Source organism: Eublepharis macularius, chromosome 3 (assembly GCF_028583425.1).
Source record: "Eublepharis macularius isolate TG4126 chromosome 3, MPM_Emac_v1.0, whole genome shotgun sequence".
Classification (NCBI taxonomy): domain Eukaryota; kingdom Metazoa; phylum Chordata; class Lepidosauria; order Squamata; family Eublepharidae; genus Eublepharis; species Eublepharis macularius.
Window position 1 is genome coordinate 17,144,634 of NC_072792.1, and position 72,089 is coordinate 17,216,722.

Consider the following 72,089-nt stretch of genomic DNA (forward strand, 5'->3'; position numbering starts at 1 on the left):
ATTTCAGCCCATTCTAACCTCTCCTGGTCCAAGCCCAGTTTTGTTCCAGAAGGCAGTTACAGTCCATTTCCATTCCTCGCTGCCCTCTGGTTGAGATCCCACACAGTTTTAGACTGGAGAGGTGAAATTGACAAAGCCTCTGAGGAGTGATCTCCTCTGGCTCTATCTTTTAAAACTACTCATCCCGGCTAACATTGGCTCTCCCTACACTTGACAAACACATGCCAAGGTGTCCTGTGTAGAGAGACTCGAACAGAGGTGGTTTGCCATTCCCTTTCTCTGCAACCCTGGTCTTCACTGGAGGTCTCCCATCCAATTACTAAGCAAGGTCCACCATGCTTAGCTTCTGAGATCTGATGAGATCAGGCTCATCTGGGCTAAGCCACCTTTAGACCACCTTTATTGCTGACACACATGGTTGCTGTCAGTCTGATGGGAGTACCTGTATGATCTTCCTGGCTGGTTTCTCTTACCACAGTAGCATGCTGCCTGACTGGTGCTTGGCTCTTCGGGAAGTCCACTCCTTGTATGATATGTTGAATAAGCTGTTCAGGGAATCATTAAGGGATCGCAATCAGTATGGGAGCAACCGTGGCGATAGCAATTACCACAGAACTTGGAGTACAACGAAAGATTCGGTTTTTTGCATGTAAGTTCAGATGTAATTGATAGACCTTTGCTGTGAGAATTAAAACCCACATGCATTGAAGTTCCTTGTGAAATCCCTCTGTTTCTGATGGATCTTGATTGTACCCTTACTTGCTAACTTGTTACATGGAAACATTAAAGGCCTGCAATTTGCAAATTTATTACAGTATTTATACTGACACTTTCGCACTGCTCAAGGTGGCTTACAAATTCAAATTTAAAAAGTACAAAATGCAATAAAATGGCACACAACCCTCTCTCTCCCTCAAATGCCTGCAGTTCCATTCAAATACTAAGCAAAGGCCTTACAGTAACTCCTAAATGCTTCTTGAGAGTTACTCTTATTCACCTCTACCTACTTCAGGAAGCCCATTCCATAGGGTGGGGGCTATGATGGAAAAGGCACAGGTTCTGGTTAATACCAGGAAGGCTACACTAAGATGTGGAAAACTAGCAGGTAGTCTGAGGACCATGACTGGTGCATGGGAACATTTGAGAAGAGATGGTCCGTTCCATACATGGGTGCTAGGCCGTGAGATTATTTAAGGTCATACCCAGTGCTTTGTATCAGCTGCTTCTGGTTTGCCAACTCTTTCCTTTCTTAGACTCAATCAATTTGGTCATGCTGATTCATGCTTCTGTAACCTCCTGGTTTAGGATTGACATGTTCTAGATGAGGCTTGGAAATCTCTGAACTACAGCTGATCTCCAATTGACAGAGATCACTTCTCTGGAGAAAATGGCAGTAGTTTGGACTTGATGGCGTTATACTTTGCTGAGGTGCTTCCCCACATCCTGTCCTCCCCAGGCTTTGTCCCCGTATCGCCAGTCATTTCCTAACTCAGAAGTGGCAACTAGAGATGAGCACGAACTGGGAGAATTCTCAACAGTGCAGTTTGTGGTTCGTCGCGTTTCACGAACCACAAACAACTAACTTTCATGAATTTGCCCCGTTCTTTCAGTCCATGAAAACGTCACTTCCTGGTCAGCAGAAAGTCTGCAGAGAGCCCATCCCCGCGTAGCCTAGGAAACTGCTTGATCGGTGCCAGGCTGCCTGCAGTGACAAACCAAAATATGAACCAAACAAACCAGGCTAAAATTCGTCATGGTTCGTGAGAAATGAGCTCCCGCGAACCGCCGGTTTGGGATGAACTTCTGTTCATATTTCGGTTCATGACCACCTAGTGGCAACCCTATCATGGTTGGATTACACACTCTCTATTGGGCTGCCCATGAAGACTACTCAGAACCTGGCAGTCAGTTTGTTTCTGAGTTCAGTTCTAGATGGTGGTTATTATGACCATAAAAGTCTCTCAGCCTAGGACCTATATATCTGAAGGATCATTTCCTTCTGTATATTCCTGTGCACCAATGACTGTCTTTAGGCTGCCACCTGCTGGTTGTCTCTCCATTTAGAGATGGCCCACCTATCATTGACCAGAGCCCTGCTCTTTTCTATTCTATTCCCTGTAATTTAACTGCCTTACAAGCCATATGTTGGAGTATTTTGTAAGTGATTTATAACTGCACAGATAAATATAGCAAAATCAAATGTGCACTTTTTTATTTTACCTAACAGTAAGATCTCTAGTTTCTGTACTTAACCAGTTTTGTGTCGTGGCTGCTAAGAACGGCAGACTCTAATCTGGAGAGCCAAGTTTGATTCCTCACTTCTCTGCTTGAAGCCAGCTGAATGTCCTTGGGTCAGTCACAGCTCTCTTAGAGCTCTCTCAGCTCCACCCACCTCACAGGGTGATTGTTGTGGGGATAATAATAACATACTTTATAAACTGCTCTGAGTGGGTATTAAGTTGTCCTGAAGGGCGGTATATAAATTGAATGTTATTATTTAATGTTATTATTCTGTATCTTATCAGTCCAGGGAGTAATATATTGGTTACAAAGTAAAATATAACAGGGGCAGCTAAAAAGGATATGGGCAATCGAGTCAATTGGCCTTTTCCATTGTAGCTCCCGCACTGTGGAATGGCACCCTGAAGAGGTTAGGGGAGCCCCTTTATTGGAGATCTTCAGAAAGTTCTGCACGGCTTGCCTGTTTGTCAAGGGTTTTGATAGTCTAGGAAAAGCAAACATTTTTTTGAGTTGCAGGGAGAGGGAATATTGGGGCTTGTTTCATTGTGGTTTTAACCTGTCATGTTTTAATTGTTACTATAAACGACCTTGAGCCAAGAGGAATGGTGGGGTATAAATCTATATCTATATCTATATCTATATCTATATCTATATCTATATCTATATCTATATCTATATCTATATCTATAAAGACAGGTGTCCTGACTGACTCATCAATGCCCAGCCCAAACCTCTGGACCTAGAAACATGAAATTTGGGGAGAACATTCCCTTCGTGATGTAAAAACTCACTAAGAAAGGATTTTAAGAAATTGGCCCCTGAAGGGGGTAAAAGAGGTCAAATGTGTTTTCCCAAAGGGAAAACTTCTTTGGGTTGCTGGCAGACTGCTCCTCCCCCTCACTGCCAACTGCCAACTTGGCCACTCTTTCCTGAGGTCATTTGCATATGAGGCCTGATTGGTCATCACCTCAACATTCTAAACAGTATGCAGTTGCTGTTGGGAGTCATTGGAAGTGTACCAAGGTAAAAATACACCTCTCAGTCTTCCCCTCTAGGATTGCCAATCCCCCTGTGGGGCCTGGCTTTCCTATGTGGCTGACAGGCTCCTGCCTGCTCACACCCCTGTCTTCCTGATTGGTCAGCTGTGGAACTCTTGTGTTCTGAGGTAAAAAATCAGGTAAAGGAAACTGTAGACAGTTGAAGAAAGACAGTACAAGACTCCTGAATAGGGATTTTATATAAAAGTCAGTATGGAAACTGATTTTTTAAATGTTCATGGGGAGATGGTGCACAACCTTTCTATAGGTCATTTCAATGCAAACCTCTCACATGAACCTACCGATGTGCCCACCCCACCAACCCTCCCTCAGTCCAACTCCACCTCACACCTCTTGCAGCCCCCAAGAAGCCTCCTGGGAGATGTCATGCAAGATACACTAAAAAGAGGAAACAACTTAGAGACATAGCAAAGAAATATGAACATCCTACTCCTACAGTGCACTGAACAGCAGTGGCCAAGTACTAGCAAGATCACCCTAAGGTACACAGAGCGGCAGGGTCTGTCTATGAGCAAAGCAATCATGGAAGACGAGTAGAGAGGCACTCACCTCCATGGAAGGTCAAGGCTCACTCAGGCATGACGTATGATCCTTCGCTAACTTCACGCTGCCTTTTAACCTTATCCATGCAGAAACACCCCTGTCCAACATCTAAAAACAAAGCAACATGGCCTGAGTGCTGCGGAACTGTAAGCTCATCGTTTGGGATAAGAGCACTGTGGCGCACAGCTGAGCATAACCCTCAAGGATGTCAGGGGCAATGAGTGATGTGGGGGGGGGGGTCACCATGCTGCTGGCTGGAGACTTCTGCCAAACTCTACCAGTAGTCCCAAGGGGAACTCAAGCTGATAAGGTTACCGTGTGTGGCAAGGTGTTGTATCTGTGGCCCTTCATCAGGAAACTCTCACCAAGAAAGAACATGAAAGTCCACTTGAGAGGTGAGGTGTCCACTGGAAATTCTCTGAACTCTTACTAAAAATAGTGGATGGAGAGTATCCCGAGTCCAAGGGAAAGGTGACCATCCCTGCAGGCCTGGGATATACTCTGATATCACCACTATCACGGAGAAGTCCATGGACTGACTGTGCAAGCATGCCATTCTGACCCACCCAAATGACAAAGCTGTCATCATTAATGAAGCACAACTTAATTCCCTCAAAGGGGCAGGAATGGAGTACAGATCTGAGGACTCAGTCATGCAAACAGATGACATGTTACACTACCCCGTGGAGTTCCTCAACATGCTCAACCATCTTGGCTTCCCAGATCACAAGGTTCTCCTCCAGGACAGGAACTGACTTGCAGGAGGACTGCTTCTCACACGGGCAGTTCTACGTGGCCTGCTCCAGAGTGAGCTCACCCAGCAGCCTGGTGATCCTAGCACCTGAGGGGGAAACCGCCAATGTGGTCTACAAAGAGGTCTTTCAGTAGAAAAAACCCGGTTGTACATATTTTTCACTTTATTTATTGCACTACAATCTTTTTCTTTTAAAAACCTCTTCAATAAATGTTACATTTCGAAATTCACTTCATCAGTTTCGGCAACACACGTCGCTTTATTCAAACACCTTTGTGAAACTCGGGTACTATGCTATTATACTACAAAACCAGCTTTAAAAAAACCCCACAAACCAACAAATTTTACTTACTCATAAATATTATAACTCGATTTAAAGTAGTTAAACACCGTAGTGAAGCATGAGTATCAAGCTAGGATAAATATATAAATATATATATATGCTCAGCCCAAACTCCTGGACCCAGAGACATGAAATTCGGTGAGAACATTCTTTTCATGATGTAAACACCCACTAAGAAGGAATTTTAATAAATTCATCTCCTAAGGGAGTGAAAAAAGGGTAAAATGTGCTTTCCCAAAGGGATACAGCTTCCCTGTGTGGCTGGCAGGCTGCTGCCTGCCTGTGCCCCCGTCCACTGCCAGCTTGGCCCCTCGTCCCTAATCAGGCCAGCCTTTCATGGTCATTTGCATATGCAGGCTGATTGGGCCTCACAACATTCCACACCTCATCCTGCCCCCTCCCCCCGAGACACTTGGTACTATGCTATTATACTACAAAACCAACTAACCCCCCCACCGCAAAATGTTACATACCCATATAAGTATTATAATTGGATTTAAAGTAGTTAAATACCATAGCGAAGCACAGGTATCAAGATAGTATTTTAATAAATAAGTAAACCAGCGCCTTGAGCTGAACTTGGAAATAAACCAGCAAAAAAATGTGGCTGTTTAAAATACTTGAGATGTCTCTTCAGCTAACCCCTAAAGATAATTGGGCTGCCACATTCTATTTATTTATTTATTTATCTATTTATTTATTTGGGACTTCTATGCTGCTCTCCCCACAAGCGGGCTCAGGGTGGAAATGAACCAGTTTCATTTTCTGGGTTGTTGTTTTTTTTCCAACTGCAATTCTAGGAACACTTACTTGGCAGAAAGTTTCATTCGAGTGAATATTTCTTAAAATACATTTAAGACTGGCGAGACTGAAGACCGTAAATGATTTTGCTTACAAAAAGATGATGAAGATGTCTCGAGTAGTTACAGTCAACAGCTGCCTACGTCTTAATCATTTGTTCTCAAGTTCCTCGTCTTCTTTCATTATGTTTATTATCAAATGCCTGCAGTAAGGTGAGAATGCAGCTTCAAACTGGCACAATATAATCCCTTGAAAATTGGCTCTGAACGCCTGTGTATTAATAGGCAGATACATTTTATTTCCTGGAAAAGTTGGTACAAAGGTTATCTGATACCTCTTTTTTGGGTTTCTCCGCACTAGCACAAAAAATCCAGTCATGTGACAGTTGCTTAGGTAACTGGATATATTTTACTTAAAAGCAACCGTAATAGCCAGACAAATTATCCTTGCCTGAAAGGCCTTTTAAGTATCTGGGTCTTGGGCAATTCCATTAAAAAGAATTAAACAAGCAGAAATCCGTAAGGACTTGCGGGGGGCAAATGATGCAAAACTGAATTATTCAAAAAGGCTTTTGTATTATAGGGAGGGGCTCTCAGATACTTCCCTAATAGATTAAGGACTATAGACTTCACCACTATGTTGCCTTACGTACTACTTGTTGTTGTAAATATGTGCTCCTATGAGCTACTTGTGCTTCTAATGTCAGCTCTAGAATTGCTTATGTTCTGTTTCAGCATTTTTTCAACTCTGTAATGCATTCTTACTAAGGCTATGTCTTTGTAAAATTGTGTTTATTTGCCTGATGGCATTGTTTAAGGAAATGTCCTTGATACTGACTGTACTAATCTCATACTGTGTAATCCGCCTTGAGTCTCAGTGAGAAAGGCGGACTATAAATGACATAAATAATGATAATGATAATGATAATGATAATGATAATGATAATGATAATGATAATGATCTCATTTCCCTGGCTCCAATTATTTCCCTTTCCCGGAAATTCTCCATAGCCTCTCCCCTTTTCCTATCTTCTTCTCTCTTCCCCACCCACGTACCTTTATCCTCCCCCCCCCATTTCCAGTTTTCTTTCCTTCCCTACCCCTGGCAACCTCCACCTGGGAAATATGCTCATTTCAACAGAGTTCATTTCAACAGTGTGGAACCTGCAAGGACTTGGGAGGGGCTCCTTATTTCTCCCTGTATCACCTTGCCTACACTATTTCCTCTTCCTGGCAACCTCCACATTTTCACCCATCTCTGCTTCCTTCTCTCATTCCCATCCATCCCATCTCAGCCCATCTGCCTTTTATTTGCCCCACCCATCTTTATTTATTTCATTTATACCCCATCTTTCTCCACAGTAGGGACACAAAGCAGCTTACATCATTCTCCTCTCCTGTTTTATGCACAGGACAGGGGATGAAGGAGAGAAGGCATCGATGTATCTAATTCTGAACACAGCTAAATTGGTGGATACTTAAATCCGGAAATGGGGATATGAGCAGATCTTTCTTCAAACCTGAAAACGCCCCAGGTTTGCACAATGGGGAACTTGAAAGGACTTGCAAGGGGCAACCTATTTTCCCAGGGCATGGGAGGTGTGTGACATCACTGCCAGGGCCTACATGGTGGCTGGAGAGGTTTACATCAAACCCATGCTGCAGGCACATGGCTTCAGCCCACTCAATGGCAGTGTAGTACATTGAGGTGGTGGGTGTACTATGCTGTAAATGACAAAATGCTTTGAACTGGCCCTGCAAAGAAATCCTTATGTACTAATGAGGTTGTGCCCTTTCCAAATGTTGAATTTTGGTGCACTAGTCAAGTGTACTATACACAATCCTCCCAAGACAATTAATGCTTTGTTCTCGTGGCCCTTTCTTACTCAGTGCTTTGTTCTAGTGGCCCTTTCTTACATGCCCAAGGTAGGGCCAGTCACCACCTTGGGTCAGGTAGCAATTTCCCCCAGACCAGTTTGGCTAGGGATCCTGACAATATTTTGCCATCTTCTGGGCATGGAGTAAAGGTCACTAGGTGTGTGTGTGTGGGGGGGGGGTGGTATTTGTGAATTTCCTGCATTGTGCAGGGGGGTTGGACTAAATGACCCTAGAGATTCCTTCGAATTCTATGATTCTATGAAGATGTATGGACGTTATTTTGTGTAAATAAGTCAATATACACATTTTCCATTCATGTACAGTTTTGGTACATGTAAATGTCTTCCTTCAAAAATCTGGGTTTGTGTGTTTGAAAATGTGTGTGTTTGAAAGCTGTATACATATCACATAGTGTCATCAATTCTAGGTTGGTGAATTCTTGAAGATTTGGATGGTGGAGCCTGTACTGGTGGGATTTGGGAAGGGGAGGGACTTCAGCTGGGTATAACGCCATAGAGTCCATCCTCCAAGTTGTCACCTGGAGACCAGTTTTTATTCTGGAAGATCATCAGGCCCCACCTGGAGGTTGGCACACATAGTCATCACACCATTCACACAAAATTGCAAACACACAAGTCTGGAGACTGATGTATAGTGCACATTCCTCTTTACACATGGCTGGAGCACCAAAATTGAACAGCTAAAAAGGCCTTATGCTATTTGACGTCCCATTTTTAGTGCCACTCAAAAAACTATAATCCAACTATTGCTTCCATACTTTTAAAGAAAAAGATGGATATCAGAGCAAAGAACACAAACACCACCTAATCCACAGCTAAGTGTCTGCTTTTGAATAAAACCTTGAACGGCTTAATCCTTAACTGCAAGAAACCGTCTTAAGAAATGTGCACTTGTTTTTTTCTCTCATGTTAGGAAATGGCATAAGTAAATCCAACAGAAACAATTATCAGTCAATAACAGTGGCTAAAGTGGCCAAAGAGACAGACATTGCACAAAAAGCTTTGCTTCCTCTCTAAACAACTAGAAATATAACATTCTCTGTTTTTTTTTTAATGTTCTGTTGCTGAAATGTGAACATTTTGTGGGTCTGGCCCTCAGAGTCCTAGTTTCCAAGGCTACAAATTATAGCCATCTTCCCCCCCCCCCCACAACCATAGAAACAGGACTACAACCCAAATTGCCTATAATTTTCTTATTCCCATAATTCACCATTGACGCTCCTGAAGCTGTGGCCGATGAGTAAAGAAAAATGTGATTTATATACTGTTATAAGAAGACAACGATTCACCCCTTGAATGAAAACTGCTCATTACCATGCGAGGTGGGAAACCAAACCAAATCTTTGACTCAATCCATGGATTCAATCCAACCTTCAGTAGTGCCAGTGATTACCTAAACTCCGTAGTTAGCAAAGAGTTCATTTCAACAGCATGCACTAAACAGCCCCAGATTCCTTCCCCCTTTCCCAAATAGCTTGTCATTTGGAAGTCCTTGTGGTCAGTCAGTAAATATCCAGAGAGTGGCAATCAGTGTGTGACGGAGATGGAGAAATACAGACAGAAGAACCAATGGAAAAAACTGGAGTAAAAGAGTGGTGGACAGCACAAACTTGCAAATCTTTGGATGGAATATCAGCTCAGCCATTAATTCACTAGATAGCATTTGGCGGCCTGCTGTCCTCTCTCCTCAGACCTCCACACAAATGCCAAGAGTAGCCCCTCCCCCAGTTGTTCCACACAATACATTAACGTTCTTCAAGAGAACATGAATTTTTGGTCACCATCTCTCCACATAGAAGGTTGGATCCTATGAATTTGTTTCACTAACAGTAGGTCCTCCTTGCTGCCAGGAACTAGCAGAAGAGCTTCCTACCTGCAGGAAAGCATCTTGTACAAGACAAAGGTGTTATCATTAGCAGAACAAATCCACAGGATCCACCCAAAGTGACATTGGTTATGAAGACTTAAATAGGCCTCTTTAGTAGGGTTTTCCAGGCTGAGCCTGGCAACCAGTTGGATGGGGGTGGGGACATGGGGGGAAGTGTTGTAGACACAATGGCATCGTTCCTGGGGAAACCTGGAAGTGATGGTGAATAGCTCTAGGAATCAACAGAAAGTCAGAGCTACCTGCCATCATGTGACAGAATGCAATTTAAAGAGAGGTTTCCACAGTGCAGCACTAAGAGGGCTGGAGGGGGAGAAATTGAGAGTGGCCTGGAATAAGAATTTGATTGGCAGGCTCCCCTCTTCCCTCAGATTGGCTAGTCAGAATCAGCTTCAAAATAACAGTTGGTGCTGACAGGAATTTTTACACAGTTAGGAGCTGGGATCTGAAGAGAGTGTGGTTAAGTGTCTGATGGGGAAGGTTAGACAAGTACCCCTCTGAAGTGAAGGAAAGGATATCAATTGTTCTAACTGTAACAACATTGTTTTGAGGGAAAAGAAGTCCAAGTATAAAAGCCAGCACAAGCTGAAACCTATTTACACAGCGTCAATAGAACTGGCTGTGTGTGTTTTGGTACAAAAGGATTGGGTAGTAAGTGGAGACTCTCATTCCAGTCAAAGGAAAGAGTTAATTCTTCTAAGGAAAGGAAGAATCATTCCTACCCACTGTCTAAAAGGGGGTTTGGCTCTGTGGAAGACCCCAGGACTGGTGTAAAGAGAAAACTGTGTTGAACTAACATTTGGAAACCCAAGTTTAAAAGGGAAACTCTGTGAAGAAACATTGTTACTGTAACCAAAGGAGTAAACAAGACACTAATAGCAGCTAAGAACATTGAAACTAAGCTGCAAGAAAACTGTTTTGCCTTTTACTTTAAAGTATTCTGTTCTACCAACAAATTTTACCACAGAAATTTCATCCCCTGACTGCCCATATTCCATCCCTGCCTGTTCAATAAAGTTACTGTTTCTTTTGAGAGTTATTCAGCCTCTAGTGCCATTTTCATACAGGAGAGGGCTTCTGCTTCTCCTCTATCAAGTTCTGGGCAGGGCTAAAAAGCCAAAAATATAACTCCTAACCAAGGGTGGGGCAAAAGGAACTGTACAACCATAACTTTACAATTTTTCAATCTCTAACAGAGACACACTACTTGGGGCTTCTCAGCCACAGCAGGCAATCTTGGATTTTGGCGGGAAAATTTGCCTCCGTGTGGGGAGTGAAGGGGAGGATCCATCATATATCACTTCTAGATTTTCCCCAGAATTGATTTCATCACTCTTGTAACACCACATGTTTTTTAACACAACCCCCCCCCCCCACCACCAGGGTGGTCACTGGGAGCTCAAGGCATAGAATCCCCTGCCTCAACTTGGAGATTACAACCAATATCAACGAAGAAACCTCGAAGGCCAAAAGGAATAAATTGATATTAAGAATTTTTGAATTTTTAAATGTATTTTAGAATTTCAAAGTGCAAAGTGTTAACATGCAATTTCTAATAATTAATACACATAAATATCAATAGCTCATCCCATAAATATCCAATAGATATCCAAATATACAATGATGTATAAATACAATCAGGAGTGCAACCGGTAAAGTTCCATCCTATGACAAAAATGCAAGTCTTCCAGAGATGTACTCCGTGATGTACTTGTATTTGCTTATTCCTTTATAGGTGGTCAAATGGAGTTTTCTTCAAAGGACAATACAGTCCAATGGTTATAGTAGATGGCTAAGCATGAGCCCAAGAGCCTGACGGGTACTGCCAGCTTATTCCGTTTTAGCAAATTCTTTATCAAAGGTTCTTAATTATACATACTGTAATTCAATTGTGGTGAAATAAAGTTATTAACAAAATAAACAAAATATTAAATCACCAAAAACATGTTGTCATTTCCTGACATCAATAATAAAATTACAGTCACTCCAAACTATTAAAAGCTGGGAGATTAGCAGTTCTTCCATTTAGCCTTATGGTGGGATTACCATCATGTGTTCTATATGAGGATGCTGTTGAAGACAACTCAGTATATTTTTCCTTCTCTGCCACTCACTGGCATCACTTACCCCTCACCTGCTCCACATTCCCTTCTCCTTGCCATCTCACCCTGGGCTTCCCCTAGACAATATCTTCTGTCCCTAGGGTTACCAAGGGAAATTCCTGGAGATCTGGGGTGGGCCATGCAGAGAGACCTCAGTGGGGTGCAATACCATATAGTCCACCCTCCAGAGGAACTGATCCTCTGTCAACTGGCAATCAGTTGCCGTTCTGAGAGATCTTCAGGCCCCACCTGAAGCGTGGTGACTTTATGTTTCCCCTCCTTCCTGCCCAATCCTCCTGCCATGGCAAAGGTGGGGGATAGTTAGGCCTGCAGGGTAGAAAAGTCGGAGCTAGCTCTAGCTTCTAACCTGCTCAAGATGTCCACCATCACCACAGTTTTGCACTCCAAATTCTCTGCGTGAGGGCTGATGCCTACACATCTTTATTCTTACTCTTCTAGAGTGGTTTTAAACCCAATTTTTAAGCCATATTTTTAATATATACAAATGAGGAGGGGGCCCTAACTCGTGGGAATGTCTGTGTTGTGTCAATATTTTGATCTGCAAGGCAGCCAGCCCATAACTGTAAGGAAGTTATTTGTGGAAAGAATTATTGAGTAGAATTTACCTGCACAGAGGTGGGGACACAGCACTCAGAGGTCACGATGGGACCAAATGCAGAGTAACACATCTCCACCTCTTTTCTGCAGGGTTTCCTGATATCTGGCCTGGCTCGCATGGGTGTGTCAAAAGTTCACCTTCCATGCTCAGTTCTTCGTAAGAGGGTTTTTTTCTTCAAAAGCAACAACAGCCATGCTGTGAGACTTCTACAGAAGTGGTAGCATACTCGTTTCAGAGCATATTCTGGGGTTCCTAGTGTGTTCACACCGATTCCTGCCCACTCTGATTGTGTTCTTACAACAAAGCCGTATTTATTTTTGGCAATGGGATCAGTAATAATCTCCAAGAGTCTTCCTCTCTGCAGGACAGAGCCCACGCAGCCTCTGGAATCCTTAGCTTGCATCATTATTTCCCAAAGAGTGAACCTAAGCAAAAAGAGCTGCATTTTCAATTGTTCTCCTCCTGAGTTACTCTGGTTTTTACGCTCTGTTTTGTCTAAGTCAGCTTATATTTACCACTCCAGGAACAAAAAGCTTCTTGTAATCCCTTAAGAAAGGAAAAGCTGTTAATTACCTATTCTCATTTTCAATTAACTGTGGTTCATCTAGGCCAAGGTCAAAATAATGTTTGTTTGTAGTTCCCATTAACCGCAGCACTAACGCTGTGTATGTCTCTCTGTAGACTCAGTACCTTTTCGGACAAGGCAGGAGAAAAGAGGAAAATACAGTTTAAAAGTGAAAAAGTTTCTAGGGCAATTAAGTGTACCCAAGTGGACCCCTAAACCTTTACAGTGGCATCATTACCTTCAACATCATTTATAGAAATGCTTTAGAGTGTCCTAAATATGTTACTTTTGTACCCCCCATAATAAAAACGACAGATGCAAAATATAGGTCCATTTGGGATTTATTAAACACTTAGAAAATTCACTTCCCTTGAGTGTTGGATCCCTAGAAGGCTGCTTGATAGGGTTAAGCAGCATTTGGGCAAACCCACCATGGCTCAATATGGCCACCAGCCATGCCTTGCAAGCACTCTCTTAGGGCCATGCTACGAGTGACGAATGACACTTGAACGGCAAGTGGATTGAGTGGAGGACAAGTGAACAGGGAGAAATACACTTGCCGTTCAAGTGTCATTCGCCACTTGTAGCTTGGCCCTCAGCCACAGGGCATCAAGGGCACCTATCCCAGGCTGGGGGGGGGGGGACAACTACCCACTATTACTCGAATGGCTACCCAAGTTTGTCCTCTGGCCTTTAGAGGTATCCCTTTGAGCTCATCCAAAGTGCAAACTGCCACAACACCACTGGATGAACTTCTTACTGGGTTCTTTCCTCTGGGAGCAGTAGAGATGCTGTTCCCAGTTGTTAGGGGCAGAAACACCACTTGTGAAGGAGAGAAAAATCTCAGATCTCTCAGGCAGCAACTTTCTATTAGAGAATTAACATCATTTGACCAACTTCAAAAGACTTGCTTAGACAACTCATAACCATCTGGTATAAAAAAGTTTACTAGCTCAAGATAAACATATACAGGAACAGTAATGAAGGCAAAAACCAAAAGCCACACTACGATGAACACAGATCAGCAATGAGACTAATCTACAATACAATTTCCAAATCACTAGGCCGATGTAAATGCCCATCTCTGCCTTTAAGATTTAACCCAAGGCTAAGTCAAACAATGTACAACATGAAAAGAACAGTTACTAAGGCGAAGATCAATAAAAATATGACAATGGAAATGTAAGTGAAGACAAGTGGATAGGAATGCATGTAATCCATATGCTACAGTTGGTAGTTTTCTACCAAATGAGCCAAGATTATTATTAGACAATAGAGATGGACACGGACCAGAAAAAAACACACAAACCATGCAGTTTGTGGTTTGTCACATTTCACGAACCATGAACCATGAACTTTCACGAACCTGCCCTGGTTCATGAATCGGTTCATTTTAGTTCGTGAAAAAGTCACTTCCGGGCCAGCAAGTCGCCACTTCTGGGTCAGCATAAAGTCACTTCCAGGTCAGCAGAAGGTCTGCAGGAAATCCATCCCCTATTGCCTAGGAAACAGATTGATCGGTTCCAGGCTGTCTGCAGTGATGAACTGAAAAATGAACCAAACTAACCAGCCTAAAGTTCGTGGCGGTTCATCAGAAATGGGATCTGACGAACTGCTGGTTCACGAACCATTAACCAGCCAGGTTCGTCATGAATTTTGGTTCGTATTTTGATTCGTGCCCATCTCTATTAGGCAATGTTGGTTTTCCCTTAACATGTAAATGTGGCTGCAAAATAAGACCTTATGATTTGTCCAAAAGAGATGGACAATTAGGAGGTTTTCCCCTGGTATTCTTGCTGATGATATTTCAAAGGGAAGGTGAAACTGACAGAGCCTTTGAGGAGGCAAAGATGAAATTAACAAACCCTCTGAGGCGTGATCTCTGTCTTTTAAAACTGTGCTTCCTGGCTAACATTACATCTCTCTACACTGGAGCGTTCCCGTGTAAGATGTCTTGTATAGAGTGACTCTCACTCTCACACACACAAATTCAAACTCATCCCTAGCTCCCACCCACATAGTAAAAACAAATCAGGAAAAAAAACCCTAAGATACCTGTCTGTTCATGTAGTTTGATGTAGTGGTTAAGAGTGCAGGACTCTAATCTGGAGAACCGGGTTTGTTTCCCCACTCCTCCACTTGAAGCCAGCTGGGTGACCTTCGGTCAGTCACAGCTCTCCGGAGCTCTCTCAGCCCCACTCACCTCACAAGGTGATTGTCATGAGGATAATAATAATACACTTTGTAAATCGCTTTGAGTAGGCGTTAAGTTGTCCCGAAGGGCGGTATATAAAGTGAATGTTGTTGTTGTTATATAGGAAAACCAACAACAACACTCTATTACTAAAACTGAAGCAACAATACAAAAAGTGAAGTTAGTCAAAGCCATGAATGTTTCCCTGGTGATAAATCTGGAAGGGACTGTGGAGGACATAGAGAAGTACATGCTGTTTGTGAACGGCAAGAGGAGAAATCCAGCACTGTCTCTGCAGTCTCCATAACGGGAGTCATGGTTAATGAACCTGGAGACAGGGGAACAGACACCAGTATTGCGAGTGACCCAGCCACTGAAACCCAACTGCTCCCGTGCAGAGGTCAGCCATAATGTGACCTGTAGCATTAAATATTAAAGTGCAAACATTTGTAGAGCTCATTATTCACATTAAAGCAAGAGAGAAAGATATAAAGAATGCATTGCCCAAGCGTATGAGACAGTGGGAATAAAAACAATTAACCTTTCTGCTAATTATAAAGAACAAAACTAATTAAAACGAGGCTCAGGTGACATCCAATTAATAATTCTTAGCATTTATATAGCACTTTAGAGCAGTCAAGATAGCCTACATAATATTCCGTATAGTATCAGTAAGAGCCAATTCATAAATAACAGTTTACATAGATCAAGGCTCACAGAGTGAGGATATTCAATACAAGCTGTGTGTGCTCGGCAACTCCTGTGTGTGCTCTGTCTGATTTGGATTGGGACCATGACACGCACGGCAAAGGGCCTTCAGTCTCCCCCCCCCAATGCTATTTAGGATACATGCAGATTTTCCTTTGGTTCAAATGGGATGTTTCAGGTTGGAAACCCAGTGTGGTAGAGGGGAATGCTAAGTCCCTAATCCAAACCGGGTACTGCATGTACAGGAATTCAGAACCCCAACTCACACCTGACAGTTGCACAGGTGGGGACCCCAGTCCTTATCTGTGTGCTCCATAATGTATGAATTGTCTTAACAAAGAACCTGTAAGGTAGACCAGTAGTCTAAGGCTCAGGCGTAGTGTCTTCTGAAGGCTGTATAGCAGGGATGCTCAAAAACCCACCAGTTACGTTCATGTCCTGCTCGCCATTCATAAACAAGGGGCGGATTTTTTTATCATCAGTTTGATTCTTTATCAACCCACTTATGGCTCTTTGTAGGCTTCTTCATTGTATTCCTTCCAAACTGTGCAGTATAGTGCATTAGGCTTTTCCTGCAGCAATGGTCTCCATTTCCCCTGCTGTGCCACTGGAAGGCTTTGGGTTTTTTTTTTAATTAAAAAATGGATAATTGTTACTATTGCAGTCTAGCATTCTTACAATATCTTGTCATGATTGCTGAAGTTCCTGCTTTCATTTCAATAGAGTAAGTCTCAAGCCTGTTTCATTGTGGAGTTATAAGGGGAAAGGTACATCAATGGTTGTGAGTATACATTGTTATTTTGCTAGATCACAACAACAGGATAGCAATTACTATTTTTTTTCTTTTTCAGAAAATAGTGTTGTTATGCGGATGGGAATTATTTTTTTCCAAAATTCACTTTTTAATATATGGCCATTGATTCCTCTCATTCTCTTCTTTCTCTTCATAGATAAAACAATGCACCCCCTAAAGAAGTCTACTCAGATGTAAGTCACAGGATATTCAAATGTGTGGACTCTCCGGGAAGTTTATTTCAGATTGCGGCTTATGATTAACCCAAATAGGTCTTAATTAGTTGGGAGAATTGGCATTAAAGGAGACACGTGAGAGGGGGTAACAACGAATCTCCACTAATGTTTACTAGGATTATTTCTTTAAAGAATACTCAAATAAATCTTGCAGATGTTCAACCAAAAAGGTGTTAAAAGAGAAATAAAAAGGGCAATGACACAAATACACGCAGCACTCATACAAGGCTAACTGGAAATTAGTGAGGAAAGGGGGAGAAAGCAGTTCAGGGAAGGTGATAATTACCAGTCTTGAAGTGCAGAGGTTTGTGAGGGCATCAAAATGACCAGTGTTTGATGGAGAAGAGGTGACGAGAAGGCCCAAACAAATTTGGGGGTTCGTGGTCCCAGGGCATGCACATACACACAGCACATGGCTGGGAAGTCCAAATATAGGGCAAAACATCCTCTGGGCCAAGATGACACCTTGCTCCAAAAACAATGGCTTAACGGTTTGTCTGGAGGTAGAACAGTAAAGTGGGGAGAGGTTTGATGGTTCCTATATGGGATAGACTACAGGTGAGAATATCACTTGATGACCTGGTAAACACCGGATGGGAAGAGCTATCAGGTAAGCTGAATAGCTTTGATTAGGATAAATGGGTAATGGGAGGTATAGGAGAGCATTTATGAACTTGGGCAGGGGGTTTCCCAGGAAGCCTTCTTATCTCTGGGGCATGGAGGGGCAGTCAGTCAGTCAGTCAACCACCTCTGATTCACGTTCAGTTAATTTTCCAAGTTTCTGCCTAGTTGGCATTCACCTTGCCTTGGTCCAGTCAGTGCCTTGGATTTATGATATCCCGTCAATAAAGTGCCCTCTCAGCATGAAGAGGGGGCTCTGACTGCAAACAATGATTGAAGTCTTCCATGGCTCTTCTCAAGTTTCACTGATAGACCTCTTTCCCTCCTGCCCAGCAGCATTTTTCCTCACAGAGATTCTTCTGTCCAAATGCCCTGATGGGGGCGAGGGAGGGAGGCAGACCAACGACCACAGAGCACTGCAAAAAAGACAGCTTAGAGCCAAGCTACAAGTGACGCCTGACACAGGTTGGACACTGGTCAGCTTCCCTCGAGTTTTGATGGGAAATGTAGGCATCCTGGTCTTGCAGCTGTAATGGAGAACCAAGCTGTAAAACCAGGGCGCCTACATTTCCCATCAAAACTTGAGGGAAGCTGACAAGTGTCCAACCTGTGTAAGGCATCACTTGTAGCTTGGATCTTAGGGCCAAGCTACACATGACGAACGACACTTGAACAGCAAGTGTATTTCTCCCTGTTCACTTGCCCTCCACTCAATCCACTTGCCCTTCAAGTGTCATTCGTCATGTGTAGCTTGGCCCTCAGTCTGTTAGCCACTATGCCAGCTCTATCAATGGATGCAGATACGTTTTCCAGTGAAAAGAAAACTGTTAAGTATGAAAAAATGTGAAAAGCTATTTACCATTCCAGTTCATTTATGACTTCCAGTTTTCAACTGTGAAGCTAACAAGTTTAGAAGAACCAAGACTCTTCCCTCAACGTATTTTTAAGGAAAACAGAAAGGAGTCTTTCAGCATTGTTTAGACATTTCCCATCCCACAAAATTCCATTGCAATTAGTTTGGTAGATTTCATGAAGTCAATTCACACATGGCAATTGATCATCTCATGACTGCAGTATCAACTGCAGTTTTGCATGACTCCACACTAAGTAATAAACAACGTAGGCATCCATGGCAGGAATATTATACCCAAACAATTATTGTTACATAATGTGAAAAAGTAGCATTTAGTCCCAATATTAGATGCAAAACAACAAGAGCAAATAGCTTAGACTAATATATTTAAAAGAAATTGGAAGCAGAGAGAAGCACCTCAGCTAATAACCCAGCTTGGAACAACCTATGCTGCTTCACCTGTATTGGCTGCTTCAGTTTCAGGTACTCTTATTCAAAAGAGAGTTTGTGCTAACGGGTGAGCCTTTGGCGTGAGTGAAAGGGCAAAATCCCTATTTTGCAAGGTAGGCAGAAGATCTGCATATTTGGCATTACTGTTAGAGTTTATCCTGTTAGGTTGGAGTAGGTGATGCGTTCTTTTGGGAGAGAGTGACATTCTGGTGGATCTTGTCGAGCTTTATATTTGCAGTTGCCTGATCTAGCCCGATTGATCCGTGTCTCAGTAACTTCAGGGCTAGATTACTGCAATGCGTTCCACATAGGCCTGTCCTTGAAGACAATCTGGAAACAGCAGCCAGTTCAAACGGTGGCAGATAACAATTTGGGGCTAGCCAGTGGGATGGTAGTATTACTCTTCTGAGGTCCCTTCACTGGCTGCTGATAGTTTCCAGATATTGTTACTTACCTTTAAAGCCTATATTGACCTGGGGCTCAAATATGTGTCTTTGTATGGCAGCTTAAATCTTCCCAGTGTAATGTCAGTACTCCCCGTGTCTAAAGCACATTTGGCAACAGTCGGGGCTTGAGCCTTCAGTGGCTGTCCCATGTCTCGGCAACCTCTGGGAAGATGTTGGGTAGTCTCCTACACTCCTGGTTTTCTGAAAAGGCTGCATTGTGCAGTCCTGATTAGAGATGGGCATGGACCAAAATATGAATCAAAGTTCGTCGTGAACTGGGCCAGTTTTTGGTTTGCGAACCGGTGGTTCATGAGAGCTCATTTCTGATGAGCTGCAACGAACTGCTATGATTTTTAGAGTGGTTCATATGGTCCGTTTTTCGGTTCGTCACTGCAGACAGCCTGGGGCCAATCAATCTGTTACATAGGCAATGGGGGGGGGGGGGCTTTCTGCATACTTTCTGCAGCCTCGGAAGTGACAAACCGACAAACCAGTTTGCAAACCGGGCAAGTTCATGGTGGTTCATGGTTCATGGTTAGTGAAATACGATGAACCACGAACTGCAATGAACCACTATTTTCTTGGTTCATGCCTGCTTCTAGTACTGATCTAAACTGGCATTCACACACCTGGAAATTGTGTTCCAAGCAGGGACCTGCAGCTCATATCTGATTCAAATTTCTTAGGGCAAACCCATACACCGCCTAAAGACTGCAGCTCGTTCTTTGGCCCTTACAGTGTTGGACACAGGATTTAAACTCACACTGTGCTCTGAAGTTCACTGGGTGACCTGGGGCCATGTATCCTCAGCCTAGTTTATTCCACAGCATTCTTGTGAAGATCAAAGGGGAGAACCAAGTGCACCACCCTGAATCCTTTGGAGGAAAGGAGGGTGAAAATGTATTAGAAAGGCTGCAAGGAGGATAATCAATGTGGAGTTCACTACAGCTACAAATGCAGTCATGTGCATTAGCAATGGCTCTTCATGATTGTTTTCTGTGCACTTTCTTTTGTCAACTCCCCCCCCCCATGTCTGCCTTTTTCCTTGCATTTTTCTTCCAATGTGCCAATGTTGGGCTTTATTTTGAAGGATTTGTTTTTAAAGTCGGTGATTTCTATTATGCTATAGCATTATAGTGCTATAGAACTTTCCACTGTTTTTAGAGCCCTCAAAAAGCTCTTTGGGAGTATGGTGGGGAAAATGGCATCCAAGAGAGTCTGACAGCAGGAAAATGGCACCAATATAGGTGGGACCACACTATTTTGAGGAGTGGTTCCATTCTCCCTAGTAGTTACCTTGTGAGGGGGGAGGTTCATTGGAGATTACTAAACAGCCAGGATTCCTAGAGAGGACTGACTTCTCTTCCAGATCCCAGAAGTGACATCTGTTCTCTCTAGGAGTTACCAGAAACTCAATGATTTTACAATAGAGTTTCTGGTGATTTCTAGAAAGGACTGACAACACTGCTAGGAAAAACTCAGGATTAAAAAAAAAAAGAAACCTTAGAAATGTAACATCAACTTTTTCTCTTCCTGCCTCCCAGTAGGGATTCTTCACCAATTCCTTAATTTACATGCTACAGAGGGATTGTTAGACAATATCATAAGACCAATTCAAGTGTTATGTCATCTACACACAGTAACGTGAAAAGTTAATACACTTGATCTTAACCAAAAGGCTGAGAAACAATGTGAAAAGTTAATTTTACTTCCAAAAGGTGGTTGGAAATGATGAGTACCATAATGTATGATCACCATATCCTTTCAAGAGTAAGAATAGCTAATGGTTAGTATCAGGGCTCATTTTGAGGGGGAACACACCGGCAGTTCTCTGAAGTCAGGTGGCCCCGCTCACCTGACTTTAGGGCCGTTTAGGCCTCAAATTGGGCCAAAACGGCCTGAATCCAGGCCAAATCAGCCTGGATCAGGGCAGTGCAGGGCAGGGAAACCTTCTCATGAATTGCCCCGACCAGATCCCAGTTGTTTCGTCCCTGATCTGGGCTGAAATATGCCCCAAAAGGCAATTTTGGGCCATTTTGGGCCAGTTTTGGCCAGGATAAGAGCCGAAATGCCCCAAATTGGGTTGGTGGCAGGTGGGGGAAGACTCCCCCACCTGGCATCAACCCGGGTTGCAGCTGTTTCGGCTCCAATCTGGGCTGAAACGGGCCATTTTGGGCCCATTTTGGCCTGGATAAGGGCCGACTGCCAAAAATGGCCATTTTCAGCCATTTTGGGCTCGTTTCGGCCTGGATTGGGACTGAAATGGCCTGGATCATGTTGGCGCTGGACAGGGGAGGGTTCTCTCACCTGGCACCAAACCCATCCTGGCCATTGTGGCCCCAATCCGGGCTGAAATGGGCCAAAATTGCCTTTTTTGGCCACTTTGGGCCCATTTCAAGGCCAAAGGGGCCTGGACTGGAGCTGAAGGGGTCCGGACCAGGTTGCTACAATGTGTTGGAAGCCTCCCATAACTGGCACCAACTTATTCCTGGCTGTTTCAGCCCTAATCAGGGCTGAAATGGGCCCAAAATATCAATTTTGTGCAATTTTGTGCTCATTTTGGCCCCATTCAGGGCCAAATGGGCCTGGATCAGGTCGGTGTTGGGTGGGGGACCCAGTCCCAGTTGATTTGGCCCCAATCTGAGCCCCAAAGGTCCCCAAAGGGCCATTTTTGGCTCTTTGGGGCCCTTTTGTGCTTGGATCAGGGCCAAAACAGCACGGACTGGGTCAGTGCCAGGCAGGGGAGGGTTGCCCCACCTGTCTCTGACCCAATCCGGGCCATTTCGGCCTGGATCTGGGCCTGAAAGCCCCCAAAATTGCCACTTTCGGCAATTTTGGGCCATTTTCTGCTGGAATTGGGGCTGAAATGGCTGTGATTAGGTTAGTGCCTCTCCCTCCCAACACTGACCCAGTCCCGGCTATTTCATCCCTGATCTGGGCCAAAACCGTCCCAAAATGGGCATTTCTGACCATTTTGGCCCAGTTCCTGCTGGAATTGGGGCCGGAACGGCTGGGATCGGGTCGGTGCCAGGTGGAGGAACCCGCCCTTGCCTGGCACCGACCTGGTCCTGGCTGTTTTGGCCCTGATCCAGGACCAAATAGGGCCCAAATGACAGTTTTTGGCCATTTGGGGCCCATTTTGGCTTTGATCAGGACCAAAACTGCCAGGATTGGGTCAGTGTCTGGTGGGGGACTCCTCCCCTGCCCAGAACTGACCTGATCTGGGCCATTTGGAGCTCAATCCAAGCCAAAACATGCCCAAAATGGCCCCTTTGAGCCATTTTGTGCTTGTTTTGGCCTGGATTGAGGCCAAAAGGGCCCTGATTGGGCCACTGTCAGGTGGGGGGACACTCCCCCATCTTGCAGCAGCCAAATCCCGGCCATTTGGGGCCAATCAAGGGGTGTGGCATATGCTAATGACTCTTGCTAATGAGTTCCTGCTGCTCTTTTTCTGCTAAATGAACCCTGGTTAGTAGAGCCTTATGGTATATATAATTGTTCTATATTTGAATTGATATTTTTCTTCACTTTGGAAGTTTCCTTATGGCAATTTAAAAGGAATGAATTGAACCCAAAGTTGCTATTCTTTCTGATGGAGTAATGGGTTAGTAGGGGAATGGAGGATAATTTTCATCAACTGTCTCCTACAGCAGCCCCATCTTGCCCTCCCTCTATGCTTTTCCTGATATCTCTTGACTACCAGGAGCAGAAATTTGGGGACTCAATTGACTGCTGCAGCAGGAGGGGGTTAGGAAGTTCCTTTGCAATAGCTTTACTCAGCTGGCAGTCCTTTGGATATAACCCACTGCAAGTCATTGGTTGTTTGTGCAGATAAGTTACCTGGGCACTTTGAATTCAATGTATTGGGGGAAGGGGAGAATTACAAATTGTTCCATCAATGAGGTGTTTATAAATCAAGGCCAGTCTCTGTGGGGTTCTTTAACTCAACAAAATATGTACAAAACAAAAGACAAAAGAAAATCTTGACAGCAGAAATTATTATGGGCAGAAATTCAAAAGTGGTGATAAAAGTTGAACCCTAACATCTCTGCCATTGAAAGGCTAAATAATTAACACTTAAACCTTCTCCCTATTCCACTGCGTTATGCAAACAGAAATATCCATCTGTACAGTTTCTTGTATTCCATTTATTTACTTGGCTATCATTGTAACTCAAAGTTTCAATCCGTATGAGGAAACTGGTTCCCTTCCTAAAAGTATGCTGAATGAATGTGGAATACGGAGAAAAGAATCTCCTTGGAGTTTGTTAGCAAATCTCCATTGAAACAAAGTAAATAAAGTTGGAAACAGTAATTGCACATTTTAAAAGAAGTGTCCAGAGCAGCAAAAGTCCATCTCTTCTTTGCACGGTTGTTGTTCACAGCTTCTTGTCATATGGCAAATGGCTCTAGGGACATTGTCAAATGACGTGGTTCTCATGGCTGGAGGTCAAGCCAAGATAGCATTAGGACCCAGCAACTGTACTTAATAACAGCAAGAACTTGAATGTGGTAAGGAAATCATCTAAAAAAGAGTGCAAAATAATAACTGGGTACTAAGGGTGAGTCTTTAATTAGGACTTCTGCACTTGATGGCTAAGAAGGAACGTCCCGGTTTGAAAGCTCTTAACAGCAGTACTGACACAGAAAGCCTCTTCTAGCTTTGGCTTGAGTCTGACAGCAACACTCCAAGAAGTTTTTTTCCCCTCCAGCTTCTACAATCTCTGATGGTGCCCACATAAGTTTCATAGGTGTGTTATGGCTGGCTGCAGTTATGTCTCACTTTTCCCTCCCTTTCCCCCCTGCTTTCTACCGCCTCTCCTCAGGAAAAAAAAAAGGCAACTGTTTCTGAGATCAGAGTCAGGGCTCTTAGGCGATGCAGTCCCCCAGAAATTCCATAATTTTAATGCCTTCCTTATTAGACTCTATTACAGAATTTGCTTTTTCTGTTGCCACCTCTGACTTGTACATATACCTAGGTAGGGATGCCAGACCCCTGGCGGGGGCGGGATCCCCTGCCCCCACTCCTCACACTCGGCCCCCACTTACCTAACCATCGGGGGGCACACTTTCCCAGCATGCTTTCCTGCAGCCGCCACAGGATTGGGCCCGTTTTGGCCCAGTTCGGGGCTGCTGTGAGTGCGGGAGCGCTCCTGTGCTCCACCGCACCTCAAAATGGGCCCGATCCACAGCAAAATGGGTCTGTTTTGGGCACTGCATGGCACAGGAGCGCTCCTGTGCTCTGCAGCATCTCAAAATGGGCCCATTTTGGCACAGGTCGGGCCTGTTTTGAGGTGCTGTGGAGTGCAGGAGGGCTCCTGCACTATGCAGCACCTCAAAATGGCCTTATCTGTGGCAAAATGGGCCCATTTTAGTGCAGATTGGGTCCGTTTTGAGCCTTTGCGGAGCCTGGGTGTGCTCCCAGGGGCCGTGCGATGATGTCACTCCTGAAGTGACATCATCATGCTTGGGGCATGTGCACGCTTTGCACACATGCACCCCCCTCTCCCCTAAGGTAAGTGCCAGGCCCCTATCCCCCACTGGGAGGTTGAGGGGGCCTGGCAACTCCATACATAGGCCTTGTACATATACACAGGGTTGCTGACCTCCAGGTAGGGGCCTGGAGATCTCCCAGAATTAAGTTCCATCGACACATCAGTTCCCTTAAATAAAATGGCTGCTTTGGAGGGTGGACTCTATGGCAGATGAGGTCTCACTCTTCCCTTAACCCCACCCTCTCCAGGCTCCACCCCCAAACACCAGGAATTTTTCAACCCAAAGTTAGCAGCTCTCTCTCTCTCTATATATAAGGGGATGAAGTGGTAAAGATGAGACAGATACTATAGGGGGAAAAACCTGCATCGCTTCAGACTTCTGTCCTATTTTGGAATGTTCCTCTGTGTTAAAAACTCCCTGCAAGCAGACAACCCATGCAACAAGCAAAGAGAAGAAGTGGAACCTCCCCCTGTACCATGCTAGCTTTCTATCAGCACAAGAGTTTAATGCAAGAGGAACATGCAAAGCTGGGGTCTACCACCCATCATCTGAAGTGGTGCAGTCCATTTCATTGAACTATCTATCCCAAGTCCAAGAATTATTTCCTGGTTGGTCACCATCAGTTCAGATACCATCAGTGCACATACAAAACTACAATTCATTTTCACAACCTACATAATTTACAAACGACCTCAAGCCGTGAGGAAAGGCAGGATATAATAAATAAATAAATGGATACATATCCTGGAGGGCTGAAAAAAAAATCAGCAGGTGCAGTAGTGACTTTCCTAATTTGTTTTATTTATTTAAAATATTTATATGCCCACTTTTCTCCCTACCAACTCAGGACCCAAGAGAGTTAACAACAGTAATATAAGATTTAAAAAACCCTGTGTATAATCATACAATTAAAAATATTAAGCCTCAAAACAATAAATATAAAGTATGTTTAAAACACCCATATAAAAACACTTTATACACAACTGGAAAAACACTCCAAGACTGAGGGCCAAGCTACACATGACGAATGACACTTGAACAGCAAGTGTATTTCTCCCTGTTCACTTGCCCTCCACTCAATCCACTTGCCGTTCAAGTGTCATTCGTCATGTGTAGCTTGGCCCTCAGATTACCCCCAAACCTTTCTGAAATAATTTTATTTTGCAGCCGTACTAGAAATCCAGAAGAGACCATTCCCTGGACGGCTGTAGAATGTGCCCTAGATTAAGGAGTCAACTATCTAGTGATCTGCATTCATCTTCGTTTGTTGCAAGATATATAGGTATGCTTTAAAGAAAGGACCTCGAGAAATCTTTTTTTATCATAAGAAAGAAAGATCAGAATTTATTTGTCCCCGGGGAAAACATATTGGACTTTTTATACTTCCTCGGTAATAAATAATCTTACTTGATAAAAATGTAAGACTTTGTTCAATGAGTAGAGACCCTTTAATCTTAAAAGATCATCAGGCTAGAATAAAATAGATTTCAGAGCAGCTGAAGGGGAAAAGATTAGCCAGGGTTATGGGATGATGCTTCTAGAAATGTGGGGAAGGCTTGACTTCATTGGCCCTAGCTCCAACCTGGTAGAACTCTCTGTCTGTGGATACTTGGGCCTGCCAAGATCTTCTATCCTTTGTAAGACAGAGATGTTCCTCCAGGCCTATGGTTGAGGCCATTCTGTGTTATCTGGTGAGTCTCCTGTTGAGGGGGGAAGCTGTATTCTCATCTTGCGCCCCCCATTTGAATAAATTCTGACTAGAATGTTGCTCCCTCCTCCCCTCCCTTTCCCTCTGTGCACTATCAGCAGGGATGGATGTTGGATATGGACCGCCATCTTGGGAACGGTAACTGTAAACTTCAAGCTCTATTTGTGATGGTGATGAAGATTTTATTGTGGTTTTAATTGTATTTATGCTTGATGTAACCCGCCCCGAGCCTGTTCATGGGGAGGGACGGCTAGAAATTGAATAATAAATAAAACTTTACAAAAAATCATCAACACAGTACAAAGTGCTGAAGTTTGTTGGAGAGCAACTGAAGACTGTGTTTTAACCATGCAAGGGGAGTTTTGTGCCTCACCAATTCGCTTCTGGTGGCGGCCAAAGCAGGCAGGGAGAAGGAGTGTTAGCTTCTCCCACTCACTGTTCCCATATCTGCAACCCATTCTGTTGAAACATAATTAGCTCTATTGCGAAACTTAGGCCGTTTCGACACAGCCAGTTGTTCCCTCCCGTTTTCTGCTTATTGTATGCATTTTGCTGAGTTGCTCAGAAAACTCTGCACGCGCTCCTCCACAGTTCTTAGAAAAAGCAGTTTGGGAGAGGAGGTCAGGCATTTTTATCATCGTCACCCACCTCCCTTGCAAATATTTTTTTTTTACTCTGCACATGCGTGATCAACACGAAACGGGATTGGACTAATTATGCTGGCAAAACCCGTAGGCGTGGCATTTTCAGCCTTGTTGCTTCTCTGATTCCATCTAGCAAGTCTACATTCCTGGCTCGAGCTTTTGACCATCTGGCTTGTGTGCCTGTGTGCACCAACGTAAATGAAATGGTTTAAAGGAACTGATAAATTATTGTTGTAGATCCTTCCCACCATTTGGATATTCATGTAAAGACATTGCAAAGAGTGGTATATGTGTATTGTCGAAGGCTTTCACGGCCGGAGAATGATGGTTGTTGTGGGTTTTCCGGGCTGTATTGCCGTGGTCTTGGCATTGTAGTTCCTGACGTTTTGCCAGCAGCTGTGGCTGGCATCTTCAGAGGTGTAGCACCAAAAGGCAGAGATCTCTCAGTGTCACAGTGTGGAAAAGGTGTTGGCAGGTCATTTATATCTACTCAGGAGGGGTGGGGTTGAGCTGAGTCATCCTGTAAGAGTTTCCCAGGGTGTGGAATGCTAATGGCGGGAGGCTTCACTGTCAGGAACTACAATGCCAAGACCACGGCAATACAGCCTGGAAAACCCACAACAACCATAGTGGTATATGTGTTGTTACCTTCTGTTATTTATTGTATTTATTAATAATCATTGATAAGCTAGGTACTGTTGCGTTTGTAGCACTTTAAAAAGGTTTATAAAACTTTACAATAATTAGATTTGATTGCTGGGATTTTTTTTCTTGGTTTAGATCTTTTGTCCCTGGAGTAGCTCTTTCTTTGGGTCATGTGTGATCACATGCTGAGAGCTTTGGGGAAGGAGCTGGGCAGTGTTTGGAGTGCTTTAAACATTCACATGCCCAAGAACGCAGAAGAATTGCTCTATTAACCAGTGGCAAAAGAAAATACCAGGGAAAGTGCGGGTCCCAGAAAAAAAAGCCTAAAAACAATAGGAAAACAGCCTGCAACCATTTTGCAAACTGAGACATGTGGAATCCTGGGGAAAAGCTGCCAGAGTGACTATAAGGACATGTTGAAATGTTCTTCCATGTAGCTCCATCAACAATGTGATTTTACAACAGAGCCAGTAGCAGCTGCACAGGATGGTTTGCAGGCACAAAAACAATGGGTGGGCAGGAGGAAAGGCTGAAGGCTAGAGCAGCTTCTCACTGCCTGCTTTGGTCGCAAACAAAACAGAGCTGTTGTGCATCTGGGAGGCATAAAACTCCCATCACATATGTGATGCAAATTTCTTGTGTTGCTCTCCAGTGAATGTGAGGATTTTCAAAGTGTAGACAGCCTCAGAAGAAGAGCACATGTATCACATCTCAGTTAAGTACCCTGGACAGCACATGTCATTCTGAGAAGGTGGTACTGAACCGGATGGAGCAGTGGTTCATCTTGTTCTAAGACAGCATCATGTGTTTTGGCCATCTCTGATTATACTGGCTTATTGATATTCCTTATCTATGCTGTGAGCTGACTTGGATAAAATTTTATGGGAAGGAAGGATATGCATGTTTTAAATAAATATGATGTATCTATGAATCTCTGTGCAAGAGATGCCTCGGCACGTGTTCATCAAGTGTAGGGGGACTCAATGTTGGCTGAGAAACATAGTTTAAAAAGACATAGCCTGCAGAGATCGCTTCTCAGAAGATTTATTAATTTCATCTTTGCCTCCTCAAAGGTTCTGTCTATTTCACCTCTCCAGCCTAAAACTGCATGGGATTGCAACCAGAGGGCAGCAAGGAATGGAAATGGGCTGGAGCTGCCTTCCAGAGCCGGGCTTGGACCTGGAGAGGTTATAATGGTCTGAAGTTTCCCTTGTGGCATTTCAGAGCCCCTTCATACAGCTCCAGTGTATAGCAAAACCTTTGCCTTGCTGCCGGCTCTGTCTTTTTAAACTATGCTTCCCGGCTAACATTGCACCTCCTGAAACATGTTCCTCACATGTCAGATGTCTGGTGTAGAGAGATTATATCTATCTATCTAGATGGGGAGCGCTCAAGAGCACCACTTACCAAGCTGGCTGCCTGATCCTTTGGACTGGTGCTGGAGTCTGATCCAGGAGTGAGAACTCAACACTTTCATCGCTGACGGGGTGACAGGGAGGTATTAAGGAGTAGAAAAAGATTATGTCAAATCAACACCATCAAAACTCCTTTGGAACAATCCTATATAAATTGTTAATGGCTTCAGTGGGGGGTGGGGGGGGGAGATGAACCTTTCAGCTGAAAAGGCACCAACAGTGTCTTAAGTTATTCAACTCACAGACACCTACACAAAGATAAGTATGAATAACTGTGTCTGCATTCCGAGTTCTTAGCTCCTCGGGGCCTGTAATAATAAATGTAGAAGTCAATAAGTCAGCTATTCTTAGATAACTCTATATTTAAATGCTAGCAATAGAATCATTTTTCTTCCCTTTCCTGTCTCTTGTCCTGTGTAATATTCATTGCAAAATGCTTTCCAGGCCAACCTGTAAAGTAGAATTTGCCTGCAGCCGCCTTGTGCTAGAGAGAGCCCACCCTTTGATGGAGACTTATTTTGTAAATGTTTAATAAGCCAGGAGCGTCACTTCAGGCCATATTTGCCTCTTCCCTGGTGAATTTCATGCAGCTTATCAAGGAAAAGTTGTAAGCACCTTCGAGGGATAAAACAGTGGTTAGCAATATGCACAGGTGTCATTGACAACTTCAAGATGCATAATCAGTCGTCCCACCTTTTCTTTTGCAAAATAAGCATTACTAACAACAGATATTGGGGAGGGGGTTTGGAGACTGAGGACAGGAGTTTGACAGTGGTTGACAAATAAAAGACATTTTGCACATGCTCAGAATCATACATTCTTTTACGCGTGCAAGTCACAGAAAAGTAGCTTGCAATTAATATTACAATAATCTCAGGCTGAGTGAAATGGGGCATTCATTTTCTGCCTCCTGCCCCCACCCCGCAGCCCCACCTACTCTGGAGGCAAATTTCCCCCTGTCAACAAGAGGAGGCACCCCTCAAACAGTATAATTCTTCTTTCAGTTCTCTGCTCTTACTTCACTGAAGACATTAAAGAAGAGAGAAACGAACAAACGGAAAAGCATAGAGTCCAGTGTTGTGGGTCAGAAGGAGTTAGCTAATTGAGTCAGATGAGAATGAATTTGATCAGAAGGGTTAGACCTGGAAATTACAGCGGGTCCAGAACACTGCTGCCCGTGTGTTGATGGGTGTGCCTTTCAGGACACATGTAACTCCAGTTCTGCAGCAGCTTCACTGGCTTCCCATGGAGTTCCAGATCAGGTTCAAGGTTTTGGCATTAACCTATAAAGACCTAAACAGACTGGGACCAGCATACCTGAGGGACCGTCTCTTCCCATATACTCCCCGGAGGGTGCTGAGATCAGCCGGTAAGCACCTACTGGTGGTCCCTGGCCCCAGTGAGGCTTGATGGGCCTCAACCAGGGCCAGGGCCTTTTCAGTCCTGGCCCCGACCTGGTGGAACTCTCTGTCTGAGGATACTTGGGCCCGCCAAGATCTTGTGTCCCTTCAGTGGGCCTGCAAGACAGAGATATTCTGCCAGGTGTATGATTGAGGCCATCAGGGTTTCCACCAAATGAGCCTCTCTCCTGGTCTCCTCTATGTCTGTAGGGGGTATTGACCATCTACCCCCCATATATGAGCGACCACACATGTTTAAGCCACACCTCCACCTCCGTCAGATGTTATATGGTTTTTATACGGTGAGCAGGTGTTTTATTAGAAATCTGTGTTAATTTATTGTGATTTTATCTTGTATATTTTATCTTCTGTTGTAACCTGCCCTGAGTCCGCTTGCCGGGAGGGCAGGATGATGATGATGATGATGATGATGATGATGGTAGTAGTAGTAGCAGTAGTAGTAGTAATAGTAGTAATAATAATAAAGCTTCCACCCATTTTGTAGGTTTCCCTCCTCCATTTCTTCTGCTTGCACATTTTGCCTTATATCTCCACAATTTTAAAATGAAAGCTGGGAAAAAGGGAGGGGCATATATCATATTTCGGGGGGGGGAGCATTGCCCACATATGTCACCCTGTAGTTATGGTCCTGAAGTTTACAATGGGCAACACTGGGAATACAAGACAAGATCGCCCGTATCTCATATATATAAATCATCTCTTCCATTTTGAAGGTGGAAAAGACATTTCAGTTACATTGTCCTCAATTACTGCATTAAAGGATATTCTTTGCAAAACAAGCATGTCATCTCGTATTTTCTAATATATACAAATGAGAAGCCTGATGTTGACTCAATTAAAATTGGTTCGGCAAAGCGTACTATAGGGTGTTTTTTGTTCTGTGCCAAGTGTTCCATGCTGTGCCCTGCCGCTCTTGCCTGGCATGTTAACACTGCAAGTTCCTGGAGCAGAACAGAGCATGCTCTGCACACCCGCCACGTTCTGTTCAGTTTTGGAAGCAGCTGGGCCCTATCATGGTGGTGCTGTGCAAACCGAGGTACGTATCCTTCAGCAGACCCAAAGGCGACTAGGCAAGGCGGAATAGTTTGCTTTGCCCTGAGCCTTTTGCATGCATGGAAAGGAAGTGACCGTGCATGAATGAGGTAATGTCTTCTTTCAGTGGGCAGGTAACTCACTGAGTTCTGCAACTTCAAGGTTACCTTCAGGTTCCCTTTAGCTGTACATTGCTGAGTGTAATGCTGTCTGTAAGAATACCATCATCAGCAATGTTTTCCATTCCTTCACACCAAGCCTGAATATCAGTATCGGTACAAAGACTTAGAGTCTCTCTACATGAGACATCTGACGTGTGAAGAAGTGTCGAGAGACACGATGGTAGCTGGGAAGGGTAGTTTATAAAGACAGAGACAGCGGCAGGGCAAAGGCTTTGCTATACACTGGAGCTGTGTGAGGGGGCTGTGAAATGCGAGAAAGGAAACTTCAGCCCATTATAACCTCTCCAGGTCCAAGCCCAGCTCTGGAAGGCAGCTCCAGGCTATTTCCATTCCTTGCTGCCTTCTGGTTGTGATCCCGCACAATTTTAGACTGAAGAAATGAAATTGACAGAGCCTTTGAGAAGGCGAAGATGAAATTGACATACACTCTGAGGAGAGAACTCCGCCAGCTCTGTCTTTTAAAACTACGCTTCCCGACTAACATTGGGTCTCCCTACACTTGACAAACAGGTGCCAGGAATCTCATGCGAACTCTTAGTTGTTGCTCAGAAAATCTAGGGGGAGAGGGTATCTCTTGTATTGGGTCTATTTTATATGTGTTGCTGATATGGATAAGTAAAACCTTCTCTCCTTTTCCCACCTACCTTATCAGCATAAAGTGACCTGGATATTAAATATCCTTTTTATATGCCCTCTTGCCCTCCTGATGACATAACAGAAATTCTCCCCTTACAGTCCATCTATACATTGCAAAGCCCTTGTGTTCATTGGGAACAACATAAGGACTTTGTATCGCACAGGCAATGGGAGTTTTGTGCCTCACAGACACATACCAGCTCTATTATGTTTGTGACAGCAGCATTCAGGGAGAAGCAGCTGTAGATTCCTCCCACCCACCCCTGTTGTTTTCCTGTCCTCAAATCACCCGATGGAGCTGCTATTGGCTATAGCCATGTAAGCAATGTGATTTTTTGCAACAGGGCCAGTGTGCATCTGGGAGGCACAAAATTCTCATTGCATGTGGAGTTGTGATACAAAGTTGTCAGGTTTTCCTCAACAAACCTGAGCACTTCATAATGTGTTGATTGAGCCTTAGCCGTTTCTTCTGACCACCGCTCTGGGCTTTCTCTTTTCCTTCCAGACTGCCTGCTTCCTGGACTTTGTAACTTTCTTTACAAAGCAGCCTGTAGAGCTGCTATATAGAGCTGCAATAACACAGTGGTTAAGTGGTTTGGCTGTGAATCAGTACTCTACTGGTTCGAATCCCATTTCGGCCAGGAGCTCAGTAGATGGCCTTGGGTAAGCCACTGCTCTCAGCCCCAGCTCTCCAGCTGTATTGTAGGGCTAATAATAACACTAACATGTTCACCACTCTGAGTGAGGCACTTATATGTCTAGAAGAGCAGTATATAAGTGCAGTTATTGTTGTTGTTGTTGTTGTTGTTGTTGTTGTTGTTGTTTCTCCCCCAAATCTACAGATATTGGTATATTCTTGTGGCCACCATAAAATCTTTTGGTCTCCATTTCCCACCCCATACTACCTACCACATCAATCCTCACTTTCAGATACAGTTGTAGCCAGGGCTTTTTTTCAGCTGGTACACGGTGGAACGGAGTTCCGGCACCTCTTGAAAATGGTCACATGGCTGGTGGCCCCGTCCCCTGATCTCCAGACAGAGGAGAGTTTAGATTGCCCTCCATGCCACTGGAGCACTGTCACCCAAAGTGATGTCATTGCGCGGTCCTGGAAGCGTGCGCACACTTTGCATGTGCGCATGTGGTACCAGGGGAACTACCTCCCACCAAGAGTTGCTCCTTGTGCTGGCAACCCACTGAGTTCCACCACCTGTTTTTCCAGAAAAAAGCCCTGGTTGTAGCTTATATTCCACCTTTCGACTGCACCTCAGCCTTCGTTTTTAGGACTGAATGGGTTAAACTCCATATTCCATAACGAAAGTGCTGATTGCTTTTGGGTTGCAGGACATGGACTGCATCCTATGATTCCTCAGCACCTCGATGATGTGGGTCTTGCTGGCTCTTTCCTCCCTCCTAGCACCTGTTTAGGACCCCAGAACAGTTTATTCCCAGATCACAGGATCTGCCAGAATTAATAGCCACAAGGGTCAGGCGTGGGGATAGCGAGGAGGTGAAACCACTTCTTTCAGCAGAACAAAATGATTTAGTCTCTTTTCCTTTCCCAACTGAAACCTCCAAACCTGACTTGGCCATTACTACACACAATTCCTGCAACCTGAAAACCAAAATAGCTACTGGTGGGGAAAGGAGAATCAGGAAGAAGACTGGAGGCCTTGCAAGGTAATTGCCAGAGATTCAAACCTGTGGTTAATTGTCTGCTATGCCCGTGCCCCCCCCCCTCGGAAACTGCACTGTAAGTTCTGAAATATGTTTGTGTGCCCATGCTTGTCATGAGGGACCTGGAGATCTCTTGAAATTACAACTTATTTCCAGATGACAGAGGTCACTTCCCCTGGAGAAAATGGCTGCTTCGGAGGGTGGACCATGTGGCGTTATACTCCATGGAAGTCTGTCCCTTCCTGAAATTCCGCCCTTCATAGGCTCCACCCCCAAATCTTTCCCAAACCCAGAGTTAGCAATCCTATTGTGCCTTTGTTTCGCTGTGTTCAGCTTCCGCTAAAAACTTTACTTGCACTTGACAGAATGAGTAAATATGTTTCAACAAAGTTAAATGAATCATCCTTCTTAATTGCTTCTTAATTGTAAAATTTCAATAACCTTTAAGGAACAACTCTTTCTCTGGAAAGCAATTCCTGCCTGCAAACGATGCACATCCAAACTGGGCTCAGAGCTGAGTTTTTGCTGCTCTGTATATGTCGTGGCCCAGTCTGGACTCAGTGAGGAGAAGAACCTCGTGTAGCCAAGCAGGACTCCTCAGGAGAAGAGGAGTTCTGTGTAACCAGCCCTAGCCCTGACTCAGCAAAAGCCGGTGATCAGGAACAACAACTGTTGGATGATCAGAGTTCACAGCCAGCAGCTGAGGCAGAGGCACCAGCACTCTCTGGCCGCAATACCACAGGAGAAGCTCAGCCAGGGACGTCCAAGGCTACAGGTGCAGCCCAGCCAAGGGTCTCCATCCTCCCCCCCCCCCCTCGGTTCATCCACGCTCAAAGAATGACGCAGACAACGCCAAAGATTAGAACTGCAGGAGGGATGGTGCAATGCTCATCTCCTGAGCCAACACCAGCTGCTGGAGAGCGATGATGAGTAACATCAGGATGGAGCCCCAGCAGTGGGCTGAAAACCACACCTGGCAATAAAAGCCAGTCTGAAGAAACTGCCAGGTGTGGAAGCAATGTGTTGATTACCTGTGACCACACCCTTGGACTTGCCTGCACCTTGACTTGACACTCTTGTGCTCTGACCTATGGATTGGACTTCTGGATTCTGGACACACCCCAGAATTAACCTGAGCCATGCACGGGAGCGCTCTCAGGGTGGCGTGATGATGTCACTCCAAGGAGCATGCCCAGAAGTTCTGTTCCCCCATGCTTCCCCCTCACCTGCCAGGAGACTTGTGGTGGTGGGCGGAAGGTGGGAGAGGGAGATCCACTGCCCCCACCGGGGGACCCGGGATCCCTACTGTATACATACCTCAATCTTCTGAGTTTTTTCTCCAGATATGATTTAAATTCCACCCCCTCTTCATTTAATTGAATGCTGCTAGTACAGCGGACATTTGAACAGACATGGTTGTGAAAAGACAGTAGACTTTGGAACAGCTAATGCTTTTAAATTTGGAATAGTTTTAAATGTTAAAATGCTTTTAAATTAATGGCTTAAAATCACATTGGTAATGTTCTCTTTCTTTCTCTCTCTCACTCTGTGGGTAGAATGTCCAATGAGACTGAGTGCAAAAATTCGTATTTTTCAGCATTTTAAACCACACCAGAACTTTTCATTTATCTATTTCCTAATAATTTTTATGGTGCAATTTTGTACTTGAAAAGTTGGGGAGGGCTGTGACTAACCTGTAGGCCAGAGTTGAAGCTCTTTACATTGTTAATGTCAACACAAGCAGTACGACAGTTTTCTGGTCCTTGCCCTAACGTAAGAGAAAAACAGGGACCACTTGGGGTATCAAAATAAGGATGGGGAGATGAAACTTGGAGGAAGATGCTGGATGTGAGCCCCTTTTCTGACATGCGCACTTGCCTTTTGTTGTGAAAGCACAACACAGATTTGCATTCCAGAAAAGGATACAGAGGCTAATAAACAACAGAGAGGTTGCTCTTGCCAGCTAACAGATTATCTGTCTTGCAGAGGTAATATTGCATTCATTTGAGCATGAAGAGGTGTAACCATTCACTTTGGGACCCAGAATAAATATTGCTCAGTGGATTATTCTCTCTGGGGTCTATTATAGCTGGGAGTGGGTGGGCTTCTCACTCCCAGTCCTTCGGCTGTCACCACCCCAAGTGAATCAGGCTGGATCACTAATCATTTGGGAAGCCGGTGAGCCTGTGTGCATGTGCAGAGTTCTAGCAAATAGCTGAGCAGAAGTCTTTGTGGGGGGAAGCTTCAAAACAGCTTAACTTAACCAAAGAAAGGTCTTTATTGGACTACAGCAGAAGGTGAAAATGCAGAGAGGACCCAATATCAAAGGAGCTATGTTAAGTTCATGATTTCTACCCATAGTGATTTCAGCCAGGCAGTGATTTCAGCTCATGAGAACATCTTTATTGCAAATACAAGGAACAACCATGCTCCCGAAAGAGCCAGATATGTACACCTAAACTACACCCCTTTTCAGTGACCCACCAATAGGAACACATGCAACTAGGTTCCTTAATTTGCATGCCCTGAATACAACGCGATTTGTTTACCAAACAGCAATTGGCCTGCATCCCAGAGAATTGATTGGCTGCTGCTGCTAATTACTCCCCAATAAGATTTCAGACCTGAGGAGCCTAGCTTTACCTGAAGATAGCCCAACACATAAGAGCTACTATGCATTAGGGTTTGCAGCTAATAAAGGGAAGAAAAGGCAAAAAATTTAATCTCTAACTGTCCATCAAGAATCACAAAAAATCCCCTGCAGGAACAGGTGTTCATTGCTTGAAGGGATAAAGGACAGAGGCATGCCTGCCTCTAGCACCTTCCCTTCTCCATCCTGGTGAACCACACATAGGCTGGTTTTATGATGGCACCCAAAAGGCAAGAACAACTATTTAATCATCACATGATGTCAGTTTATAACAATCATCCCAAAGAGATGTCAGTCAGTGCAAATGGTGTCCTGCCCTGCCAGGTGAATTGCTCCTTCCCTGCTGAAATGAGATGCTTCTAAGCAGGGCTTTCTTTCTTGGAAAAGAGGTGGTGGAAATCGGTGGTGGAACTCAGGACCGCACAGTGATGTCACTTTGGGTCAGCTGGAACAAGGGGGGATTTTTTTTAAGTTTAAATTGTCCTCGGCGAAAATGGTCACATGGCCGGTGACCCTGCTCCCTGATCTCCAGACAGAGGGGAGTTTAGATTGCCCTCCACACCGCTCAGTGCAGAGGGCAATCTCAACTCCCCTCTGTCTGGAGATCAGGGGGCGGGGCCACCGGCCATGTGACCATTTTCAAGAGGTGCTGGAACTCCGTTCCACCACATTCCAGCTTAAAAAATGCCCTGCTTCTAAGAGGTTCCAGTTGGTTGCATGGGTAGTGTTTGCTCCGACCACACACTATTAGCTCTTGTTTAAGGCATCACAGCCCTCAGTGAGATAGCTGTGAAAGGATAGTTTTAGCAAGATATTTTCCAAGGCATTTTATGTCCACATTTTGTGTGTTATTGCTGCAGTTACAGCCACCAAGTGGCTTTATGCACCCTGCATTCAGGGCCATGGCTTGTAATATTACATTATTCCTTGTTCCCCTTTTTCTACACATAGGTCTTCAGTTGAACACAGAACTTCTAATGTCGCCACATATTATATGTTGGTATATTTTCTTTTTAAAAACAGTTGCTGTGTTCCAGAAAGAAAACCCCTCAAAGGTCACGTTTAATTCTGAAAGTGTTCTTCTGTCATAAGTGTCCAGGTTTTCTATCAATCCAAACAAATATGTGTTTTGTGTGTTGTTATAGTCACAGTTTTAATTCATACTTTGTAAACTTTGGAGTTGAGCACCGATTCATATCTGCCTTAAATTAGGAGTAGAGATGGGCATGAACTAGAAAAAAACCCGAACCATGTGGTTTGTGGTTCATCAAATTTCAAGAACCACGAACCATGAACTTTCATGAACCTGCCCCAGGTTCGTGAACTGGTTCATTTGGTTTGTGAAAACATCACATACAGGTCAGAAAATCATCACTTCCGGGTCAACAGAAGGTCACTTCTGGGTCAACAGAAGTTCACTTCCAGGTCAGCAGAAGGTCTGCAGGAAATCCATCCCCTGTTGCCTAGGTAACTAATTGATTGGCACCAGGCCGTCTGCAGTGATGAACCAAAAAATGAACCAAACAAACCAGCTTAAAAGTTCATGGCAGTTTGTCAGAAATGGGATCTGACAAGCCATGGTTCGTGAACCACGGAACAGCCTGGTTCGTGCTTAATTTTGTGCCCATCTCTAATTAGGAGTGGCTTATGCACTGAAAGGAAAAGCCAAATGCTGACTTTTCTAGAGAGATACCACCCCCCAAGTCTAAGCGTATTTACTCAAATGGAAATCCCACTATGGTGAACAAAATTTACTACCAGGTAAGGAGTTTTAGCTCAATCTGTTAGAAGAAGAAAGGAAGAAGTTCAGACTTGGAAGAAAACATGAATGCAGAGTCTGAGATGCTGTTGGGGAGGGGGGAAGTATAAGACAAAAAGCAGGCCAGGCTGTTATTGAATTTTAATCCCAATCCTAATTAAATAAACAAGGTATCTATAAATCACAGTGATGTGTAAGCTTGTGCCTGGGCTCAGACTCCGCTAGCAAATGAGGAACAGCCAGACATTGGTTAAAATGAAGCACATAATAAAATGTTTGCCTGCACAACCTCACAGAAAGTTAGTACCTGCCTGTTTTTTAAAGGTGCTCAGTTTTGCATCATGAATCCAGAAGTGGAATCCTATTTGGACTCAACAGAGACCTGACACGGATCACCCAGGAGACTGATGGCATTATATTATCTTTTATATCACAAAACATGGTGCTTTCAAAGCCGTTCAGAAAAATAGTATCATTTACAAGGGGTATAAAAAGGTAACTGGCACAAATGTAGTTCCCGCTTTCCCGAAAGGGAGCTGTGTTAAGACTGAACCAGTTAAATATTACTGAACCTTCTGGGACGGGATTCTATGGAATGCTTGAAAATGCACATATTGCTTTGACTCCTAAGGAATGGAATGAAGTGAAGTTTGTGCTGAGACTGAGGGTCACTCGAAGTGTTACCTCCTTTATGAGTTCTCCACAGGGCCAACCCAGGTTTCTACAGACCCACAATAGCTTTGGGGAATGGCTTGCATAAAAAAAGGAAAGCCCAAATGAGCTTGGAAAGCAGCTGCCAGGGAGGGAGAGCTCCTGCTTTTCTCCCAAGCATTTTTTCCCCTGTGCAAAATGCCTCTATGTGGCACAGACAAGCCGCAAGGGGCTCAGAGGATAAAGGAGACCCTTCCCTCCTTAAACCCACACGGGCATGCCCATGCAGATGTTGCCAGGACAGCCTTTCCTTGCATTGTGTGTAAAAGCCCACAGGAAGAGATGGCGAGGGTATTGTGCCATCTGTTGTACCCATCCCTGGCACAAAGCAAACCTTTGAGCCCTATGAGCCACTCAATGCCAGTGCCATAACCCCATTGCCCAGGAAGCACTGAAAAAAATTGCACTCATGCGTGCCACTCGCATCACCTCCCCTCCAATGGAGTTAAAGTTAAAGGCTCTATGTCTTCCCTTTGGAACCAGTTGGTTGCATGATGAGTGCAGACAGGCTTCAGGAAAACAAGATGCTGCCAGATGGCCCCCAACTGCCTGGCCTGCCATGATAAGTCTCTGTGCAAGAACTACTGAAATGAAACACACAAACTTTTTGGCAGGGGGGCGGGCCATTGTTACAGTGTTGTTTCCCGGATTTGGTTCAGCATTCCAGAAGCTGCTTTAATGAGCTGAACCACAGAGTTCTGTGTGTAAATTCTGATAGGTTCCCCCCCCCCTTCCTGTTATGCAAACCTCGAGTGGTGAATTAGTTAAACTGTAAATCAACACTCTGCTGGTTTGAATCCCAGCTGTATTGTAGGGACAATAATAACATTGACTTTGTTCACCACTCTGAGTGGGGAACTAATCTGTCTAGAAGAGTGGAATATTATCACATTATTATTAATAAGTCTCTGTGGGGGTGAAGATACGATTTTCCATCTGTTTGTCTTTGAATCTGCAGGTTCCTAATATGCTTCTGGGATAAATCCAAGGTTTGGATTCCTGTCTTTTAAAACTTACATAGGCTGGATGCTGCACATCATCATCATCATCATCATCATCATCATCATCACATCAACATTCAATTTATATACTGTCCTTCAGGACAACTTAATGCTACAATCAGAGCAAATTTCAAAGTATGTTGTTATGATCTTCACATCAATCACCCTGTGATGTAGATGGAGCTAAAAGAGCTCCAAGAAGCTGTGACTGCTCCAAGGTCACCCAGCAGGCTTCAAGAGGAGGAGTGGAGAATTAAACCTGGCTCTCCAGATTAGAGTCCTGCCGCTCTTAACCACTATACCAAATTGGGGTGGAATGGCCATTTAATGAACAAGGAAAGTTCTAGGTGGGCCCCAGACAGCCACTGGCAGCTTGGAACAAGCAGAACCAAGCTTCAGGAGTTGGGCCAACAGTGTAGGGACCCATGCCAGCATTCCCAAGGCTGTGCCTTCTCACTCTTCTACTACCAGGCATTAAGATCACTGACAAATATTAAACGGCCAATTAATTAATTGATCTCAGGCAATGAGCAATCAAATTCTCCTTTTGCGAAAACAGTCTCCATTGTCTGGTGGACTCAAGGCCATTTTGCATTCTTTGCACACGAGTTAATATTTGGTAGAGAGTTTAATGAGATGACTGTGGAGTAACTGAAATAAAACAAAGGTCCAGTGACACCTTAAAGACTAACGTTGATTGCAGTGTGGGCTTCCATGAGTCAGATCTCATTTGTAGTGGAGGGCGGGCAGGAGGAGGAGTTGGCACAGAGAGAGGCATGGTGGAAATCTTGTTACAATTTTTTCAGGTCATATTTTTTTCAGAGCCATTTTGGTATAGTGGTTAAGAGCAGCAGGACTCTAATCTGGAGGGCCAGGTTTGATTCTTCACTCCGCTGCTTGAAGCCAGCTGGGGGACCTTGGGTCAATCACAGCTCTCTCAGAGCTCTCGCAGTCCCTCCCACCTCATGGGCTAACACACGTTGTAAACTGCTCTGAGTGGACATTAAGTTATCCTGAGGGGCGGTATATAAATCAAATGTTGCTGTTGTTAATTCTTTTGGATTGGGACTGAAGCTGATTAGGTTGTCACTAGGCTTTGGACAAGCAACCTCCCATTGCTCCAACCCTTTCACCCACTGGGCAGCAGGAGAAATGTGGGAGATGGAAATGACATCATATCATAGAGTTTGGGCAGAATTTCAGACAGTCACCTAATGTGCTGATGTCACATCTGGGTTGTTACCCAGATGTGTCAACACATACAGCAGCATCTTTTCTGCCCCTTTCCCCACCTCCAAAGTTCCTAGGCCTGGCACAGGGAATGGCCTGACAGTGGCCTGGCAACCCTAGTTATGCCTAAAGTTCAGCCAGAAGTTCTATCCTGTCCCATAGGCTGATTCTGCACATGTTGGATAATGCACTTCCAATCCTCTTTATAGATCATTTGGAAAGGATTTTTTCATGTGCGGAACAAAAAAATCCACCTAAACGATTGTTAAAGTGCATTGAAAATGCATTATCCAACGTGTGCGGAATCAGCCAGGATGCAGATAAACAAAAGTGTAATATAGTAAGATAAATAATAACTAATCCAGGTGAAGCAGTATGAAGCACAAGGAAATTGACTATCACTAGTAAAAGGTTATAGTATGATATAACATGTTAGGATAAGCCAGTTAAAGTTTCTATGAATGAGGAATTAGTCATTTGTTATATCTGAATATCCCAGGGGATGCATTCTTCTGACACCGTGACTGTGTAGGTTTTTGATTCTGCGTAGATGTGAATTGGAGACCTGGTTGCCAGTTCTGGGTTGTAAAATTCCTGGAGATTTGGGGGTGGAGCTTGGAAGGGCAGAGTTCGGGGAGGGCAGGAAGCTTAGTAGGGATGTAGTGCTACAGAGTCCACCCTCTGAAGCTACCATTTGCTCTTGGGGAACTGATCTCTGTCACTTGTGTAATTTTGGGAGAACTCCAGCCCCCACCTGGATTTTGGCAATACTGTCTCTATCACATACTGCTGTATGGCTATCTTAATACTCTCATTGGCACAAAGGTCTCGGACACAGCTGAAAAAAACATGCATTTGTCTTTCAATGAACCTGTAAGTATTATTTTGAGTAGAAGATAAAGGCTTGTTCTCTGGGCTGCAGACTGGGTCATGCGTTTCCAAATAGGGCATATTTAACCACTATGATTGTTTTTCAGAAATATATGTGGATGGAAATTCTGTGCATTTGGCATTCGTTCGTTCCCCTGAAATCAAAAGATAAGGAATGTGTATTTTTCTTGTTTTCATTATACTTTGCTCAACATTATAAATTCAGCCCTTAATTACTTCCATGATGAGAAATTATATTTTAAAGGAGGCATAATTACTACCCATAAAAAAACTCAATTGTGCAATTCTTGCCAGAAATTTTGAAAGGTGTCATGATTAAAGCATTCATATCCACTCACCTGTAGGTTCAGCAAGCATATATGTTTGTGATTGAGCTACAAAGAATGTTGCCCTCACAGTCAGGAATCAGGGAGACACACAAAGACTTTCAAAAGATAATTAGGCCACAATCCTATGCACAACCAATAGAAAGTAATTCCCATTGAACTCAGTGGGACATATTTCTGAATCAGCATACTTAGAATCTTCCTGGTAAATCTTTATTCTTCATAATCAGCCTACGCAAAATACATCTGTAAGCATGCAGAAGCAAAGAAAGATTCAGCCTAACCCTATATATGTTTACTCAGAAGGAAAGTCTCCTGAGTTCAGTGAGATTTGTGTGTGTGTTATGTGCCATCAAGTCACCTCCAACCTATGGTGAAACCTATGAATGAAAGACCTCCAAATCGTCCTATCATTAACAGACTTGCTCAGATCCTGCAAGCTGAAGGACGTGGCTTCTTTTATTGAGTCAAGCCATCTCATTTGGGGTCTTCCTCTTTTCCTACTGCCTTCCGTTTTCCTAGCATTACTGACTTTTCCAAAGAATCTGGTCTTCTCATGATGTGACCAAAGTATGATAGCTTCAGTTTTATTATTTTAGCTTCTAGGGAGAATTGAGGCTTGATTGGATCTAGTACCCATCTATTTGTCTTTTTGGCTGTCCATAGTATCCACAAAACTCTCCTCCAGCACCACATTTAAAATGAATTGATTTTCTTCCTGTCAACTTTGTCCACCTTTCAACTTTCACATCCGTACATGGCAATGGGGAATACCATAGTTTGGATGATCTTGATCTTGGTTCCCAGAGAGACATTTTTATCTTTAAGAATCTTTTTTAGTTCCCTTACAGCCACTCTTCCAAGTCTCAATCTTCTTCTTCAATGGGATTTACTTTAAAAAAAATAAGCATGTGGTTGCAGATTCAGGCAGGAATAGAGTTGCTGACCTCTAGGTGAGGTCTGGAGGTCTCCTGAAATGATAGTCGATCTCCAGACTACAGAGATCAGTTCCCCTAGGGAAAATGGATGCTTTGAAAGGTGGACTCTGTGACATCATCCGCCCTCAAATTCTGTCCACCGCTGGTTCCACCTCCAAATTTCCAGGAAATTTTCAACCCAGAGTTTCCAACCCAAGGCTTGAAGAGATTCAAATCACCATGATATATTTGTTTTATGGTCTGAGTCCTACTTAATTTGTCCTAAATATAGGACTTAATGAATTTTATTTCTGAATAAACATGTTTTGAAGTGGATCATAATATTTTAGGAAAATCTAGAACTGGTTGAAGAAAACAATAGGAGATTGTAGTTGCGGTAATTTATGGTTACAGTGGGCTGAGAAAGAAAGCAGAGAAACTCTGCTTAGAATGGCAACATAATAGTGCCGTTGTAAGGACTCTTTCCTGGGAATAGACTTGAATGGGATTAGGATTTCTGTTAGTTTTAAAAGTTGTATCTGAATAAATGTGGTTTTCAGCTGGTAAATTTGTGTTGATATATAAGGCAATCAGTTGCGAAGGAAAACATCTGTACTTGTAGATGAAGATATTTGAGCAGGTGCATCTTGTCCTACAGGAGTAACAAAACCTTGCCTTTCTCAAGTTCCTTCTACATAACTGATACAGAAACGGAGAACCAATGTTTTCCTCTTTACCTTTGATTATCTCTTTACAAGAAACAACACAGGGGTATAGGTCGGAAGATCATGACTGAAACTAAATCAGGCACCTGAGTCCCAAAGAACAACCCAAAAGAACGTGCATGTAATATGAGATAACTGGAAGGAGCCGGCACCAACCCAGGAGCAGCTAACCCCAGCCAACACCACATCAAGGAGAAACCAATTAACCTGCCCATTCAGCATGACCCTTATTTACTGTAGAAATGATCTTTGCCTTTATCTCTGTTGGTACAACATTTGCCTGAGCTAATTAAAGAGGCTAGGTGAGTGACATTAAAGAACAACAGCGGGAGGGGGAAGGAGATTTCCTGAACCGGAAAGGAAGAATTGATTGAGGCAATGGGAATACTTTAAAAGTAAGAATAACTGGAGAAGCCAAAGGTAGCCTGAAAAAAAATACTTCTAGCAGCATTTTACTTTTAAAAGACAGAGATGGTGAACAATAATGGCAACTGGTACAGCATATCACAATGGAAAACATGTAGGTGGTAGTTAATGACTATTGGCAGAACAGATGTGAACAGCCTTTGATGCCCTTTGTGTGGCCTATCTGTTGGAATACCACCTTTAGTAGTACTAGATAGGTACATGTAAAGGGTTTGGGGGAACCAGAAACATAAGGGTATGACACTTTTGCCAACCCAGATTTGCACTACCATCAGGGCAGATTGGTGTGTGTGTGTTATGTACCATCAAGTCACTTCTGACTTTTGGCTACCCTATGACTTTTGGCTACCGTATGACGTCCTATCACTGACAGCAATGCTCAGGTCCTGCCAACCAAAGGCTACAGCTTCCGTTATTAATTTAATACCTCTCATCTTGGGCTCTCCTCTTTTTCTAGTGCCCTCAACTTTTCCTAGCATCACTGTCTTTTCCAGCGAGCCTTGTTTTCTCATGATGTGATCAAGGTGTGATAGCTTCAGTTTTGTCACTTCTAGGGAGAATTCAGGCTTGATTTGGTCTTGAACCCACTTATTTGTCTTTTTGGCAGTCCATGGTATCCATAAAAATGTCCTCCAACTGTCACTCCTAGGGTGGCAGTTCCTAGCAGTTAGATCCCCAAGCCCCTCACAGCGACCACGCAGGTGCATTGGTTGAAGAAACTTTATTCAGAGATCTATTCAGTTCAGGTGTACACTCGTAGGTAGAAGTTGGCAGAAATGATTATTCAAACAATAGGACTACTAATTATAGGGGACATTCTCCCACCCTTTGAGCCATTTGCATCCAGGTGCCGAAACCCAAAAAGTTACATGGGAACAGATTAGTTTAGTCTAGACAGAGTACAGAGTGGAATCATTCCCTCCTGTGAAAAAGATACATTTCAGTACCCAGCTGCAGCTCCAGTCCAAGGACACTCAGAAGTGAAAGCACATATTTCTTAGAGATAACAAAGAGGCCACTGGCTCCTCTGGAAATTAGTACTAGCAGTCTGTACACCCTCAGGTCACTTATACAAAATGCATAAAATACAGTATTTAACTTTGGCGTTATATCAGTGTAAGTATAAGATGTGGTGTAAGATACAGAACACAATAATGGCATGGATGCTTATATCATTCTCAGTACAAGGCTGAATCCACACTTACCGGCATAGCGCTGAACAGTCAGAACGATAGCGTCTTCCTGGTGCGTTTTATGACATCATTGCACCATGATGCTGCTCTCATGGCGTGACGACGTCAGAAAAAGCGCCAGGAAGAGGCTGTCATTCCGACTGTTTAGCGCTATGCTGGTAAGTGTGGATTCAGCCCAAGGTGCAGAACACAACAATGGCATGGATGCTTGCGTACATGACATGACTACATTTCAAATGAATCACTTTTCATTAATGTAATTCGAATAGATAGAGAACTGAGAGCTTGAAGAAGAAGAAGAAGCTACAAAGATAAAGATGTGGCTTTCGTAGAATGTTAAGTACATTCTTGAACATGTTTTTTATCATTGGACACCTGTGAACATGTTTGCAATAAATGGACATATATAATGCTTGTTGCTACCCATAGTTTGCAAGCCAGATATTACTTGATACACACTTTGAACATTCTCTTGGAAATCTTGGCATAGTGGTTATATTATCACTGTAATGCTTGAAGCTTCTTGTCCTAGTCCTTCTTGTCCTAGTAGTTTCCAAAAAGCCGTACAGAATCTCACTAAGTAAAAAACAACTTATCCCTAACAAAGGGATACTTCAAACTGAAATAAAACTGAAAGGAACTGAGGGATACTTCTAGGATCCCAGAGGAAGTGATCACAGAGAAGGTAAATGCTCAGAAAATCCGTTTATCTCACATTTTCTGCTGATTTCCCATAATTATGAGGGAAGGGATATAAAGTTGAATGCGGCAGGATATAAGTCCAGTGGCACCTTAGAGACCAACAAGATTATCAGAGTAAAAGCTTTCAAGAGTCAACGCTCCCTTCTTCAGACATGGCTTTGACTCTCAAAAGCTCATACCTTGAAAATATTCTTGGTGCCATTACACTCAAATCCTGATGATCTACTGAAGAGCAATTCGGCTACCTACCTGAAAGTTGTGTGCTATACACCAAAGACACAAATTAGGGATAGGAGATTATGATAGCTCTTTCCTACCAACTGAGGGAACCCATACAACCCTCTCTAATTTTAGGGAACACGGTTTATTTTGAAATGTTAGACTTCCCCTCAGTTGCTAGATGTTCTTATGGTAGCATGTGTAAAGGCTTTTGGTTCATTGATGTGAGGTAAGTTTTGAATTGCACACAGAGAGTACAGAGATCACCAAAGCAGGAGGTTTCCCTAAACAACAACCAAGATTTATTTATGTACAGGTTGTTTTTAAAGAACAGATCAGAAGCCCAGGTCTCCCAACATTCATGGCTGAGACACAGGTTAAACTAGTTATTGCTTCAGATTGTGATTTTAATTCCTTTTAATACTTTAAAGTACAAACAAGCTTTTACTGAGAAGCCACCAGATTGATTCCTCTCACAAGCACAGCAGTCTACCTCACCAACTTTCCCCTTCCCAACAGTTAGGCTAAAGGGAATAAGAGCTACAAGAGGCAGTCCTTACAACCCTGTCCTCTCCCAGAGGTAGAGCTAAACCTCTCAGCCGTACTACGAGGCAGAGCTCCCTTGGTACTGACTGCTCTCTTGCTGAGACAGCCCTGAACTGAATGGCTGATGTGTTTCCCGCCAATATTCCATCACCCCTCTGAAAGGTGAAAGTATTCTCATAGGCCCAGAGATGAAAGAGCTGAGTAGCTATTTTTTTCTGGATCTAATTGCTGCCTTCGGTTTAGTAGATTGGATCTGAATGTTGGTGAAACTAGCAGGCACTAATATTGATAAATCTTCTTATGGAAAGCTCACTTGGCTATAACAAAAGCCTCAGTTTTGAAAGCCACCAGCCCTGATTTTAATGAGGTCGGAGTTTGCGGGCCACTGGTGAGGATTGGGCAGTCTGGTTCCCTTTCCATCAGCTGGCTTCTCAGACGCAGCTCCCGTAGTTCAAAGAACTTGGCCAGCCAATCTGGTCAGCCAGCTGGGCAGGGATTCAGGGCCAAGCTACACATGACGAATGACACTTGAACGGCAAGTGGATTGAGTGGAGGGCAAGTGAACAGGGAGAAATACACTTGCCGTTCAAGTGTCATTCGTCATGTGTAGCTTGGCCCTGACACTTGAACGGCAAGTGGATTGAGTGGAGGGCAAGTGAACAGGGAGAAATACACTTGCCGTTCAAGTGTCATTCGTCATGTGTAGCTTGGCCCTGACACTTGAACGGCAAGTGGATTGAGTGGAGGGCAAGTGAACAGGGAGAAATACACTTGCTGTTCAAGTGTCATTCGTCATGTGTAGCTTGGCCCTGACCTGAGAGAAAGAGTTTTTTCTCAGATCCTCCCACGTTAATGGGCAGTTGGACTCTGAACAGCGATACTTCCCACCCACAGCATCTGTTATGGGTCTGATCAGGCTTTGTTATGCTGTTGTTTATAATTGATCATATAAGCTTTGGTATAAAGTTTCTGGCTACTATCTAAGGGCCAAGCTACACATGACGAATGACACTTGAAGGGCAAGTGGATTGAGTGAAGGGCAAGTGAACAGGGAGAAATACACTTGCCATTCAAGTGTCATTCGTCATGTGTAGCTTGGCCCTAAATTTCAACTTGGGGGTGACAGTGGGGTTTTCTTCCTGTTGGGACACAGTGTTTATATTTTGGTTGGTTTACTGTAATGATTCCTTGTTGCAGCTTTGTCTGGTGGTTTGGGCGTTGGGCATGGATCCCCTTGGGGGGAACAGGGCCTGCACGTACAGTTTCCCTATAGATGGGGATCCCCATAAGGGATCTCGAACCAGGCATGGATGCTGGCAAGCCCAGCTTGGGGGCCGCCAGAGCATGTCTGCCTCCAGGTGATGGGAAAACCACGCAAAGGCTGCCACCCATTGTGGATCCCATTGCCATCCTGCAGTTTCCCATTGGGCAGGCAGACTGCAGGGTGAGGGGTCATTGGCTGGCAGGCAAGTCAGCCGATGCAGGAATCTGCCAAGGCTCCTACCACGGTTACCAATAAAATGTTGTGTGTCAGGTCCATGGATGACAGGCTATGGCAGATAGATCCCTGTACCCTCACAGCAAGCACTCCATGGTCTTGGTTAAAAAGGCTTGATTCAAGGAATCAAATCATATTCATGGATATGTCCACAGGTTGATCAAAAGTTGACAGGAATAACAAGATCTGTTAAAGTTATAATTCTTAAAGGTCCCAAGTACACATCCCCCCTCCCAACAGGAAAACATAACTTTTGGCGTGAAGTTCTGGGAACTCCCTAAATAGTTTACATGCAAAGGAGAGAGGCAACAAATTAAGAATGAAACACAGTATTCTTCTTTCCCCTGAGAACTAGCAGGTTTGCAAGGTCAGAGACACTGAGCTTCAAAGCATAAGAGATAAGACACTCTGGATACAGTAGGCCTGTGAATACAAGGCAAGTTATGGCATCAGCGATATGATATCAAGACACAGCATAGAACAATGGTTCAGAACAAAATGCTGGTTCATAGCAACACATCAGCTGAAAATAATGGCATGGAGGGGTGAGAGACATGACATTTTGGCTATTTTTCTTCCATGCTTCGTTTCATGCATATTTCTTGACCTGCCAAAGCACTCTAAGCCTTAGAGCTGGTCCCACAAACCTCTGGGGCCATCTTTAAATTTTACACCTCAAAAGGAGGATTTTTAGTTGAGCCGGCCTTGAAACTGTCCCGGTATAAGGCCATCCTGCAACTTCTATGTGGTGCAGAGATCTGGGGTTGGAATGGACATTCAATCTCTACCCTGGAACTGATCCAAAATCTCTTTTTAAGGAGAGTTCTAGCTTTGCCTCACAGCACTCCAATGACTTTAGTATGGGCTGAACTCAGGTTACCTTCTATCAGAGCCGTTTGCACGTGGCCCTGTTCAGAGTCTGGAGAAAGCGAAGGCATCTTTCCACGATTTCTCTCTTACGGCAAAACAATGCACTGCTGCATTCAGACACCATTGTACAGCTGGCTTTAACAACACCTGCCATCGTTTGTTTATTTATTTATTTATTTATTTATTTATTTATTTATTTATTTATTTATTTATTTATTTATTATTCGGTTTATAAACTGCCCATCCTCAGGGGCTCTGGGCAGTGAACAACAGTTAAAATCAATAAAAACAAGAAAACTATAATTCTAAAATCAACATACAATAAACAATAATAAAATAAATTAACCAAATACATTAAGGTGCAATGGTGGGGAGAACCTCTACCCCAAAGGTGGGAGGCCAACATGGCACCCCTTCAACCACCGAACGCCTGGTGTAACAGCTCTGTCTTACAGGCCAGGCAGAACGATAATATGTCCCACTGGGCCCAGGTTTCCATTGACAGAAGATTCCACAAGGCTGGGGCCAGGACTGAAATGGCCCTGGCCCTGGTTGAAGCAAGGCAGGCTTCCTTAGGGACCACCAGTAAACATTTATATGCAGATTGAAGTCGTCTCCGGGGAACATACAGGGAGAGACGGTCCCAAAGATATGCCGGTCCCAACCAAGCATATTCCCTGGTGAGTGATATTTGGGTGTCCCCTTGTCCAGTATCAATATACAAGACTGAATCTTTAAGGTCTCCCCCTTTGTTGTCATTTTCTCTTCAAAGGAGCAAATCGTTGGACAGAAATACAACTCTCTGTTCCAGATTTTCTCCCTGGATGAAGTTGTTCAAGAGGGACCACGGCAGAGCCTCTTATTTGACCAAAATCACATTTTCTAGTCTTAGAATGGCTTCAACTTCTTTGAGGTTTCAAACCATGCCTTCAGCGATTCTACACGGTCATTACAGACACACTGATTGCTGCCAATTTTATATTTGTGGATCTTCAGTTCTCTAAGACCTTTCACATTATCTTTTGTTGTGCCCATTTTATACAGAGCCCAGTAATAAATTTCTTGAGAAACTCTTAAAAGGCACAGATTCCACTCTTGTAGTGGAAAAACTAACTCTCTTATACATCTCCCCACAGCAAAGAAAATCTGATCTCGAGCTGTATTTAATGGTTGAAATTCCTCCACTTGTGTATAATTAAGGTGCTAACGTGTTTTAATAGTTTTATCTTGTATTGTTCACATTGTTTTGTGTCTGCTCAATTGTGATGGCTGTTGGCCACATGCAATCACCTTTATTCTGTGTGTGCAGCTTTTCTCCATGCAGTATGCAAAGAATTCCGAGAAGCAGTTTGGAGACTGAATTGGGGTATTTTCACCATGTGTGCAAAATTCTGGAGGGAAACCCATGCAGTATGGGGCCAGAACCAATGAAAAAGTTCATTGCAGAAAAGACCCACCACAGAGATCATGTACAGAAAAGTTTCAGTACTTTGTTAACATGCTGAGTTGCCTAACTGAAGGATTGAGGGGGGGGGGTGATAATTGGTAAGGCACCTATGAAGAGAAGAGGGCACAGAACTGGTAGGATCAGGGGAGAAGGTTTTAAGGTTATGAAAGCATGGCAGGGGCAGAGCAAGAAACAGTCTGAGGTGCTTTGTTACACTGGCTAAGGACTTGTTCTTCCTGAGGTGGTAGACCTTTGTCTCAGTTGGAAGCCAAGTGACTAAATACTTCTCCAAACAAATATGTTACCAACAAAAATGTTTGCTTCTTATATAAAATTCACTGCAGTGGTTTTCTAGGGACTAAACACACCACCCATGGGATTTTCCCCTGTCACAATTTCCCATGTCTCCACTGCACTGGGAATCCCAAAGGAAATTATAAAGGTTTCAAAGGGATAGAATCTAGGCTTGGATGTAAACCCACCCAAGACTAGATTAATAAACAGACATGGGCACGAACGGAAACACCCCCCCCCCCGACCAAGCTGTTCGTTGTTCGTTGCCATCCACGAACAATGAACAATGAACAGTAACGAACATGACCCTGTTCACAAACATTTTCATTGTTTGTGGCCCTTTAAAGACCCCTTTAAACTATCAGCTGGCAGGGGGCGGGGGGATTCCCCCTGATAGTTCCCCCTGATAGCTGATAGTTTAAAGGGCCCTTTCCTGCCATGTGCAAGGGGCAGGGCCCTTTAAACACCCCACAAACTGACCTACCCAATATCCAATACCCACCAAATTTGCAGGGGACATAGTCCTCACTGTCCTCCAAAGGACCCCCCCCCAACTTTCAGAGAGATTGCACCCCATCATTTTCTCTTGTCATTTTCTTTTCTCAGTGGCAAAAACAGAACTCTCTGCTGGAAGCTACCTTGGGGGTTACAAACTGACCTTCCCAATGTCCAATACCCACCAAATTTGCAGGGGATATAGTCATCACTGTCTTCTGAAGATCCCCAAATTTCAGAGAGATTGCACTCCAGGAAAGGCATGATCCATGGGTCCCCCCTTTTGCTGTCATTTTCTCTTCACAGTGGCAAAAATGGGACTGCGTGTTGGAAGGCAGCTACTTTGAGGGGTTACAAACTGACCTTCCCAATGTCCAATACCCACCAAATGTGCAGGGGACATAGTCCTCACTGTCCTCCAAAGACCCCCCCCCCCCAAGTTTCAGAGAGATTGCATCCCGGGAAAGGCATGAAAGGGTCTCCCCCTTCGTTGTCATTTTCTCTTCACAGTGGCAAAAACGGGACTCTCTGCTGAAAGTACTTTGAAAGGTTAAAGCCAGAAGCAAAGCCAGAAGGAGTTCAGACAGAGTTCAGTCCCTGCCGTTGCCAGGGGAATTGATTGAAAGGCCCCAGACTGTCTAGCTTGACGAATCGCTGACAAAGGCAATGAACAAGTCTTGCAATGACCACTTATTCGTTTAGAGTGGAGCCTCACAAACGGCTTGTTCACGAACAGCCCAACGGGCTCAGTGACACTCTCAGTGACACTGAGAGATCTCTATCTTTTGGTGCTACACCTCTGAAGATGCCAGCCACAGCTGCTGGCGAAACGTCAGGAACTACAATGCCAAGACCACGGCAATACAGCCCGGAAAACCCACAACAACCATAGCCCAACGGGCTGTTTGTGTGTTTTTTCCCGTTCATAATGCTATTTGTGCCCATGTCTATTGATAACTGAGGGATAATGAAGCTAACTCGGAGCCAAGCTACAAGTGACGCCTGACACAGGTTGGACACTTGTCAGCTTCCCTCAAGTTTTTTTTTTAATTTTTTTTATTGGATTAGACACATATATTATTTATTACAAATGCATTCCGTTAAATTTTCCAATTCTAACCCCCTCCCTTTCCCCCCCTTTGGTTGACTTCCAACAGTTTTCCAACCCCTTATCTATTCTCCCTCTACTCATTTCAAACTTATTCTGCTTATTATAATATAATATACTTTCAAACTCTTCTAAGTTTATCTGTAGTATCATAGTAGCTTCCCTCAAGTTTTGATGGGAAATGTAGGCATCCTGGTCTTGCAGCTCTAATGGAGAGCCAAGCTGTAAAACCAGGATGCCTACATTTCCCATCAAAACTTGAGGTAAGCTGACAAGTGTCCAACCTGTGTAAGACATCACTTGTAGCTTGGCTTTGACAGAAACAAGTTGTTTTCTTTTAAAAAAGTGAGCAAGGAACAACTTCATTCCAAAAAAATCATGAAAATGGGGTAGACTTTAACAGCCAACCAAGAGCACTGGGATGCTAGGTATTAAACTGTTTAAGTGAAGTGGGGGGTGGGATTCTAGGCAGCAGTGTAATGTAAAAATACAGCAGTCTGTTTCCAAGTTGTTGGAATAGGCAACTCAGCCTGCCTTTGGACACTGCAGGGTGCTGCATGTCTCTTTGAATGTAATGTATAAGTCTAGCAATCTGCCACTCTCTTGGCTAAGGTGGGAATGCCTACTGACTCCTCCTCTCTTGCCTCTGTGCCTCTTGGGAAATCTCTCTCTCCACATGGTCTTCCAAAGAGGAAGGATGTAATGCCACCATGCTCCTTATGGAGCCCTTTGTTATGTCCACAAACCCACTTCCAGCCTCGCTGCCTAGTTTCAGGCTGTGGCATTAGACTAGGGAACGTAACTCCTTAGATTAGGATCTTTCCCTCCTTATTACCAGAAGATATTGCTATGGAAGAAAATCTGCTACAATAAACTGTAAGTTCTATCTTTCTATGATTTTGTCTGAGGATTAATTAATGCACGTTTGTAAGGGTTTAAATGCTTCTGAATAAATTGCTCTGCTATGTTACTCTGCTAAGTTACTAAACGAAACCAAACCAATATATAAAAATATAATCCTAACAGGGTTATGGGCCCAGTCTTGAATTTAATAAGTTCTTCAGGGCCAAAGAAAAGCCCATAGTTCAATCTAAGAAGCAAAAAGTTTTTTTAAAAAACTGCAAAGCTGAATCTAGAAGTAAAAAGTTTTAAACTGCAAAGTTTTTTTTCTCCTTGAAACTGCAAAGGTTTTACAGCCATGCAGAACAAAAGGACTTAATTAGCACGTGAATGCCCTCACAGGCAACCTCACGAGGAACAAAGAAAGAAATTAGGTGAAAGGTATAACAGTTTTTCCCCGCCCTCAAATGTGCACAGAAAAGCAGAGAAACCTCCTTTTAAAAACTTTTTGGCTAACTTGAGCCTAGCATACAGAAAACTAAAAGTTAAAGAGGGAAAAATAATGTTTTCTAGAGAAATACTTTGAAATTTCTTGAAAATGTCAGACCAACTACTACAAATTGCTTTGTTCAGAGTTCTATTTTCAACTAAAATGGAACAAAATGGAGATGTGTATGCTCATATTGAATCTTTGTTGAATCAAATAGATAAATTAGCTACTGTTGGTCAGATTCTAGATGAAGATTTGAAAATTGCTCTAGTTTTAAGCTCACTACCACAGAGTTATTCCAGTTTAGCAAAGTTTCTTACTGAAAAAGGGGCTATATTGGAGGGAGTGCTAGATCAGATAAGAACACAGTATGATGAACAGAGATCTTATCCTCAGGAAAAGAAATGCAAGACTGACTCAAATTACATGGTCAGAGAGGCCAGACCCAGAGGGTCAGGACCTAGGCAAATCGATTACAGGCAAAGAGCCAATCCTAGAGAAAGGATCCCTTCTGCCGCAAATGCAATAAGCCCGGTCACCTCCAGAGGGAGTGCTTTAGCAAGAGAAGCTACAGCCACAAGGGCAGAAACAATTATGCTGCTGCAGGCAGGAAGCCACAGGCAGAGAGAAACAGAAGATTTTTCTAAAGCAAGAGCCAGTAATTTCAGAGATTTTCCTCAAACAAGGGCTGATAGTAATTATCATGTTTTAAACATGCCTGATTTAAAGGCAAACCTACTAAGTGTACCTGTACTATCACAAAAAGGATTTTCTATACGCTGGCCGTTTTCACACTGTCTATAAATCACACGAGACTCACGGAAGGCTGCCGGCTTCCTCACGCGATTTTTGACGCCATCTGTTCACAAAACGCCACAAACAGGGATTTACGGCGTTTTGTAATCGGATGGTGTTAAAAACCGTGCGAGGAAGCCGGCAGCCTTCCGTGAGTCTCGCGCGATTTATAGACAGTGTGAAAACGGCCACTTTGAGAATAACAAATGTACAGTTTCTCGCAAAGGAGAGATATATTCCACAGGTAGTCTCAGAAATGGAGTCTTTGAACTGGACTGCCAAGGAGAAAAGGCCTGCAGGGCAACAGCTACTACAAAAGGAGAGCCAATTGAACTCTGGCATAGAAGATTTGCACATCGCAATATGCAAGCCATAAAGGAGCTGCAGTCTAAGGACTTGGTAACAGGTATTAATATAAGTGCATGTGACAATGATGATGAATTATGTGTTTGTTGTATAAAGGGAAAGGCAACTCGACCTTCAGTTCCCAAACAAAGCCAAAGGTGCTCGAGGCAACCACTTGAACTAATCCATACTGATTTATGTGGTCCTATTAAACCAGCATCAACAGGAAATAACCTTTATATATTGTCTTTCATTGATGACTTCTCGAGATATACAGTGTGCTATTTGCTGAAGGAAAAATCGCAGACTGAGCAGAAACTGTGTGATTATGTTTCCATGGTGTCTAACAAGTTCAACAGGAAACCTCAAGCCTTTCAAAGCGACAATGGTGATGAGTACGTTTCTCATGCCACACAGAGATTTCTCAGGGAAAATGGTATTCAACATAGATTCACTGTTCCCTATAACCCCAAACAGAATGGGGTAGCGGAGCGTAAAAATCGTTCTATCATGAATATGGTCAGATGTATGCTAATTGGTTCAGGACTTCCCTACAGACACTGGGGAGAAGTGGCCATGACTGCAATCTACTTACAAAACAGATTGCCCACTAAAGCTACAAACAAAACTCCTTATGAGTTATGGCATAATAGGAAGCCAAACATAGAGTATTTGGATGCAAAGCATATGCTCACATACCAGAAGAAAAGAGATCCAAACTAGAACCCAGAGCCTTAGAAGGCATCTTTGTAGGATATGCTCCAGGATGTAAGGGATATAGGATTTTTAACCCAGAAACTAACAGTGTTACTACAAGCAGAGTTGTGCAATTTGATGAGCGACAAAGGAGCAACCAGAATGCTGCTACACATGACCCTTCAGAGGGAGAGAATGATGACAGCCAGCTGCTGTTGTATTGGCCAGATGACATCGTTACGCAAATGCGACCAGATATCCAACCCGGTGATGAGGCAATGGGTGCAGCCACTGAGCAGATGCAACCAGAAGCCCGACCAGGTGAGAGAATAAAGGTGGAAATTCCCAGGCCAGTAGATGTGCCTGAGGAGCCAGAGCCCGCTGCGGAGGCAGAGGTGACTCAGGACCTCAGGTGCTTTCAGCGCATCAACAGAGGAGTTCCAGCTGAGAGACTGACCTACTTTGCAAGGTCGTCGCCACCACAAGAACCAACTTCATGGGCCGAAGTTCAACGAAGCAAAGAAATGGAAGGAAGCAGCATAAGAGGAAATAGATGCTCTACACAAGAACAAAACATGGACTCTCACAAAACTACCTAAGGGTAAGAATGTTATTGGATGTAAATGGGTTTGTAAAGCTAAGAAAAATGAGAATGGTGCAGTTGAGAGATACAAAGCTAGATTAGTAGCCAAAGGATATTCTCAGATTTATGGAACTGATTATGATCAAACTTTTGCACCAGTTGTAAAATATTCCACAATCAGGATGCTTTTAAGCATAGCAGCTTCTCGAAACATGCAAACAGAACACCTGGATATAAAGACTGCATTTTTACATGGTGAAATTGAGAAAGAATTATATATGAGTCAACCTCCAGGGTTCATAGATGAACAGAATGAACTCTTAGTATGCAAACTTCAGAAAGGGCTTTATGGTCTTAAGCAAGCTGCCAAATCGTGGAATGATAAAATGACCAAAATGTTACTTGATTTAGATTTTAAACAAGGCAAAGCTGACCTCTGTCTTTACAGTAGATACAAGAATGGGAGATGGACTTTTATTTTGGCTTATGTTGATGATCTTATCCTTTGTTATGAAAATTCAAGTGATTGTGCTGAAATTATACCTCATCTAAACAAGGAAGTTGAGGTGAAACGCTTGGGCAATGCTAATTTTTATTTGGGGATCCAGATCGAGAGGGAACCAGATGGCAGTTACCTTCTCAGCCAAAGACAAAAGATAGTGGAATTACTGGAAAGTTTTGGACTAGAAAATGCCAATCCAATGCCCACACCTATGGAAGTAGGTTTTCTAAAAGAAAAGGAACCAAATGAACCTCTACCAGAGAACAACGAGTACAGAACTACCATAGGCAAGCTTCTTTACCTAGCAATGACAACACCTGACATTGCAACAGCTGTAGGTATTCTATCCAGGAGGGTAAGTAAACCCACTGAGAATGATTGGACTGGAGTAAAAAGAGTAATGAGATATTTAAAGGGTACTGCAGATTCTAAACTAAGGCTGCCAGCTTCCCACACTATTGGGATATGCTGATGTAGATTGGGCTAAAGATAATTCAGACTGGAAATCCACTACTGGTTATGTGTTTTTCTATGGGGATGGACCTGTAACTTGGGCCAGTCGTAAACAAGAAATTGTAGCCCTTTCATCCACTGAAGCAGATCTTGTGTCAGCTTCAGATGCATGCAAAGATTTACAAATGCTCTTAATGTTACTTAAAGATTTTGGCATTACAGATCCTTTACCAGTTAACATGCTAGAAGATAACCAAGGTTGTATAGTTCTTCCTTTTTTAGAAGGAAATACTCCACTCACAAGACATATTGAGACGCGACAGCAGTTCATGAAGGAACTTCAAGCACAAGGAATTGTGAAGCTGCACTACTATGCCACTGAAGAAATGACAGTGGACATCTTTACCAAGCCGCTGCCCAGAGACAAGTACCAAGGTCTACGAAGTGACCTGAACATTGTGAATGCTGACAGCATTCTGAGTTGAGTGGGAGTGTTGGAATAGGCGACTCAGCCTGCCTTTGGACACTGCGGGGTGCTGCATGTCTCTTTGAATGTAATGTATAAGTCTAGCAATCTACCACTCTCTTGTCTAAGGTGGGGACGCCTACTGACTCCTCCTCTCTTGCCTCTGTGCCTCTTGGGAAATTTCACACCTTCCCTCATGGTCATCCAAAGAGAAAAGATGTAATGCCACCATGCTCCTTATGGAGTCCTTCTTTATGTCCACAAACCCACTTCCAGCCTCGCTGCCTACTTTCAGGCTGTGGCATTAGACTAGGGAATGTAACTCTTTAGATTAGGATCTTTCCCTCCTTATTACCAGAAGATATTGCTATGGAAGAAAATCTGCTACAATAAACTGTAGGTTCTATCTTTCTATGATTTTGTCTGAGGATTAATTAATGTATGTTTGTAAGGGTTTACTAAATTAAACAAAACCAATATATAAATATATAATCCTAACACAAGTAACCCATGAGGTTACACTGGCATCTTTTATGTTAACACTCATAGAACAATCCTAAACAAATCTATGCAGAATCTGACTCATGTTTGTTCAGTGTTCTGCATTGCACTGTCAATTGCCCAGATGAAGGAATTTAACCGAAGATGATGATGACCGTGTGCTTATATACTCCTCTTCTGGACAGATTAGTGCCACACTCAAGATTGGTAAAGGAAGTCAGTGTTATCATTATCCTCACAATTCATCTGGGGAGCTTGAGCTGAGAGGAGTGGCTTCCCCGAGGACAACTGCTGAGCTCATGGCAGTTAGTGGCATTCAAACCATCAGAGTCCTGATTTGCAGCCCAGCCACTTTGCTACTGCAGCTCTCCGCAGCCCTTCCCTTCACCCAGGTTCCTTCCACACAGGCTGTTTAACTCTGCCTCCCTATGTCCCTCCAAGGCAAGTTTGCTCATCCAAACAGGGTCTCTTGCAGGTGCCACCCTGCACATGGGTGAAATCAACAGCAGCCCACACACAGGCTTTCTCAGTGGTGGCCCCTACCTTGTGAAACGGCCTGCCTGAGGAGGTCAAGAGAGCCCCCACTCTCCTGAATTTCCACAAACAATGCAAAACTGAATTATTCAAAAAGGACTTTTACTCAGATAGGAGGGCAGTATTGTAGGGAAGGGGTATCAGATGCTTCACTAATGAGTTAGGTACAATAGACTTCACCACCTGTTGCTTTATGTATTATCTGTTGCTTTTAATATGTACTCCTATATTCTAGCTGTGCTTCATGTTGTCTAATGTTAGTCCTAGAATTGATTATGTTCTGTTTCAGCAATTCTTCAACTCCATATTGGATCTTTGGATCTTTGTAAACTTGTTTTTATTTATCTTAAGACATTGTTTATGGAAATGTTCTTGACACTTTATCGAAATGTCCTGCTACTGATTGCACTAATCTCACACTATGTAATCCGCCTTGAGTCTCAGTGAGAAAGACAGATTATAAATGACATAAATATTTTTTTTTAAAGTTGGCTTTTGGAGGCAAACATAATTTTCACACACCTTAAGGATAAAATGACGTCTTCCCACAGCAGGTTAAAGATCCTGAATGAAAGGGACCGTATTGGCCCCTTCCTCCTCCTGTCATAATTTAACGCTTTCTGTACCCACAGCTCCTTTTAGCTGACCCAGCCTGTCTCGTTCATTGGCTCCTGCATTATACATTTCTGGGCTCTTCCTGACCCACTAGCATTTAAAAACAGGAGTTCTAGTCTAGTTTTCTCCTTGAAAAGCTATTGTCTATGTCAAGTGATTTTGCTTTTATATATGGAGGATAATGATTGGGGTAGGATTTCAGAACTAAGGGATTTGGACTAAAAACTGTTCCCATTCAGAAACTGACTTTTATATTATTTTTTATTTATTTTACTTCATTTATACCCCATCTTTCTATTCAGTGGGGACTCAAATTAATAATAGATTCATAGAATCATAGGCCCTTTTCACACTTACGGTTTAAACCGCCATTTATGAGCGTTCGCCCCGATCGCAGTGGCTTCGGCATTGCACCTGTTCATTTCACACTGTCCACTGCAATTTCGATTTGGTGTCTGTGCTTCATTTCAAAACCTCGGTGCAATTTTGGGCTTTCGGGGCCTTCAGGGCCTTGCAATTCACGTCACACTTTTTTAAAAAATAATTGAGCATGCGTAGTAACGTTGCAATGTTGGAACCCTTCCCCCCTTTTTGCTGATTGGGCTGTCCCCTGCCCACTGGAGAAGCAATTGGTGGCAGAGTTCTGGGGGAAAACATGTACCACTCTCATTTTTTTTAATCAAGCCAGGAAAGGGTTAAAATGCTGCCGTTTCATCTCCTCCCAGGAAGCAGAGGCTTGTTTCCAAAGGGCTGTGCAAAATGCTTGGGTTTTTTTCCCCCTCTTTGACAAAATCTGAAACATGCCTGGGAGGGAGGGAAAAGCAGCCATTTAATCCTTTCCTGGCTTTTAAAGCCAGGAAGAAAGTGCAGGAACATTACAACGTTGCAACCCATTCTTGTCTTTAAAAAAAAAAAAGAATGTGTGTGCATACCCTAAGGGAGGAAGGAGAAAGCAGCTATTTAACACTTTCCTTGCTTTTAAAGCAGCAAGCTTAGGAATCATTCCTGGCTTTTGAAAAAAAATAAAAGAGCATGCATACCGGGAGGAAGGAAACCAACGAAGAAGCAGCCTTATGACTCTCACCTCGCTTTACTAAAAAAAATGGTGGACAAGGAGTTCAGAGAGCTGAGGAGGGTGGGAGTGGTTAATTCTGCACAAACCAATCAGCTCCCAGGGAAAAGGAGAGGGGGAGAGAGAAGCAAAAAGGGGGCAAAAGTGTTCACATTAGCAAAATGCGGGCCAGCTGCCAGTCGGCAGCGAACTTAAAAAAACATCGGGGTATGTCCGCAGGGGGACAAATCGGGGATACAGCGGACAAAAAGTGGGACTGCATCCCATGACTGCTTTTAAGTGTGAAAACCTTGCAAACATGGGATGTGGAACAGGTACAAATGCGCTCTAAAAACCAAGTGCAAAAAGTACCATAGGGTTGGAAGGGCTCTCCAGGGTCATCTAGTCCAACCCTCTGCACAATGCAGGAAATTCACATCTACCTCTCCTTCCTCCACACATACCCAGTGACCCCTGCTCGTACTGAGCTCCTTCGACCTTTCCTCATAGGACTTGGTGTCCAGACCTCTCACCATCTTCCTCGCCCTCCTCTGGACTCGCTCCAGCTTGTCTATATCCTTCTTAAGTTGTGGTGCCCAAAACTGAACACAGTATTCTAGGTGAGGTCTAATCAGGTAATAATAATTAATAATAACTGTGCCTACATACCACTCATCTAGATAGATTGGTGTCCACTCAGAATGGTGAACAAAGTCAGTATTATTCTTATCCCCACAATGAAGCTGGGGAACTGGGGCTAAGAGGAGTGGCTTACCCAAGGCCACCTGCTGAGCTCATGGCAGTAGTGGGATTCGAACCAGGAGAGTGCTGATTTGCAGTCCAACTACTTAACCCTTCTGCTACAGCATTCTCCTTTCCTCCATTTTTTCTCACAACAAACTGTGAGGTAGGTTGGGATGGCAGTTTGTGACTGGCCCAAGGTCACCCAGTAAGCTTCCATGGCACTTTGAGGGATCAAACCTGGGTCTCCCAGATCCAAATTCCTCACTCTAGTCAGTACAGTACACTGATATCAGCTTAAAACAAGCTGGACCATAACTGGATCCAGTTTGTACTGGGATTCCCTTTAGCTGCTGCCAGACAGACCTCCTTTTCAGAGGGGAGATGACATTTTCTGTCAGAATGTGAATCATAGTAATGTCATTGGCACCACAAAATAGAAAGTAAAGAGTCTGCAACGATTATGTTCCATTTCCATTCCTTTGTTGTTAATACTTCCTTTACAGGGAAAACTTGCCTTTTGATAATGGGCTGATAATTCTATTTAAAAAGAAATCTTCAAGTAAAGACAATAGGCTCAAGTAATTTCAGGTCACCAAGCACTGGCATATCATGTATTTCAAGAGGCTTTGCTTCTGAATAAGACAATCAAAACTCTTCTAAAACACCCTGCCTGGTTTATGGGCCCACTACAGCACTCATAGATGGCCTTTGCTTACTCTTTCAAGTAGATCTTCCTATCCATAGTCCCCATAACGTTTCTCTACAATCTCTTTCTCATCAGCCATTTCCTCAACTCGATGTTCCAGCTTCCTCTCTCTTCCTTAGACCTATTCTTCTCCACCTTATCTGATTCTTATTTTATTTATTTATTTATGTCATTTATAGTCATCCTTTCTCACTGAGACTCAAAATGGAGTAAACAGTGTGCAATTTCAAGGACATTTCCATAAACAATGCCATAAGGCAAGTAAACACAATTTTACAAAGACATAGCATTAGTAAAAATCCAATACAGAGTTAAAAATGCTGGAACAGAACATAAGCAATTCTAGGGCTGACATTAGACCACATGAAGCACAGGTAGCTCATAGGAGCACATATTTAAGGCAACAGATAGTACATAAGGCAACATAGTGGTGAAGTCTATGGACCTTAACTCATTAGCGAAGCATCTGAGGCCCCCCTCCCTACAATACAAAAGCCTTTTTGAATAATTCAGTGTTGTACTATTTGCAAAAAGCTACGGGAGTGGGGGCTCTCCTGACCTCCTCAGGCAAACCATTTCACAGGGTAGGGCCCCCCCCCCACAGAGAAAGCCCATATACAGACTGTTGTTGATTTTGCCCATGTGTAAGGTAGCACCTTCAAGAGCCCCTGTTCAAATGAGCATAGCTGCTATGAAGGAACATAGGGAGGGAGGTGGTCTGTAGGAATGTTGGGCCAAAGCCATGAAGAGCTTTGTATGTGATAACCAATACTTTGAACTGAGCACAATAGCTGATATGTAGCCAATGGAGCTACCAATTTTTCAGTCCATTGCCCTCTCTGTTTCCTTCCTTATCCCATGACTTTTGCCTCTTATGTTCCCTCCGTCTAGGCATCTTCTCACTTGACTCTCTAGACTTTCATTGCTCTTTTTAGCATTCCTAAATACAGAGAGTGAGCATTTTCGGCCACCCAATGTGCCTACATTGTTTGTTGATTTAGAAAATCTTTCTGTAGCTTCTCCAGAGTCCTACTGGAGGCCCACAACTAAAACAGTACAATAAAACCACATACCCATTCAAACAAGCCATTAAAACATGCCCAAACATTTAAAAAGCCATTAAAATAGGCCAAAACATAAAACAAGCCATTAAATATTTACTTGCTATGTTTCTATTTCACTCTTTAGAGTAGCCACCTTGACAGGCAACCTAGTGAGACTGGAGTATGTGTGCATAACTGGAAGTGATGTCACCACTCACCACATCACAGGGCATCCTGGGATTTTTCAGAAACACTGTGGAAAAAACAGAGAGAACTGAGGGAATCCTAGAACAATTTACAACATGGTGATGCCACTTCTGGTTACACAGCCAAAAGTGTCATTGTGGAGTATGTTGCTTTGGCTCCCCCATTTCCCATTTCCCATTTCTTGTCTGAAGCCAAGGACAGGAGACTGCCACTGTACCCTTTTTCCTTGCTGCTCAAAGTATTTTATAAGAAAATGAGTAAATTAAAGCTTGCCAGAAACCAAGCACACTATTTTTTTAAAAAATACAACACTATAGATACCAGTCAGGATAAGGACCATCTAAACAATACAGCCTGATGCTCGATATGAGAAGAGAAAGCCCTTACTTCATCTAGTAACCCATTCCATAAAGATGGGGCCACCATAAAAGAAACCTTTCCCTAGAAATCACTGATCTCGTTTATTTTAAGGAGGGAATAGAGAATAATCTTTTTTGTGAGGCTCTTGGGGCCCGTCTGAGTTTATTAACTTCCCTCATAGTCCTGGATTTTGATTTTAAGAGTTTCATATTCCGACCATTTTGTTCATGAACAATCCGTGACCATTTTTATTGATATTATGTCATTTACTCTTTTTTTTGTGGGAGGATAGGATTATTAGCCAATACATAGATGATTGGAGAAAATCCTAGATGTGAGGGGCATGGTTCTTTAAATTCTTATTTTAAAATATCCTGAATTCAAGAAATTAACATTATTATCTTGAAAATTCTCCCAGTAATATAATGTTCCAGCTTTCCATCTTTTAGCAAGTAATTTCTGGAATCCTGCCCCCCCCCAAGCATTAACATAAGGATGTTATCATTCTTCTTTGCTTTTATGAAAAAAAAAAACACCTTAATCTCTAGCTCTAGAAATTATATTACTATTTTTAGTGTAGAGACAAGTTATTCCACCAGGTGCATGGCATTTATGGAATTATTTTGAATTTAAATGAAAAAAAAGGCTTATAAATGAAGATAACTCTTCTTTTACAAATCTCAACAAATGATGTTCAAGAGACTGCCTGAAGCTCAGTATTTCTCAATTACCATTTCCACTGCTCAATGGGCCACACTGGCTTCAGTTCACTGCTGTATAATTCCTTAAACATAACCTGGAATGTGCGAGCCCTCCACATTCTATTGAGCTGTAGCTGAATTGTGTGCCTAATTACATACGTCAAAATCCATTTAGCTCCCTTGAGATTTGAATGGGTAACCAGAGGCGGGCAAATGGCGGTTGGTTGAAGTCCATGGTTCATTGAATTTCACAAACCATGAACCACCACGGACTTGCCCAGTTCGCGAACTAGTTCGTTTGGTTCATCGGTTCATCGTTTCTGGGGCTACAGAAGGTCTGCAGAAAGCCCACCCCCCATTGCCTAGGTAACAGATTGATTGACACCAGGCTGTCTGCAGTGACGAACTGAAAAATGAACCATATGAACCACTCTAAAAATCATAGTGGTTTGTCGCAATTCATCAGAAATGAGCTCTAATCAACCACTGGTTTGTGCCCATCTCTTTGGGTAACTAGTGGTAGAAGGTGGTTTGGAAATCTTTGGGAATTCTCAGATGTTGTTTTTCAGAAGAAGAGGAAGTAATATATTGGGCTGGAGTAGAGCTTTTATATGACTGGAAAAGGAAGTAAATGGTCCCCTTTGGGGAACAAAAGCCATGTAGGTTATAGCCTATAGTAAGGAGGAAAACTGGGCAAGATTGAATGAAAAAGCTGTCTGCTTCCCACCCATAATCATGTAATCTCCTTTGTTTTTCTACGGAGATGCCTCACACTTCCCTCCGTATCGAGCATATCATGAGAGAGTTATTGATGTTTGTATCACTGAACAGCATAAAAAATAATTTTTGGAATGCAATTTCCCCCTCTTCTAAATGAATTCACATCTATATTCTGTTTAGGTTGCTGAAGTCTTCCAAGGGTGTATTTTTTTTTTTTACATTGCAATATCCTTGCAAAATTATTTTAATTTCTTTGAAAATCAATTAATTGGTCTCCTAATTATTAGGAGCTTTTGGCTGCTACAGGGCATGGTAAAAGTGGAATTAATTAAGATGGTGTAATGAGAACAATATTTGCCGTCCCTTAATAGAAACGTTTAGGACATCAATGGGAAGAGCTAACAATTATTTTCATCAGAGAAGAAGCAGTTTTCAAAGACTGGGACTAGAGAGAGGAATCAAACTTCAGGCAGCTCTTTTGCACCCTGATAACCAGAGCATGGCTGCTCTTCATGAGGGGCAGTTTCATGTGATAGGATTTGCCCAACGTCTATGCCATTGCCAGAGTTGCTACAGGTGACACAACTCCTTGGAATTTGGACTAGGATACTGTTTCTAAGGTCAAAATTCTTCCTCTTTGATAAATAGAATCTTTCAGTAGCTTAGAAAATTAGCTGGGAGGTGTGGAGTTCTAATCTTGCCACAGCCATGATCAGGGCTCATTTCGAGGGGGAACACGCAGGAACGCAGTTCCGGCAGATCCCCAAAGAGGTCACCTGTCAGGTGGCCCCACCCACCTGACTCTCGGCCATTTTGGGCCCGTTTCAGCCTGGATTGGGGCTGAAACGGCCTGGCTCGGGCTTCTGACCGGTGGTGGATCACTCTCCTGCTCAGCAGCGGTCTGATCTTGACCATTTTGGGCCCCTTTGCAGCCATTTTCAGCCCCTTTGCAGCCATTTTGGGCCCAATTTCGGCCCTGAATGGCCACGATTGGGTCCAAAGCAGCCAGGATAGGTGATGTCAGGGGGTATGGCATACACAAATCAGTTGTACTAATGACACATTTCCAGCGATGTCAAGGGGCGTGACATATGCTAATGAGTTATGCTAATGAGTTTTGCTAATGAGTTCCTCCAGCTCTTTTTCTACGAAATGATCCTTGGCCATTCACAACATAACTTTAAAGCAAGCTACTGGGTTGGACCCAATGGAAAAGCTCACAGTATTATTGCTCAATGGACTTTTTTCTGTCTTCCAGATGCCTCTGTTCTAGGCTTAGGGTCTCCTTGCAGTTCTCTGAAATCTATATATTCATTATATTAGATATTTAGCCCGTCTTCCCTGCAAGCGAGCTCAGGGTGGGTTACAACCAAAACCAACGATACATAATAAATGTCACAAAGAATCATATAAAAACACAAAGGTCTTTTTCACACGTCTTTAAAATAGTGCGATACTCATGGAAGGCTGCCGGCTTTTACGGAACGGAGGCAGGCCATGGTGATGGTGCTTTCGTAGCATTTTGTAAACAGGTGGCATCAAAATTCATGCACAGAAGCCCGTAGCCTTCTATAAGTATCGCACTATAATACTTCTATAAGTATAATGCTTCTATAAGTATCGCACTATTTTAAAGATGTGTGAAAATGGCCAAAATCTCAATACGGCATCTAATTTGTATAGAGTGCAGTAACTGTAACCGGAACCTCACAGCACAGGGTCGGAAGGAGAACTGCCAGAGAGTCACCATTGTAAGAGCAGGGAGGCAAAAAAAAAAAAGGAAGGAAGGAAGGAAGGACCGCCCACCTCAGTGATAAGCCTGGCGGAAGAGCTCTGTTTTACAGGTCCTGCGGGACTGGAACAGATTCTGCAGGGCCTGGATCTCAACTGGAAGAGTGTTCCACCAGGATGGCATCAGAACCAGAAAAAGCTCTGGCTCTGGCTGAGAACACATGAGCATCCTTTGGGCCAGGGACCACCGGCAGATGTTGGCCAGAATAACGTAAAGCCCTCCGAGCAACCTAAGGGAGGAGCTGGTCCTGGAGATATGTCAGTCCCAATCCGTGCAGAGCTCTGACTGTCATAACAAGAACCTTGAACTTGATCTGGAACTCAACCCTGCAACCAGTGCAGCTGGTGTAGCACCCGATGAATGTGTGCCCTATGTAGCATTCCTATAAGGACCCGTGTCATTGAATTCTGGATCAGTTGCCATTCCGGATCAGTTGAATTATAGATGTCGTTGAATTCTAGATCAGATGCAATTTCCGGGTAGTCCTGCATAGAGCAAGTTTAGAGGTGATCATCATATGGATCACTGTGGCTAGATTGAGGGGGGGGGGAGAGATAGGGGATAAGCTGCCTGATCTGACGAAGATGGAAAAATGTCGATCTGGCAGCTGATGCAACCTGGGCCTCCGTAGAAAGTGAGGCATCTAAGATCACACCCAGACTCTTTACCACTATCAGGAGCCGGATCCCTCATTCATCGACCCACAGCCCAGGAAGAGGTCATTCATCTTTGCTGGATTTAGTTTCAATAAACTCTGCTTCAACCAAACAGCCACAGCCTCCAAACCCTTGGCCAACACATCTGGAGCGGTAGCTGTCTGTCCGACCGACATTAGATACAGCTGGATGTTGTTAACATATTGATGGCAACCCAACCCAAAGTTCTGAACTATCTGGGAGAGGAGGCACATATAGATGTTAACATAGGGGAAAGGATCAGCCCCTGTGGGACCCCACTTATCAAGGGGAAGCGGGATGATGCTCCTAATGGTGGAGAAATGAGAGCAGCCTAGATACCCACTAGTATGTGTTGTTCCTCAAGGGGAAATTCTCTCTCCAATGCTATTCAATGTCTATATGCACCCCCTTGCCCACTTGGCCTGAAGCTTTGGACTTGGTTGTCATCAGTATGCTGTGACTGTGTGGATGAAGCAGAGTTGACTGAAGTGGAACCCTACAAAGATGGACGTCCTGTATATGGTTTGGGGATTGTTGGGTCCAGGAATCCAGCTCCCAGCCTTAGATGGAGCACCTTTGATGCCTTTGTCGATGGTGAGGAGCCTGAGTGTAACTCTGGATGCCGCCTAGAGTCCCAGGTCTCATTGGTTACCAGATTTGCATTTCTCTATCTTTGACAGGTCAAGCAGCTTGCTCCCTACCTTTCTGCCTGTGACTTAGCTACAGTGATCCATGTAATGGTTGCCTCCAGATTGGACTACTTGAGGGGGTTGACAACCCCTGCCGCCATACCTCTTCATGATTTGCTGTTCAGTAAAACCTGGGGTGGTCATATGCCTTCCCCTTAGGGATGCCCCTTCACATGTCTGAGAGGAAGGACTATGACCGAGGGGTTTCCATGTGGGATTGCTGTTGTTAGTCTTTCTGGAGCCACTGGACTTCCAGTTTATCCAACTACAACAACATAGCTGGGTCCAAAGGTATCTTGAAGGCTGTCCCCACATTCTGGTCCTCACCGACTTCTCTCTCTCTCTCTCTCTCTCTCTCTCTCTCTCTCTCTCTCTCTGTCTCTCACAGACACACACACACGCACACACACACACAATGCTGGCTGCTATTAGCAGCTTGAAGGGGGGAAAGGCTGATGGGTGGTCCAAGGGTATATGGGGCTATCTTAGCATGGGGAGGGGGATGTCTCTGGGTTCCACACTCCCTCATAGCACTGGTGGCATCTTATAAGCCACACAGATTCTAGTGCATGCAAAAGGGACCTAAGGTGGAAACAAAAGAGACACTGTCATGGGTGCAGACTCTGTGTGTGGGGGGGTGGCACCCTGCCACATTGATGTATGTCCAAGGTTACCCGTCAGTTGTTCCCCCTCTTACAGTTTGGTGGGGGGGGAATCAGTCCCAGGACACTTTTAGGGCCAAGCTACACATGATGAATGACACTTGAATGGCAAGTGTATTTCTCCCTGTTCACTTGCCCTCCACTCAATCCACTTGCCGTTCAAGTGTCATTCGTCATGTGTAGCTTGGCCCTCAGTCTCTTGCTTTTTCCCATGCAGTGATTGAACCAGAACTCCTGGGTATATAGCCCCAGTGCTTTCCCACTCAGCCATCAGCGATGCCTGTCTATTTTTTTTTCACTTTTCCACATTTTATTGTTGATTCTAACATTTACAACGTATTATATTGACATTTCATTTAAGTTACAACATTCCTGAGAATGAATTACATATAATATTTATAATATATGTATAATAAGTCGTATTATCAAAGCCAATTAAACATATCAAGTTTAAGCTAGCATAACAAGTTGCAAATGAGAGAGATATGAGCAATAACATTCTATTAATGATATCAGTATGTACTTCATGGCTTAACATCGCACACAACAGAGAGTCAACTTAGATAATTTATACTATTACGATGACTACATTTTATAGATCCACCATCCTGTTTTAAATGTATATTAATACACTGCTGTTTTAATGATGCTTTAATGCAAATGAATTTTTATTGTATTTTAATATGTTGTATTTTAATATGTTGTTATCCACTCTGAGCCCGCTCGTGGAGAGTGCAGAATAGAAATTTGAAATAAATAAAATAAAATAAAATAAATAGATATGAATTTCTGATAGACTGGGTTTGGGTGTTAGATATCCTCTTTGGTAATGCGCTCAAGAAAAGGTAGCCATTTCTCAATGAACTCCATTGTTTTAAGGTACATTTCAGATTGAAGAAGTGATGCCTGCCTACGAAATAGTCTCTGCCTGGCTCCAAATGGCTGGTGGTGACATCCAAGCTAAACTGGGGGGCTGACTGCCTGCTGGCATGCCTCCTTCGTACATTCCCTCTTGGCCCAGTGGTTAAGATGTTAGTCTTGACTCATGTAGGGTCTACAGGTTCATGCCTGGCTGCTTGTCTTTTTGTCTTTCAGTTGTTTCTGTTTCACCAGCAAGGAATATGTGGCTTACAGCAAGGAAGTGAGTGAGGCCCTTGCCAGAAGGGGTGAGTGTCTTGTCTACCATTTGGCCTCGGGAGGGTCAGATCACACATGCCTGTGTTGGAATTAGAGATGGGCATGAACCGGAAAAAAACCGAACCATGTGGTTCGTGGTTCATCAAATTTCACGAACCACAAACCACGAACTTTCACAAACCTGCCCCTGGTTCGCAAACTGGTTTGTTTGGTTTGTGAAAACGTCACATCCAGGACAGAAAATCAGCACTTCCGGGTCAGCAGAAGGTCACTTCCAGCCCAGTAGAAGTTCACTTCTGGGTCAGAAGAAGGTCTGCAGGAAGTCCATCCCCTGTTGCCTAGGAAACTGATTGATTGGCACCAGGCTGTCTGCAGTGACGAACCAAAAAAACAAACCAAATGAACCAGGCTAAAGTTCATGGCGGTTTGTCAGAAATGGGATCTGATGAACCGTGGTTCGCAAACCACGAACCGGCCTGGTTCGTGCTTAATTTAGGTTCGTATTTCGGTTCATGCCCATCTCTAGTTGGAATTGTGCTGTTGCTAGGTCTTCCCCCCTTATCCTCTCACTCTCTGTGAAGGGGGAGTGGCAATGAGTGGCAGTGGCCAGATTGGTGAGTGGTAATTGGCCGGACTGGTGAGTGGTAATTGGCTGGGTAACTCACAAAGGTGTCATTAGCTACTGTTTCCTGATTGATGAGAGTTGCTGGGGTTGCTACGGACTCTGGGGTGCTTGCTATGCTCTCTGTGCCTTGAGGAGGTCCACGTGTTGGTTTTTTGTCCTGTGGGATGTCCATAGGGAACAGAGTAGTTTCAGTGTTTTTGCATCAATGTTTGGTTGCCACTCCTGCAGCAGCCCACAAGATTGTGCTATCCATGCCCATAGAGTCAGTACAGCAGAGCATCAAAGATATATTGAGCAATGAATCATAAAGTCCCCAGTTCCTATTTCATTATGTAGCCTTAAGGCAAGTCACTCTCTCTGAGTCACATCCTCCATTTGCATAGGTGTAATAATACTGATCTATCTTACAACGTTGTAAGGTTTACAAGAAGCTATTGTCTGTGAAGCACTTGAAGAGAATTGCTATATAAAAACAATGCGTTATTATGGAATTTGTTGTGTCTGTCCCCCAAACTGCTTTGCTTCCCCCCCAAGAAAAAATATACAAGGACTATCTAGTAACTCGCTTACTTACTTTCTGATTTTTTAAAACTTTCTCTCTGCCACACTAATATGGGGTTAATTTACCTCAAAAAGTCAAAATTAGGCCAGTAGTATTAGCCTAATTAATTGTAATAAACCAATTAGGCCACAGTTAAACATATACTCTCCCCCCTGTTTTGTCATTTCATCTTTCAATAACAATTTAGGTCTCTCGAGATGCTCTCCCTTCCTCCTCTTCCACTGTGGATGCGCTTGCTTAGCACCTCCTGATTGAGGCATCTACCCCAGGAGTTCTCAACCTTTTTGATGCTTTGGAATTCTAACACAAGGTTTGTGGGCGCAACCACAATATGGACACCACAGGAGGCAGAACTGACTGCAAAATGTCAGGGAATGAGGTTATGCATAATTCTAATAGTAACCCTCCAACATTTCATGTAGAAGTTCTGTTTAACAGGGTGCTTTTTTAAAGTGAACTTTTAAAACAAACTTAAAAGAGTGCTTTTTAAAATGAATTTAAAATATTTTCTTGCATATGTACAACTTACTTTTGGCTCTGCGTTGAAGAGCCTTGTGTTGTGGTGGCAGCTGCTGCTGAAGCAATTTTTTTTTTAAAAAAAAATCTTCTCATCCAATCAGA